Raw genomic sequence first — 72089 nt, 5'->3', positions numbered from 1 at the left:
CCCCTCCTGTATGTACATTGACCCAGTGTCCCACTGCAGCCCAGACTGAGCCCCACCCTGGGCCCTTCCTGTCTGTACATTGACCAGTGTCCCACTGCAGCACAGACTGAGCCCCACCCTGGGCCCTTCCTGTCTGTACATTGACCCAGTGTCCCACTGCAGCCCAGACTGAGCCCCACCCTGGGCCCTTCCTCTCTGTACATTGACCAGTGTCCCACTGCAGCCCAGACTGAGCCCCACCCTGGGCCCTTCCTGTCTGTACATTGACCCAGTGTCTCACTGCAGCCCAGACTGAGCCCCACCCTGGGCCCTTCCTGTCTGTACATTGACCCAGTGTCCCACTGCAGCCCAGACTGAGCACCACACTGGGCCCTTCCTGTCTGTACATTGACCCAGTGTCCCACTGCAGCCCAGACTGAGCCCCACCCTGGGCCCTTCCTGTCTGTGCATTGACCCAGTGTCCCACTGCAGCCCAGACTGAGCCCCACCCTGGGCCCTTCCTGTCTGTGCATTGACCCAGTGTCCCACTGCAGCCCAGACTGAGCCCCACCCTGGGCCCTTCCTGTCTGTGCATTGACCCAGTGTCCCACTGCAGCCCAGACTGAGCCCCACTCTGGGCCCTTCCTGTCTGTACATTGACCCAGTGTCCCACTGCAGCCCAGACTGAGCCCCACCCTGGGCCCTTCCTGTCTGTGCATTGACCCAGTGTCCCACTGCAGCCCCGACTGAGCTCCATCCTGGGCCCTTCCTCTCTGTACATTGACCCAGTGTCCCACTGCAGCCCAGACTGAGCTCCATCCTGGGCCCTTCCTGTCTGTACATTGACCCAGTGTCCCACTGCAGCCCAGACTGAGCCCCACCCTGGCCCCTTCCTGTCTGTACATTGACCCAGTGCCCCATTGGGGACCATCCAGCCCCGGATATCCGGCAGAATCAGCGCTGTGGGACCGGGTGACTGAGTCTCGTGACCCTGTCGCTGGGCCTCTGACGTCACAATGGGAGACGGCGCTCGCTCAGCTCGAGCTGGAAACCGTTAAAGGGGCCGTTCGGATTTGAACCTGGAGCGCGGCCGATTAAAGGGGAGGGTCAGCGAATCGGCCAAAAATATTCATATCATGAGACCGGCAATGGTTATAAATTGAAATGTTCAAATAATTAGACCAGGAATGGTTATAAATTGAAATGTTCATATAATGAGACCAGGAATGGTTATAAATTGAAATGTTCATATAATGAGACCAGGAATGGTTATAAATTGAAATGTTCATATAATGAGACCAGGAATGGTTATAAATTGAAATGTTCTTATAATGAGACCAGGAATGGTTATAAATTGAAATGTTCATATAATGAGACCAGGAATGGTTATAAATTGAAATGTTCAAATCATGAGACCAGGAATGGTTATAAATTGAAATGTTCATATAATGAGACCAGGAATGGTTATAAATTGAAATGTTCATATCATGAGACCAGGAATGGTTATAAATTGAAATGTTCAAATCATGAGACCAGGAATGGTTATCAATTGAAATGTTCATATAATGAGACCAGGAATGGTTATAAATTGAAATGTTCATATAATGAGACCAGGAATGGTTATAAATTGAAATGTTCACACTCCCACTCTCAGTCCGGGTCTGGATTCCCGCAGTGACTCCAGGTGTCTCTTTCCCTGTAATCTGAACTGATTCCCCCACAGCCTGAAACAGATTAAACATGAAACAGGAAATAAACAGATTGAACAACAGTGTAAATAACAGGGAGACTGGGGTTAATATTTCAATCATAATTACAGACAAATATTACCCATAAAAGGGACTGAATCCCATTGATATTTTATTTATTATATTAAACATTATCACAAACACTCACCAGATCCACTTCAGTCTCTTGCAGGTCAGTATGAGGGAGCGGAGAGCGGGGACAGATCGGTCTGTGAAGGAGTTTGATCCCACGTTCAGATCCGTCAGTGACCGGTTTGCACTGAGAGTGGAGGAGAGATCATCGGTCCAAGAATCTGTGAGACCGACATTGTACAGACTGGGGATCAGAAAGAGAGAGAAATAACTGGAATCAGGGTAATTCCCCAATGTTTATTAATAACACTATTACTGATACTAATAATAATGTACAGTGTTTATTAATAACAATATTACTGATAATGTAGAGCATTTATTAATAACACTATTACTGATGATAACAATGTACAGTATTTTTTAATAACACAATTACTGACACTAATAATAATGTAGTTTGTTAGTAACACTATTACTGATACTAATAATAATGTACAGTGTTTATTAATAACACTTACTGATACTAATAATAATGTACAGTGTTTATTAATAACATTATTGTTGATAATATTAACGTGCAGTGTTTATTCATAACACCATTACTGATAATAATGTACAGCATTTATGAATAACACTATTACTGATAATAATAATGTACAGCATTTATTAATAACTCTATTACTGATCCTAATAATAATGTAGTTTATAAGTAACACTATTACTAATACTAATAATAATGTGCAGTGTTTATTAATAACGCTTACTGATACTAATAATAATGTACAGAATTTATTAATAATACTATTACTGATAACAATAATAATGTACATTGTTTATTAATAACACTGTTACTGATACTAATAATAATGTACAGTGGTTATTAATAACACTATTACTGATAATATTAATGTGCAGTGTTTATTCATAACCTATTACTGATACTAATATTAATGTACACTGTTAGTCATCCAGTTATTATAAACACAATCTCACACAGTCTGGTAGTTATTGCAATTTCTATATTTTTGCAGTCCGGGGTCCGCAAAGCCGCAGACAATAGTTTCACTCCTGTATCTCCCAGTTTATTATTACTCAGATCCAGAAGCGTCAGTGACTGGTTTGTACTGAGTTTGGAGAAGAGATCCTTGGGACACGAATCTGTGAGACGGACATGCCATGTACTGGGGATCAGAGAGATGGAGAAATAACAGGAATCAGGGTAAGTCCCCAATGTTTATTAATAACACTATTACTGATACCATTAATAATGTACACTGTTCATTAATAACACTATTACTGAGACCATGAATAATGTACAGTGTTTATTAATAACACTATTACTGATATCATTAATAATGTCCAGTGTTTGTTATTAACACTATTACTGATACTAATAATAATGTACAGTGTTTATTAATAACACTATTACTGATATCATTAATAATGTACAGTGTTTTTTATTAACACTATTACTGATACTAATAATAATGTGCAGTGTTTATTAATAACACTATTACTGACAATTTTATCGCCATCACCCTGCAAATTAATTCTCTTCAAGTACATGTCCAATCACCTTTTGAATGTTCCTTTCAGCAAGTGCGTTCCAGACTCGAGGGGCCGAAAGGCCTCCTTCTGTTACTATGTAACAGGCTCGAGGGGCTGAATGGCTTCCTCCTGTTCCTAAGTAACAGGCTCTGGAGTCTGAAAGGCCTCCTCCTTTTCACGTGTAACAGGCCGAATGGCCTCCTCCAGTTCATTTGTAAAAGGCTCGAGGGGCTGAATGGCCTCCTCCTGTTCTTGAATTAAAGGCTCAAGGGACTGATTGGTCCCCTGCTGTTACAGCGTAACAGGCTCGACGCACTGAATGGCCTTTTTCTGTTCCTGTGTTACAGGCCTGAGGGTCTTAATGGCCTCCTCCTGTTTCTACGAAACATATTCCAGTCGCGGAATGGCCTCCTCCTCTTCTTGTGTAACAGGCTTGAGGGTCTGAACGGCCTCTTCACCTTCCTGTTTAACCGGATGGAGTGGCTGAACGGCTTTCTCCCGATACTGGGCAACAGGCTCGACAGGCTGATTGCCCTCCTCCAAATCTTGTACAACAGGCTCGAGGGCTGAATGGCCGCCTCCTGTTCCTGAATAACTGGCTCGAGGGGCTGAACGGCCTCGTCCTGCTCCTATGTAACAGGCACGAGGGGCTGAATGGCCTCCTCCTGTTCATGTGTAACAGGCTCGAGCGGCTGAATTGCCTCCTCCTGTTCCTGTGTAACGGACTTGAGGGGCTGAATGGCCTCCTTCTGTTACTGCGCAATAGGACTTGAGGGGCTAAATGGCCTCATCCTGTTCCTCTGTAACAGGGTCGACGGGCTGAATGGACTCCTCCTGTTGCAGTCCAACAGTCTCGACGATCCGAATGGCCTCCACTTGTTCCTGTATAACAGGCTCGAGGAGCTGACTGGCCTCCTCCTGTTACAATGTAAACAACCTCCTTGTTTTTATACTCTATGCCTCTACTTGTGAAGCCCAGAATCCTGTACAATTTTAAAACGGTTTCTAAACCTGTCCTGCAACCTTCATAGATTTGTGTACATACACCCCCAGGTCTCTCTATTCCTGCACCCCATTTAGAATTGCACCATTTAGTTTACATTGCCTCTCCTCATTCTTCCTGCTAAAATGTATCACTTCTCTGCGTTAAATTTCATGTTCCATGTGTCCGTCCATTACATCAGCCTGTCTATGTCCTCTTGAAGTCTATTACTATCCTCCTCACTGTTTATTACACTTGCAAGCTTTGTGTTATCGACAAATTTTGAAATTATTCCCATTATACTTTCTCTCGTCTCAGCCTCTAAGGGACCAACGTTTACCTTCGCTAATCTCTTCCTTTTTACATACTTGTAGAAGCTCTTACAATATGTTTTTATATTTCTTGCTAGTTTACTTGCATATTCAATTTTCTCCCTCTTTATCAATTTCTTGGTCATCCTTTGCTGATTTCTAAAACTTTCCCAATCTTCAGGCTAACTACTCTTTTTGGCAACATTGTATGTCTCTTCTTTAAACTAATACTATCCTGAACTTCTCTAGTTAGCCACGGTTGGATGATTTTTTCTCATCTCGTTGTTATTCCTCAAGGGAATGTATATTCATTGGGAATTATGAATTATTTCTTGAAATGTTGGGCACTGATTATCTGCTGTCATATCTTTTAATCTAATTTCCCAATCTACCTGAGCCAACTCGCCCCTCGGAACAAAGTAGTTGGCTTTGTTTAAATTTAAGACCCTCGTTTCGGATTTAACTCCATCACTCTCAAACTCAATATGAAATCCTATCATATTATGATCACTGTGTCCCAGAGGATACTTAACTCTAAGATTACTAATTAACACTGACATTACACAATATTAGATCTAAAATAACCTGTTCCCTTGTCGGTTCCTCGACATATTGTTCTAAAGAACTATCTCGAATGCATTCCATGAAATCGTCCTCCAAACTACTTTTGCCAATTTGGTTTGCCCATTCTATATGAAGATTAAAGTCCCCCACGATTACTGCATTGCCTTTGTTACATGCCCCTCTAATTTCCTGATTTATACTCTGTCAAACACTACAAGTACTGATAGGAGCATTATAAACTACTCCCACAGGACGGGTAAAATGCAGTGTAAAGCTCTCTCTGCACTGTCCCATCAAAAAATCCGTGGACATCTACAGTCCTTGTTAGATACAGACTAAAGCTCCCTCTACACTGTCCCATCAAACTCTCCCAGGGCAGATACAGCATTGGTTAGATGCAGAGTAATGCTGCCTCTACACTGTCCCGGCAAACACTCGCAGGGCAGGTACAGCATGGCTTAGATCTAGAGCAAAGCTCCCTCTACACTGTCCTTTCAAACACTCCCAGGGCAGTTACATTACGGGTTAGATACAGAGTAAAGCCCGTTAAAAGAAACACAGAAAGTTAGCATTCAAGTACAGCTAGCAATTAGGAAGGCAAATGCAATGTTGATCTTTATTGCAAGCGGTTTGGAGTACAAGACTAACAAAGTCTTGCTGCAATTGTACAGGGCTTTGGTGAGAACTCACCTGGAGTACTGCGTACAGTTTTGGTCCCCTTATCTAAGGAAGGATGTACTTGCCTTGGAGGCAGTGTAACGAGATTAATTTCTGGGATGAGAGGGTTGTCCATTCAAAACAGAGAGCGATAGATTTCTAGATATTAAAGGCATCAAGGGATATGGGGATAATGCAGTAAAATGGCGTTGAGTAGAAGATCAGTGGAATTCAGTTGAATGATGGAGCAGGCTCGAGGGGCCGGATGGCCTACTCCTGCTCCTATGTCTTATGTTCTTATGTCCTGTGAGGAGAGATTGCGTAGAATGGGCCTATACTCTCTGGAGTTTGGAAGAATGAGAGGTGATCTCATTGAATCATAAGTTTCTGAGGGGGCTTGACAGGGTAGATGCTGAGAGGCTATTTCCCCTGGCTGGAGAGTCTAGATCTAGGGGGCATAGTCTCAGGATAAGGGGTGGGCCATTTAGGACTGAGATGAGGAGGAACTTCTTCACTCAGAGGGTCGTGAATATTTGGAATTCTCTACCCCATAGGGCTGTGGATGCTGAGTTATTCAAGGCTGAAATCGGTAGATTGCTGGACTCTTGGAGAATCAAGGAATATGGGGCTTGGGCGGGAAAGTGGAGTTGAGATTGAAGATCAGCCATGATCACAATGGCGGAGCAGGCTCGAGGGCCGTATGACCTACTCCTGTTGCGATTTCTTACATACTTATGAGCAGAAGCAGGCCATTCATCGCTTTGAGCCTTTGACATAGGAACAGGAGGATGCCAATCATCCCCTCGAGCTTGTTGTACAGGAACAGGAGGAGGCCATTCATCCCCTCGAGCTTGTTGTACAAGAACAGGAGTAGGCCATTCATCCCCTCGAGCTTGTTGTACAGGAACAGGAGGAGGCCATTCACCCCTTAGAGCCTATTACACAGAGACAGGAGGAGGCCATTCACCCCTGAGAGCCTATTACACAGGAACAGGAACAGGCCAATCAGTCCATCAACCCTGTTAGATAGGAACAGGCGGAGACCATTCCGCCACTCGAACCTATTACATTGCAAAAGCATGAGGCCATTCAGCCTCTCGAGCCTGTTAAGTAGGATCAGGAGGGGGCCATTCAGCCCCTCAAGTCTGTTACACGGGAACAGGACAAGGCCATTCAGCACCTCGTGGCTGTTACACACGAACAGGAGGAGGCCATTTATCCCCTCGAGCCTGTCACATAGCAACAGGAAGAGTCCATTCAGCCCTTAGGGCTTGTTAAACAGGAGCAGGATGAGGCCAATCAGCCCATCAACTCTGTTAGGTAGGTACAGGAGGATGCCATTCAGCCCCTCGAACCTGTTTGCAGGAACTGAAGATCATTCAGCCCCTCGAGCCAATTAAACTGGAAAAGGCCAGGGCCATTCAGCCACTCGAGCCTGTTGTGTAGGATCAGGAGGAGGCCATTCAGCCCCTCAAGTCTGTTATGCAGGAACCGGAGGAGCCCATTCAGCCCCTCAAGGCTGTTACACAGGAACAGGAGGCCATTCAGCCCATCAAGCCTGTTACATAGGAACATGTGGAGGCCATTCAGCCCTTAAGGCTGTTACACAGAATCAGGAAGAGGCCATTCAGCCCCTCGAGCCTGTCACACTGGAAGAGGAGGCCACCATTCAGCCCCTAGGGACTGTTACAAGATGAAGCCAATCAGCCCCTCAAGCCTGTTAGATGCGAACAGGAGGAGGCCTTTCAGCCCATCGAGCCTGTTAGATAGGAACTGAAGGCCATTCAGCCCCTCGAGCCTATTACACTGGAAAAGGACGAGACCATTCAGCCCCTCGAGCCGGTTAAGTAGGAACAGGATGAGGCCATTCAGCCCCTCAAAGCTGTTACACAGGAACAGGAGGCCAATCAGCCCCTCAAGACTGTTATATTAGAACAGGGGGAGGCCTTTTAGCCCCTTCAGACTGTTACATAGGAACAGAAGGAGGCCACGGTGACTCAGAGATCCCAGTGTCCAAGTGATCCCTCAATGTCCTACAGAGATCACCCAATGTCCCAGTGATCCCACAGTTTCCCAGTGATCCCACAGTACCCCACTGTATCACAGTGATCCCACAGTGTCCGAGTGATTCCACAGTTTCCCACATTGATCCAGTGATCCCACTGTGCCCCAGTCATCCCACAGTGTGTCAGTGACCCCACAGAGTCTCAAAGTGATTCGACAATGACACGGTGATCCCACAGTGACCCAGTGATTCCGCTATGAACCCACAGTGATCCCAGTGATCCCACAGTGTCCCACAGTTATCACACGATGACCAAGTAACACTACAGTGGCCCAGTGATCCCACAGTAACTCAGACACAACTCACGTGAGCCCCATTGGGTGCAGCCTGTGGTGAAGGCCTCGGTCAGTCCCCTGTGGAGAGAAAGCTTCTTCTCCAAGGATTCCTCTTCCTCCCAAAATTTCTCTTTCCACATTTTCGTGTTACGGCATTTCCACAAAAATAATCCACTGGAGAGAGAGAAATAAGGAATTGATTAAAATCAAAACAAGAGATTAAAATGTCACAGCGAGAGCACAGAGCTCCCTCACACTCACACTTACTCACACTCATTCCGTTCCACATGCAATCTCTCAGCAAACACCATTGAAAAAATCCCCAGTTACAAAGCAGAGAATCTAAAGAGAAGAGAGGAAAGTTGCGAGAGAGAGGGAGAGAGACACTCGGGACAGACTGAAGAGCGCATGTTGTTTCACTCTTTCTCCAATACAAGTTTGCAGGGTTTTCTCTACTGCTTTGCCACTCACTCATTCCCCCTAAAAGGTGCCGGTGTGACTGTCTGTCCTGGTCAATATTTGCTGCAGGGTCCAAACTGCCCTGAGTTCGTTTTCTCTTCTGTTCCTGGAACAGGGGACAAAAAGGTGAACGAACTTTACCTTCGCTCTTTAATCTGAAACAATAATAGTATTTGTAACAGTAACAGAGCAGGAGAGTGCTGCAGGATCCTGTCCAGTTTAGTAACACAGCAGAAGGGTTAAGAGTACACTGTGATTTATTGCAGAATCCAGCAGCTCACTGGGAAAGTTACACATGGTCCAGATGGAGGAGCAAAAAGGTGCAAAGTGATTTTACATTTTAATTTGGGGCAATGACTTTTTATCTCCATGAGGTTTAATTTTACATTTAACTTGATGAGTTCTTTTTCCTAAAGAAACTTCAGGCACAAACCATGGCGTTATAAAGAAAACAATCATTTATTATTATTAATACACTGGAAACATTGATATTACAATTTAAACAACACCTTGGGTTTATGCCCGATTTAGAATTGTTTTAACCACAATAAAACAACACATGCTGAATTCCATAAAATGCGTAACCGTTTGGAAATCAAATGTCGATCTTAGACTAAGCCCATCACGAAAGTTTTATACTGATGGTTGGCTCAAGCTTGCCCGGAAGATCCCGGGTATTTTGATGGCTACCGTTGTAGTGCAGCGTCGCTTTCTCTTGTATCCAGGTCATCGGCTTCACAGGCAATCTGTAAACCTGCATCGTGGCATCAAGCTGTGAGGTATCGAGCAGTCAGGAAGATTCCAGGTGAGGTGGTGCTGACAGGAAGCGAAAGGGGAGGTTGGAGCAGTTCTGGTGGATCAGTGTCTCTCTCCAATCAAAGACCGTTTCTACACAGAACAACACCTCTGGGACGGTGGCTCATCAACAATAGGTTCCTACAAATACAACCCACGATTGATTGACACTTCACTTGTATTCCCTCAGTGTCCACAACGTAACCAATTTAAGTCGGCAGGCGTTCAAACGACGTCTCGCCCTCCTGGAATCGTTCTTGTTGCTATGGTGATCAATCCACTGCTGTGTGATCTTTTACAATGTGTCATTAACAATCATTTTAAGAGTCCATTTCCTTCAGACATGCTGAAGCGGATTTAGTCTCAGGCTTTCGTTTATCAGATGAATATTTACTACACAGAGCAGCTGGGAAACTCCTGCAGTAAGTAATGGTCAGGGTCAGGTACACAAGACTGAGTGACTTTATTGTGCAGCCTCCAGGCATCACCCTTAGAAATGTCAAAATTAAATCCACAAGAGTGATACCCCAGAACAAACATGAAATGTCTGGCCTGCTTCATCTGCTGCTGTTCTGCTGGTCAGCACTCTCACACACTCCAGGCTGATTGCACAGTTTTTTTGGATATTTAATGCTTCCTGTGTTCTATTTTCACTCCTGTCACTACACTCCTGTCACTGTATATGTTTGTCCTTCTTTCATTGTGTCTGTTCTCTGTTTATGTCGTTTGTCTCTATTTATTTTCTGCCTGTTTTTCTAATTTGTTATTTCCACTTCTGCTTCCATCACTTTGTACTTCTTTGTCATTCTCTCTCTCTCTCGTTCCATCAATGTCTGCTTGATCTCTCTCATTATACATATATATATATATATATATATATATAGATGCTTTCTTTCACTCCTTCTTTCTCTCTTTATTTTTATCTCCTGTCTTACAAACTCTCTTTATTTATCTCCCACTCTGTGTACACTCTGTCTCTACCCCTCTTTGTTTCTATCTCTCTCACACACACGCACACATCCTCTCCCTTTTATGTAATTTTTTTTTAATTTTCTGCACTATTAAATCATTATATTTATATTGTTCCTGTGTTCTCTCTCTGTCCCCTCCTCTTCCCGTCTCTCTCCCTCTGTCTCTCTCTGTATCTATCTGTCTCTCTGTCCCGCTCTCTGTCTTTCTCTCTTTTTCTGTCTCTGTCCCACGATATTCCTCTCTTTCTCTCTTTTTCTCTCTCACTTTGTCACTGTGCCGCTCTCTGCCTCTCTCTCTGCTTCGAGCTCTCACTCCCTGTCTCTCTCTCGCTCTCCAAATCACTATCCCTCTCTCTCAATCTTTTCCGCTGTGTTTCTCTATGTCTCTCTGTCACTATCTCTCCCCCTTTCTCTCCCTCTCCGTATCTCCCCCTGTCTCAGTCTCCCTCCTTCTCCCTCTGTCTCCATCTCTCTGTCTTTTCTCTCTCTCGCTCCCTCATTCCCTCCCACTCTCTATCCCTCTCTCTCTCTCTCTCTCCCCATACATTTATGTGGAGTGCACTCATTCTGATCATGCCCACAGCAGCTACTTTGATTCCCAGCGTTGCAAATTTTGCTGGACGGCCATTTAGTTGAAGTCCAGCTGAGCTCTTTAGTGCCGTCATTTCGAGCAAAAATGCATGTTCAGTCTGCAAAATAAATCCTGCCTCAATTGGTCAGATTATCAATAAAATTGAATCTCAGAATCAGACTAAAGATCATTTAATGGCTCTGTATTGCTAATATAAAATGTACTTTCCATCCCCGGGAAGTGTAGGGGATGGAGTATGAAATGGGATTTAGTTCTAGTGCTTGAAACCCTTCAGCTCTTTCTAGGATTTCACTAATTTAACAATTAGATTGAGTGGGTATTTCACCGCGTTCTTCAGCTCCTCTCTGAATTTAGTCTGGGTCAGTACATAAATACACGTGTTTGTGCAGGAACTGAGAAGCTGCAGCATCTTTGCTGTGTGATCTGTGATATAAAAAGGATCAGTGGCGGAGTAATGAGGCCGAATATCTGCAATTCGCAGATAAATGAAAAATACAACATGTGTCAGCCACAACAGTATAAAACTGCTCGATACACTGAAGAGTAAAATGATGGATTTCTTTCTGTTCTCCATCTCTGGATCACTCTGATTCTCTCCATTGCTGCGGCCCCGGAGTCCCCTGCGGACTCGACTGGACATAAAAATACGCCTGACTGTCAGAACATTGAGCAGAAAAATCAGACAGAACGGGACACAAGGGGTTAAAATGAGGTGACCCATGTCAAATACGATCCATGCGGGGGAAGTATGGAAGCTCGGTTTAATTTCACAAAACCAGGGAACATTATCAATTGTATAGTAAGGATTATATATAAAGTACCAGGGGAGACTCTCCAAACACCCCAGCACACTCACTGTTCCCAGAACCAGAGCCGCTGTTCTCTCGGTGCAATATTTAGTTTTCAGCTTCTCACAACAAATGGCCACAAATCGATCAAAGGTGAAAGCGACTGTGAGCCAGACAGAAACAACCGTGGCTGCAGCATTCAAGGAGGCAATAAAACTACACACGGGAGTAATGTTCAGGAATGAACCTGGGAAATAAATCTTACCAATCCAATTCAGTATCACTCCAACGATAACGACCATGAGATCGGCCACTGCCATTCCCACCATGTAGGCACTGATACATTTGGAGAGACCGCACTTTCCTCGGGACAGGATCACAATCGCCACCAAGTTAACTGTAAGGGTGAGAAAATGAAGCAGAGTAATTACTGATCAGACCTGAAGACAAAGAAGCAGTTTGAGAGGATCTGGGGTGAAATTTCCAGCTTTGTTGCAGCATCGATGGGTGGAAAGTGATTGATTGACCTGGGCAGCGCTTTCGGGGAATCCAGCGGATTAAAGCCGGATTTGGGCTCCAGACTGACGGGAAAGAGAGGGAAGGATCAGGAAGGTGAGGGGACAAAGAGAGGTACATCTGGATTGTTGCTCTGGTTTAAGAGAGCTGACAGGGGCTGGCACTAAACGGGAAAGGCGGCTGAAGAACGTCCCAGTGAGTGAGATTGGGAGGGAGACAAGGAAAAGGAAATGTAGGAGCTGGAGGGGAGACAGGAGCAGATAATTTGGGAACTGGGATAAACTGAAGGAACGGATGAGCAGACAGAGGATTCGGTGCAATGGGAGGAGAGGCTGGGATTAGCAGGGAGAGACTGCAGCAGAGTGTTAGAGGAAATCTAATCTATAGGTCCCACTAACACAATCCAACTAGCACATTGAACAGTTCATTTCAGTTGTTATTGGTGTCAGGCAACCGTTGTTGGGTATTAATTATATCAAACTTGTTGTTTATTGAATTCAGCCGAGCTTTGAAAACACAGCATCCTCATAATTCATCACGATCAATAAATTACTGATTCTACTCTTGAAGTAAATTTGAATTATATTTCGTGTTAAGTTGGAAGACAAGGAACATTCACAAAAACAGACTGAGGACCTGACAGGGATATAAACATGAGGAGCGAGTCCCACAATAAAAACTCACCCAATCTGACCACATCATAATAACACTTTCAAATCACATTTTCTCTGTTTAATTGTACTGGAAGTTTCAGCAGTTCTTTCGGATGAAAGCCTCTCGCTTTCCCTCTCAGTCACACTCTCTATCACTCACTCTACTCTCTTTCTCAACTCCATTTTCATATCGGATTAAATCCTATCATCCTGTGCCTGCAATCTGTTCACCAGCCACGTGTTCCACCGATTCTATTCTCAGTATTATTTTGTTAAATAGTGAAGCCTCTGTGGAATAGTTTAATATGTCTACAGATCATCCAACTCTCCACCTGTTCACCTACACTGTTCACTTCATCTACAAATCATGGAATAAACAGAATCGAATCCCTCTCCCAGACAGATCTCACAATAATTGAGATTCCTTCTCCTGTAATTATAAAGTAAAGTGATAGATGGCGGGATTGTTCAATTAACAAAACGCCAAAATCACACTTATATTCTACAGATACACAGATGGGCTCCTGATTCCAACAGACACGATGCAAATTGAGATAACATAACAACCAAACTTTTCATTTTACAATGAAATCCAGTGACAGTCAATGAATTCATCCACAGTGAAGCAGAGAAGGAGATGTGAAAGATTCAGCAGCAAACTCAGTTCAGTAACCAGCCATCTGAAGCGGCGTCAGATACACACATAATGAAATAATATTTCATAACAGTGATCACCAATAAATACATTGAAATCTCAGTTAAACTGAAGCATGTTATTGGGAAGGGAGGACGCTACACTGCCTCCTTGTAACACTGAGACCTTGAGCTGTCTCATTATCAATCACTGAAAACACATTGATGAAAACATATTCCAGGACAGGTTAGTTACACAACAAGAAACTGTTATCAGCTCCTGATGGTCTGATACCAATTCTTAGCCCAAACACCTGATTCCAATACATTCAGTACAGAGAATAATCCAGTAACATTGCCAGCTTTGTATATGCAAAGTCATTACAGATATAATGTAATTCCTACAAGATCGAACATTTGGAAGCTAAGGACATACCATTATTCAACACAACATTCAGTACAGAGAATAATCCAGTATCAATGCCAGGGTTGGATAGAAAAGGGTCATTATGGATATAATTCAGCTCTGACAAGAACGAAAGAGCAGAGACTGAACATATTCTATCATTCTACCGATAGAACTGAACAGGTGACTGTGTTAAACGCGGAAGGAGAAAAAATCATATGCCAAGTACAGCAGCAGAGTCAACACTGATTTACGTCATTAAGAGCTGGGATAACGGCTTACCAGGAACTCCAACCGCTGCAAGAACAGGATAATAGATGTCTTCTATCTGATAGATTACTGGATATCCCATTTCTGTGAGAAGCACTGACTTCTGTTGGCCTGGAAACCACAGCTCCGGCAGGCACTCTGAGGTGATCCATTCCAACAAGCCCTGATTTATACAGGGGATAAGTCTCCACTGACACGGTTATACACCTGATCATTGCTATTAATTACAGTCAGTTTAACAAACACATTATATCAGCAGTTTTGACTCCGCTGTAAATAATGTGGTGAATAAAACACAAACAGCACAAAGTCCACGATATTTCTTAATCAGACCTCTCTCAGGAATAAAGTTTAAATCTGTTCTCATACAGGACTGATCCAACAATAATAAACGGCTGCATTTGCAGCTTTTATAGAACTATATTGACCATGTTCACTCCTGGTGTTTCATTTATAATTTAGACCGATGTCTCCGCAGTGTGCACTGAATCCAGGGACACAAGCAGACCCGTTTCACTCTGTTCCTGCAGTTTCCCAGTTAAAATATGAATTGTGAGTCTCTGACACGAGGACAGTTAAAGGGCAGGTTGAGGATTGCAGCCTAGAAATGACTGTGGGTGATGTTCGGGGACGAACACTGAACGTGTCCCATTGACATTCCTCTCTCCGCTATTTTACTGCAGATGTTTACCCGTTTATTCTACATTGGTTCACGGCTCCAGTTAAATTGGTCCCGTTTAACACTGAGCTCAGCTAATGACCCGATTTGAACTCCATCACAACGGCCCCGTGATTCCCTCACCCGCCTCCATTCCTTCCTCAGCCCATTTCCATTGGAACCCTCATCAATGCCTCTGTACCCTCCAGACTCCATTCCTCCAATGCACTCCTGACCGGTCACCCAATCCCCACCTTCTATAAACGTGAGCTCGTCCAAAACTCTTGTCCGTGTCCATCAGCACCAGGCACTGCTCGGACTCACTGACCTTCACTGGCTCCCAGTTCCATATTCATTAAATTTAAAATTCTCATCCTTGGGTTTAAAACCCTCCCCATTTCCATATCTACAGACAACCCACCCATCACCATCTCATTCATCGGACACTGGCCTCTTTTGCTGGGACGACCCTCACTTGGTTCCACTCACCTATCTGATCAGAGCCAGGAGAAGCTTCTCTTCCCACCCTATCACCGTTATCTCTGATGTTTCTCAAGGTTCAATCCTTGGCTCCCTCCTCTTCCTCATCCACATGCTGCCCTTTGGTGACACAGTCCACAGACATGGACCAGCTTTCAGATGGACGCTGACAAAACCACCGCCTCTCTTGACCCTTCCAATATCTTTGTGTTGTCAGACCCACATTCTGTTTTAGATGAGCCATCAGTTCCTCCAGTTAAAAATTGGGAAGTCATGATCTTTGGCCCCACAATCTCCACATCCTTGCCAGGGATTCCATCCTCACCCCTGTTTTTTTCATTGGTGAGTCACTCACCAATCACTCAAGCCCTTAATGACTTGCTTTGGATTCCAACCTCCTCAGCCTTTAGTTTATTTTTATTCTTTCTCACACTTGAATCCATCAGGGCTGCACCCCTCCCTATCTCTATAAAGTACCAGTTCCAACAGCCCCTCCCAAACATTCTGCTCCTCCACCTCTGGCCGCTTGTGCATCTGCAGTCCATTTGTCCCACTTCTGACAGTCGTGCCTTCAGCCATATCCACGCTCCTGAATGCCCTCCCTGTGCCCCTCCATCTCCATTCCTCCTTTCACGTGTCAGACGTGGCTCAGTGGTAGCAGTCTCACCTGTGAGATAGAAGTCTGTGCATTGAAGTCTAATTCCAGAGACTTGAACATATAATCCCGGCTGACACTGCAGTGCAGTCCTGAGGGAGCACTCGACTATCGGAGGGTCACTACTGAGGGAGCACATTACTCTCGGAGGGTCAGTACTGAGGGAGCACATTACTCTCGGAGGGTCAGTACTGAGGGAGTGCTGTGTTGTCGAATGGTCAATATTGAGGCAGCACAGTACTGTCTGAGGGTCAGCAGTGAGGGAGTGCTGCACTGTCGGAGGGTCGGTACTGAGGGACTGGCGCACTGCTGGATGGTCAGTGCCAAAAGAGTGCAGTACTGTCGGACGGGCAGTACTCTGGGAGCGCTGTACTGTCGAAGGTGCCGACGGTAGGATACTTTAAGCCGAGGGTCCATCTGCCCTCTCAGGTAGATGTAAAAGTTCCGACAGCAATATTCGAAAATGAGCAGGGGAGTTCCTTCCAGTGTCCTGGCCAATACTTACCCCTCAACCAATGTTTATAAAACCGACTTTCTGGCCATTTATCTCATTGCAGTGTATGGGAGCTTGATGTGCGCAAATTGGCTGCCACGTTTCCAACATTAACACAGCGACTACTCTTAACAATGTACTTCATTGACTGTTCAGGGACGTCCCGAGGTCAAGAACGGCGCTATATAAAAGCAAGTTCTTTCCTTCTTTCAGACCTTCCAAGAAACCCATCTCTTGCTCCAAGCTTTTGCCATCCTTCCGACTATTTCCTTCCTTGGTCAGGGGTCGTCGAAATTCTACTCTTGAAAACCAATCATATCCCCTCCGATTCTCCATTTACTTCTCCTCCTTTTACATCCTCCATAAACCCACTCTTTGACCAAGGTTTTCGCCAGTCCTCCTGATATCTTCTTATTCCTTTTACTTCTTCGTGAATCCGCTTGGGAATGTTTATTCCATTAAAGGCGGTCTGGGAATGCAAGTTGTTGTTAACTTTCTTTGGAATGGGTTCATTATTTGTCCACTGTATGAGCAAAAGTAGTTTCTGGGATCATATTCTTGTACCAGAAAGAGATTTATATCAGAGACAGACTTGCTCACATAAATAAACATTGGAAACTGCTCGTGGACACAGTTTTGTTCGAACAACATAACTTGGTTTATGTTCAGGCATCGCATTGAAATCGGTTTGTACAACCGTGAGGGATCCTTTAGGGCATCCTTGATCTAATAGGAGACAAGCAACACTGACTAGGATGAAGATTTATTAGTTATTTGTCTTTTTACTCTTTGATTATAACCCGTTTTACTGCTCCCTGGGACTGATGATAATGATGAAGATTTATTCGTTATTCTATTCGGTTAAACCACATAGTTCCAGAGCGGTTTCGGTGTCCCATTATAGAAACAACATTAAAGCCATAGGGAGAGCACAATGTAGATTCATTCGAATGAGGCCAGGGAAGGGAAACTTATTTGGAAAGACTTGAAAAAACAGGATTATTTCCATGGGAATAGAAAAGACGAGACTTAAATCTTAAACAAAAACAGGCCATTCGGCCCAACTGTTCCACTCCGGTGTATATGCTCCACACGAGCCTCCTCCTAACTTCATCGAACTCTTTCAGAATATCCTTCTGTTCCTCTCTCCCTCGTGTACTTATCCAGCTTCCCCTTAAATACATCTCTACTATTCGCCTCAACTACTCCAGGTAGGAGCAAGTTCCAAAATTCCATCCACTCTCATGGTTAAAATGTTTCTCCTGAATTCCTTATTGGGTTTATTAGTGACTATTTTATATTGATGACCCCAAGTTTTGGACGCCCCACAAGTGGAAACATCTTCCCTACCTCTAACATATCAAACCCCTTCCTAATTGTAAATACCTCTATTAGGGCACTCCTCAGCCTTCTCTTCTCTAGAATAAAAATACCCAGCCTGTTCAGTCTTTCCTGATATTTATAACCTCTCAGTTCTGGTATCATTCCAGTGAATCATTTTTTGCACCTTCTCCAGTGACCGTGTATCGTTTTTATAATATGGAGACCAGAACTGTTCACAGACCTGAAATGTTAAGACTGTCTCTCTCTCCACAGAGGCTGCCTGACATGTTGTGTGTGTCCAGCATTATCTGATTTAATTACATTTCACATAGACTGGTCTAACCAAGCTCCTGTACAAGTTCAACATAATATCTCTGCTTTTCAATTCTATTCCTCGAGAAATGTTTGCATTTTTATGGCCTTCGCCCCTCAGTATGATAGCCAGCTTGCCCCATAGTATGATGGCCGCATTGCCCCTCAGTATGATGGCCGCCTTGCCTCTCAGTAAGATGGCCGCATTGCCCCTGAGTATGATGGCCGCCTTGCCCCTCAGTAAGCCTTGCTGGCAGACATTTTGTTTTCGGTTCAGGGTGGGAGTGAATGGTTCCCTGTTACCCAATGTGTGCTGTACATGTCCAGGAGTTGTCACTGTTCCATACATGGGCCGTAAAGTACAGAGAAGGCGAGACACACTGAGAGGGGCATTTTGTTGAAATGTAAAGGCACTGATTTTTTTACAGGTGTATGTCTCAATTTTGTGTTTATTCAGGGCCACCATTTTGTGTCAACACAGCAGTGGGACATTTATTACAGAGTACCACTCCTCACTGGGAAAGAAACAAACTGTACAGAGGACAGGAAATATAAAGTGAAACACAGATACAGGTCTGAATGGAGATCAGAAATTGCACAGATAAAACACAGGTGCAGATCTCGTTGTTATGTTTAATAACTGTTTTTTTATTCGTCCATAGGATGTGGGTGTCGTTGGCAAGGCTAGCATTCATTGCCCATCCCTAATTGCCCTTTAGAAGTTGGTGCTGACCTGGCTTCTTGAACCGCTGCAGTCCGTGTGGTGACGGTTCTCCCACAGTGCTGTTAGGAAGGGAGTTCCAGGATATTGACCCAGCGACGATGAAGTAACGGCGATATATTTCCAAGTCAGGATGGTGTGTGACTTGGAGGGGAACGTGCAGGTGGTGTTGTTCCCAAGTGCCTGCTGTTCTTGTCCTTCTCGGTGGTAGAGGTCGTGGGTTTGGGAGGTGCTGTTGAAGAAGCCTTGGCGAGTTGCTGCAGTGCATCCTGCAGATGGTACACACTGCAGTCACTGTGCGCCGATGGTGAAGGGAGTGAATGTTTCGGGTGGTGGATGGGGTGCCAATGAAGCGGGCTGTTTTGTCATGGATGATGTCGAGCTTCTTGAGATTTATTGCTGCTGTACTCATCCAGGCAAGTGGAGAGTATTCCATCACTCTCCTGACTTGTGCCTTGTAGATGGTGGAAAGGCTTTGGGGAGTCAGGAGGTGAGTCACTCTCCGCAGAATACCCAGCCTCTGACCTGCTCTTGCAGCCACAGTATTTATATGGCTGGTCCAGTTAAGTTTCTGGTCAATGGTGAACCCCACGATGTTGATGGTGGGGGATTCGGCGATTGAATGTCAAGGGGAGGTGGTTAGACTCTCTTGTTGGAGATGGTCATTGCCTGGCACTTGTCTGGTGCAAATGTAACTTGCCGCTTTTCAGCCGAAGTCTGTCGGTTATTCCGGTTTTAGTGCATTCGGGCATGGACTGCTTTTTTTTCTGAGGGGTTGCGAACGGAACTGAACACTGTGCAATCATTAGCGAACATCCCCATTTCTGACCTTATGATGGAGGGCAGGTCATTGATGAAACAGCTGAAGATGGTTGGGCCTGGGACACTGCCCTGAGGAACTCCTGCAGCAATATCCTAGGGCTGAGATGATTGGCCTCCAACAACCACTACCATCTTCCTTTTTGCGAGGTATGACTCCAGCCACTGGAGAGTTTTCCCCTTAATTCACATTGACTTCAATTTTACTCGGGCTCCTTCGTGCCACAGTCGGTCAAATGCTGCCTTGATAGCAAGGGCATTCACTCTCAACTCACCTCTGGAATTAAGCTCTTTTTTCCATGTTTAGACCGAGGCTGTGATGAGGTCTGGAGCCGAGTGGTCCTGGCGGAACCCAAACTGAGCATCGGTGAGCAGGTTATTGGTGAGTAAGTGCCGCTTGCTAGCACTGTCGATGATACCTTCCGTCACTTTGCTCATGATTGACAGTGGACTGATGGGGCGGTAATTGTCCGGATTGGATTTGACCTCCATTTTGTGGACTGGACATACCGAGGCAATTTTCCACATTGTCGGGTAGATGCCAGTGTTGTTGCTGTCTATGAACAATTTGGCTGGAGGTGCGGCTAGTTCTGGAGCACAAGTCCTCAGCACTGCAGCAGGGATGTTGTCGGGGCCCATAGCCTTTGTTGTATCCAGTGCTCTCCGCCGTTTCTTGATATCATGTGGAATGAATCGAATTGTCTGAAGACTAGCTTCTGTGATGGTGGGGATATCGGGAACACGCCGAGATGGATCATCCACTCGGCAATTCTGGCTGAAGATGGTTGCAAACGCTTCAGCCGTGTATTTTGCGCTTCTATTTTATCTATTGAATAAACGTTTCTCAAAACTAAATCGCAGATCCTCCAATCTGCATGTCAGACCCGACCAATCTTCGGATCTGAGTTTGAACCAGTCGATTTTTCTGTTTCTGAAACGTTACAGAAACAGTGCTGAAAAGGCCCTTATCAAATTCACACATGACATCCTATGTGACTATGACCGTGGTAAACTATCCCTCCTCATCCTTCTCGACCTGTCTGCAGCCTTTTGCACGATAGAACACACCACCCACCTCCAACGCCTCTCGTCCATCGCCCAGCTGGGTGGGAATGCGCTCGCCTGGTTCCATTCTTATCGATCCAGTTATAGGCAGAGAATCGCCGGCAATGACTTCTCTTCGCACACCCGCACCGTTACCTCTGGAGTCCCCCAAGGATCTATCCTTGGCCCCCTCCTAGTTCTCATCTACATGCTGCCCCTCGGAGACATCATCTGAAAACACAACGTCAGATTCCACATGTACAGTGACAACACACAGCTCTTGGAGAAAGATGGGAGGATCCAGTTGTCGTAGTTCACGTAGGAACCAACGACATAGGTAGGTCAACGAATGAGGTTCTGCTGAGGGAGCTTGAGGAGCGAGGGTCCAGATTAATAAGCAAAACCGCAAAGGTAATCAGGTCTGGATTACTACCTGAGCCACAAGCAAATTGGCATCGGGTCAAACAGATCAGGGAGTAAATGTGTGGTGTGGCAGACAGGGGTTTCGATTCATGGCGAAAAGTCAAGGCCATAGAGCAGTGTAGGAATTTGGGTAAAGATAGCTATAGTGTGTCAGGGAGGTACAGAGAGTTTAATTGTAATAGTGCATCAGTGAATAAGGTCAAATCAGTGGAAAAGAGCAAAAAATTAAAACTAAAAGTGGTTCATCTGAATGCATGAAGTATTTGTAACAAGATAGACAAATCAATGGCACAAATAGAGATAAATAGGTTTGATTTAGTTGTCATTACTGAGAAGTGGTTGCAAGGAGACCAGGGGTGGGAACAAAGTATTACAGGGTACATGATTTTTGGAAAAGACAGACAAAATGGAAAAGGAGCGGGCGTAACCCTGTTAATAAAGGACGAGATAAAGACAGTAGTGAGAAAGGATCTTGGCTCGGGAGATAAGGAAGTAGAATCAGTATGGGTGGAAATAAAAAGTAACAAGGGGCAGAAAACACTGTGGGAGTAGTTTATAGGCCCACGAATAGTAGTTATACTGTTGGACAGAGTATTAATGAAGAAATAAGAGGAGCTTGCAACAAAGGTATTGCAATAATCGTGGGGGACTTTAATCTTCATATAGACTGGGCAAATCAAATTGGCAAAAGTAGTTTGGAGGACGAGTTCGTGGAATGCATTCGAGAACGTTTCCTGGAACGATGCTACATGGAACCAACCATGGAACAGGCTATTTAAGATCTTGTCTTGTGTAATGACACAGGATTAATTAATAATCGCACAGTAAGGGATCCTCCAGGGAAGAGTGATCATAATATGATAGAATTTCACATTGAGTCCTAGAGTGACGCATTTGAGTCCAAAACTAGAGTCTTCAACTTCATCAAAGCCAATCACATAGTTATGATGGGCGAGTTGGCTTAGGTTGATTGGGAAACTAGATTAAGAGATGTGATGGTAGATAAGCAATGGCAATCATTCCAAGAAATGTGCAGGAAGGGTGCAGTTGGAGTAAAATGCGGGGAATGTGAGATTATTCGCTTTGGTTGGAAGAATAGAGCAATTGAATATTTTTTAAATGGTGAGAAAAATTAAATGTTGGTGCTCAGAGGGATTTGTGTTTCCTTGTTCAAGAAACATGGCTCTTGCGTTTGGGGGTTGGAACTAATATATTAGCATGGACAGAGGATTGTTTAACGGAAAGAAAACAGAGATTAGGAATGAGCGGGTCATTTTCAGGTTGTTCGGCTGTAACTAGTGGAGTGCTGCAAGGATCAGTGCTTGGGCCTCAGCTTTTTACAATCTATTTGAATGACTTAGATGAAGGGACCGAGTATAATGTATCCAAGTTCGCTGATGGTACAAAGTTAATTGGGAAAGTAAGCTCTGAGGAGGACACAAATTGTCTGCAAAGGGATATCGACAGGTTAGTTGAATGGGCAAGAAGGTGGCAGATGAAAATTAATGTGGGGAAATGTGAAGTTATTCACTATGGTAGGAAGAATAGAAAAACGATTTTTTTTTAAATGATAAGAAATCACGAAATGTTGTGTTCAGAGAGATCTGGGTGTCTTCATGCAAGAAACACAAGAAGTTATCATGCCGGTGCAGCAAGCATTTAGGAAGGCGAATGGCATTCTACCTTGTATTGCAAGGGGGTTGGAGGACAAGAGTAAGGAAGTCTTACGACAATTGTACAGGGCTTTCATGAGACCTCATCGAGAGTACTGTGTACAGTTTCGGAATCCTCGTATAAGGAAGGATATACTTGCCTGAGAGGCAATGCAACGAAGGTTCATTCGATTGATTCCTGGGATGAACGGATTGTCCTGTGAGGAAAAATTGAGTAGAATGGGTCTATACGATCTGGATTTTAGACGAAAGAGAGGTGATCTCATTGAAACATGTAAGGTTCTGATGGGGCTTGACAGGGTAGATGCTGAGAAGCTGTTTCCCCTGGCTAGAGAGTGTAGATCTTGGCGCCATAAGCTCAGGATAAGGGGCTGGCCATATAATACTGAGATGAGGAGGAAGTTATTCACTCAGAGAGTAGTGAATATTTGGAATTCTCTACCCCATCGGGCTCTGGATGCTGAGCCGTTGCGTACATTCAAGGCTGAGATCGATAGATTTTTGGACTCTAGGGCAATCAAGTGATATGGGGAATGGGCGGGAAAGTGGAGTTGAGGAAGAAGATCAGGCCTCATGTTATTGAATGGCGGAGCAGGATCGAGGAGCGCATCCTAAACATGCTCCTATTTCTTATGTTCTTATGTATCAGTTACCATGTATAATTTAACAATTAACAGCACATTTTTCCACCGTGTATTTGTTATCATGACCATATTAACAAACAATTGTTCATCCATTCCCCAGTGTATAGGTTAGCATGACTATATTAACAAACAATTGTAAATTCATTCCTCAGCGTATTGTTACCATGACTATATTAACAAACAACTGTAAATTCATTCCCCAGCGTATTGTTATCATGACTATATTAACAATCAACTGTAAATTCATTCCTCAGTGTATTGTTGTCATGACTATATCAACAAACAACTGTAAATTCATTAAATAGTGTATGTTATCATGACTATATTAAAAAACAACTTTAAATTCATTGCACAGTGTATTAGATATCATGACTATATTAACAAACTGTGAATTCACTCCCCAGTGTATTAGTTATCATGACTATATTAACAAACAAATGTAAATTGATTCCCCAGTGTATTAGTTACCATCACTATATTGACAAACTGTAAATTCATTCCCGAGTGTATTGTTATCATGACGATATTAACAAACAACTGTAAATTCATTCCCCAGTGTATTATTTAACATGACTATTTTAACAAACAACTGTAAATTGATTCCCCAGTCTATTATTTATCATCACTATATTAACAAACTGTAAATTCATTCCCCAGTGTATTAATCATGACTATATTAAACTAAAAATTCATTCCCCAGTGTATTTGTCATGGCAATATTAACAAGCTGTAAATTCATTCCCCAGTGTATTTATCATGACTGTATTAACAAATTGTAAATTCATTCCCCAGTGTATTAGTTATCATGACTATATTAACAAACAACTGTAAATTGATTCCACAGTATATTAGTTATCATCACTATAATAACAAACTGTAAATTCATTCCCCAGTGTATTGGCTATCATGACGATATTTTAAAAAACCTGTGAATTCATTACTCAGTGTATTGATTATCATTACAACCTGAACAATCAACTGAAAATTCATTGCCCAGTGTATTGAATATCATGACTTGATTAACAACTGTAAATTCATTCCCGAGTGTATTATTTATCATGTCAAATTTAACAATCAACTGCAAATTAATTCCCCCTGTATTAGTTGTCATGACTAATTTAACAAACAACTGTAAATTCATTCACCAGTGTATTAGTCATCATGACTATTTGAACAAACACATTTAAATTCATTCCACAGTTTATTGGTTATCATGACGATATTAACAAACAACTGTAAATGCGTTCCCCAGTGTATTGGTTATCATGACAACATCAACAAACAACTGTAACTTCATTCTCCAATGTATTGGTTGTCATAACTGTATTAACAAGCAACTGTAACTTCATTCTCCAATGTATTGGTTATCATGACTTCATTCACAATCAAATGTAAATGCATTCCCCACTGTATTCGTTATCATGTCCAATTTAACAATCAACTGTACATTGATTCCCCAGCGTATTGTTTATCATGTCCAATTTAACAATCAACTGTAAATTCATACCCCAGTGTATGAGCTATCATGACCATATTAACAACTGTAAATTCAATCCCCAGTGTATTGATTATCATGATTATAGTAAGAAACAACTGTAAATTCATTCCCCAGTGTATTGGTTATCATGTCCAATTTAACAATCAATTGTAAATCCATTCCCCAGTGTGTTGGTTATCATGACAACATCAACAAACAACTGTAACTTCATTATCCAATGTATTGGTTGTCATGACTACATTAACAATCAAATGTAAATGTATTCCCCACTGTATTCGTTATCATGCCCAATTTAACAATGAACTGTAAATTGATTCCCCAGCGTATTGTTTATCATGTCCAATTTAACAATCAACTGTAAATTTATACCGCAGTGTATGAGCTATCATGACGATAGCAACAAACATATGTAAATTCATTCCCCAGTGTATGAGTTATCATGACCATATTAATAACTGTAAATTCATTCCCCAGTGTATTCGTTATCATGTCGAATTTAACAATCAACTGTAAATTCATTCCCCTGTATTAGTTATCATGACTAAATTAACAAACAACTGCAAATTCATTCGCCAGTGTAGTGGTTTTCATGACTACATTAACAATCAACTGTCAATTTATTTCCCAGTGTATTGAACATCATGACTATATGAACAAACAAATGTAAATTCATTCTTCGGTGTATTAGTTATCATGTCCAATTTAACAATCAACTGTAAATTCATTCCCCAATGAATTGTTTATGATGTCTATATTGACAAAATATAGCAATTTAATTCCCCAGTGCATTGGTTACCATGACTACATTAAGAATCAACTGTAAATTCATTACCCTGTGTATTGGTTATGACTATATTAATAACTGTACATTTTTCCCCGGTGTATTGATTTTCATGTCCAATTTAACAATCAACTGTAAATTGATTCCCCAGTGTATTGGCTATGATGTGCAATTTAACAGTCAACTGTAAATTCATTATCCGGTGTATTAGTTATTATGAGTATATCAACAAACAACTGTAAATTAAATCCCTAGTGTATTCATTATCATGACAATATTAACAATCAAATGTAAATTTATACCGCACTGTATTGGTTATCATGTCCATGTTGACAATCGTGTGTTACTTCATTCCTCCAGTGCATTGGCTATCATGACTATATTAACAAACAACTGTAAATTCATTCCCCAATGTATTGGTTATCATGACGATATGAACAAGCTACTGTAAATTCATTACCCAGTGTATTAGTTATCATGTCCAATTTACAATCAACTGTATATTCATTCCATAGTGTACTGGCTATCATGATTATATGAACAAACAACTGTAAATTTATTCCCCGGTGTACTGATTATCATAACTATATCAACAAACAACTGTAAATTAATTACCCAGTGTAATAGTTATCGTGAATATAATAACAATCAACTGTAAATTCATTCCCCAGTATATTGAACATCATGACTATATTAACAAACAACAATACATTTATTCCCCAGTGTATTGAAAATCATGACTATATTAACAAACAACTGTAAATTCATTCCCCAGTGTATTAGTTATCATGTCCAATTTAACAATCAACTGTAAATTCATTCCTCAGTGTATTGGTTATCATGACTACATTAAGAAACTGTAAATTCATTCCCCAGTGCATTGGTTATCATGACTATATCAACAAACACTTATAAATTCATTCCCTAGTTTTTAGTTTTCATGTCCGATTTAACAATCAACTGTAAATTCCTTCGCCAGTGTATTGGCTATCATGAGTATATTAACAAGCAATTGTAATTTTTTCCCTGGTGTATTGATTATTATGACGATATCAGCAAACAACTGTAAATTCTTTCCCCAGTGTATTAGTTATCATGACTACATTAACCAGCAACTGTAAATTCATTCCCCAGGGTATTAGTCATTATGTCCAATTTAACAATCAAAGATAAATTCAATCACCAATGCATTGGGTATCAATTCCAATTAAACAATTAACTGTAAATTCCTTCCCCAGTGTATTAGTTATCATGTCCAATTTAACAATCAATTGTAAATTCATTCCCCAATGAAGAGATTATCGTGACTATGTTAACAAGTGTAAATTCATTCCCCAGTGTATTAGTTATCATGTCCAATTTAGAAATCAACTGTAAATTCATGACACAGTGTTTTGGTTATCATGATTATATTAACAAACAACTGTAAATTAATTCCCCAATGTATGGGTTATCATGTCCAATTTGACAATTAACTGTAACTTCCATCGCCAGTGTATTGGCTATCATGACTATATGAACAAACAACTGTAAATTATTTCCCTACTGCATTAGTTATCATGACTACATCAACAAGCAACTGTGAATTCATTCCACAGTGTATTAGTTATCATGTCCAATTTAACAATCAACTGTAAATTCATTCCCCAGTGTTTTGATTATCATGACTACATTACCAAACAATTGTAAATTCATTCCCCAGCGTATGAGCTATCATGACGATATCAACAAACAACTGTAAATTCATTGCCCAGTGTATTCGTTATCATGTCCAATTTATCAATCAACTGTAAATTCATTCCCCTGGATTAGTTATCATGACCAAATTAACAAACAACTCTAAATTCGTTCCCCAGTGTATTAGTTATCATGACTATATTAACAAACAACTGTAAATTCATTCGCCAGTGTCTTGGTTGTCATGACTATATTCACAATCAACTGTAAATTCATTCCCCAGTGTTTTGATTATCATGACTATATGAACAAACAGTTGTAAATTTATTCCACACTGTATTGGTTATCATGACAACATTAACAAACAATTGTAAATTCATTCCCCAGTGTACTGGTTATCATGAATATATTAACCAACAAAGGTCAGTTCATTCCCCATTGTATTGGTTATCATGACGACATCAACAAACTACTGTAAATAATTATCCAATGTATTGGTTATTATAAATGTATTAACGAGAAAGTGTAACTTCATTCTCCAAGGTATTGGTTGTCATGACTACATTAACAATCAATTGTAAAGTCATTCCCCACTGTGTTCGTTATCATGTTCAATTTAACAATCAACTGTAAATTCATTCCCCAATGAATTGTTTATGATGTCTATATTGACAAAATATTGCAATTTCACTCCCCAGTGTATTGGTTATCATGACTACATTAAAAATCAACTGTAAATTCATTACCCTATGTAATGGTTATCATGACTATATTAACAACTGTAAATTTATTCCCCGGTTTATTGATTATCATGTGCATTTTAACAATCAACTGTAAATTCATTATCCGGTGCATTAGTTATTATGAGCATATCAACAAACAACTGTGAATTCAATCCCTATTGTATTCGTTATCATGACAATATTAACAATCAACTGCAAATTTATTCCGCACTGTATTGTTTATCATGTCCATGTTGACAATCATGTGTTCCTTCATTCCCCCAGTGCATTGGCTGTCATGACTATATTAACAAACAACTGTAAATTCATTCCCCAATGTATTAGTTATCATGTCCAATTTAACAATCAACTGTAAATTCCTTCGCCAGTGTATTGGCTATCATGACTACATTAACAAACAACTGTAAATTAATTCCCCAATGTATTGGTTATCATGACTGTATTAACAAATGTAAATTCATTCCCCGGTTTATTGATTATCATGTGCATTTTAACAATCAACTGCAAATTCATGACACAGTGTTTTGGTTATCATGATTATATCAACAAACAACAGTAAATTCATTCCCCACTGCATTAGTTATCATGACTACATTAACAATCAACTGTAAATTCATTCCACAGTGTATTAGTTATCATGTCCAATTTAACAATCAACTCCAAATTCATTCCTCAGTGTGTTGGTTATCATGACTACATGAACACACAACTGTAAATTTATTCCCCTCTGTATTAATTATCATGACTATATTAACAATCAACTGTAAATTCATTCCCCAGTGTATTGGTTATCATGACTAGATTAACAAACAACTGTAAATTCATACCTCAGTGCATTTGTTCTCATGTCCAATTTAACAATCAATTGTAAATTCATTCCCCAGTGTAATGGCTATCGTGACGACATTAACGAACAACTGTAAACTCATACCCCACTGTGTTGGTTTTCATGACTATATCAACAAACAACTGTAAATTCATTCCACAGTGTATAAGTTATCATGTCCAATTTAACAATCAACTGTAATTCATTCCACAGTGTACTGGTTATCATGACTGTATTGACAAACAACTGCAAATTCATTCCCCAGTGTATTAGTTATCATGTCCAATTTAACAATCAACTGTAGATGCATACCCCAGTGTATGAGCTATCATGTCTAAGTTAACAATCAACTGTAAATTCATTGCCCTGTATTACTTAACATGACTACTTTAACAAACAACTGTAAATTCATTCACCAGTGTATTAGCTATCACGACTACTTGAACAAACAACTGTAAATTCATTCCACAGTGTATTGATTATAAGGACTATATTAACACACAACTGTAAATTCTTTCCCCTTGTATTGGTTATTATGACTATATTAACAAACAATTGTAAATTCATTCCCCAGTGTATTGGTTACCATGACAATAAGAACAAACAAAATTAAATTCGTTCCCCACTGTATTTGTTGTCATATCCAATTTAACAATCAAATGTAAATGCATTCCCCACTGTATTCGTTATCATGTCCAATTCAACAATCAACTGTAAATTCATTCCCCAGTGTATGAGCTATCATGACGATATCAACAAACAGCTGTAAATTCATTCCCCAGTGCATGAGTTATCATGACTATATTAACAAACAACTGTAAATTCATTCGCCAGTGTATTGGTTATAATGACTATATTAACAATCAAGTGTAAATTCATTCCCCAATGTATTGATTATCATGACTATATTAACAATCAACTGTAAATTGATTGCCCTGTGTATTAGTTATCATGTCCAATTTAACAAACAACTATAAGTTCATTCCCCAGTGTATTGGTTATCATGACGACATCAACAAACTACTGTAAATAATTCCCCAATGTATTGGTTATCATAACTGTATTAACGAGCAACTGCAACTTCATTCTCCAAGGTATTGGTTGACATGACTACATTCACAATCAACTGTAAAGTCATTCACCACTGTATTCGTTCTCATGTCCAATTTAAAAAGCAACTGTAAATTCATTCCCCAATGAATTGTTTATGATGTCTATATTGACAAACAATTGTAATTTCATTCCCCCGTGTATTCGTTATCATGACTACATTCACAATCAACTGTAAATTCATTACCCTGTATTTTGGTGATCATGACTATTAACAACTGTAAATTTATTCCCCGTTGTATTGATTATCATGTCCAATTTAACAAACAATTGTAAATTCATTCCCCAGTGTATTGGCTATCATGTGCAATTTAACAATCAGCTGTAAATTTATTCCCCGGTGTACTGATTATCATGACTATATCAACAAACAACTGTAAATTAATTACCCTGTGTAATAGTTATCGTGACTATAATAACAATCAACTGTAATTTCATTTCCCAGTATATTGATTATCATGACTATGTTAGCAATTAAATGTAATTCATTCCCCAGTGTATTGAAAATCATGAAAATATCAACAAACAACTGTAAATTCATTCCTCAGTGTATTGGTTATCATGACTATATTAACAAACAATTGTAAATTCATTCCCCAGGTTTAGTTTTCATGTCCAATTTAAAAATCAACTGTAAATTCCTTCGCCAGTGTATTTGCGATCATGACTATATTAACAAGCAATTGTAAATGTTTTCCCTGGTGTATTGATTATCATGACTATATCAAGAAACAACTACTGTAAATTATTTCCCCAGTGTATTAGTTACCATGACTACATTAACAAGCAACTGTAAATTGATTCCCCATGGTAATAGTTATCATGTCCAATATAACAATCAAATGTAAATTCTTTCACCAGTGTATTGGTTATCAATTCCCATTTAACAATTAACTGTAAATTCATTCCACAGTGTATTGGTTACAATGACTATATTCACAATCAACTGTAAATTCATTCCACAGTGTCTCAGTTATAATGGCCACAATAACAAACAACTGTAAATTTATTCACCACTGTTTTGGTTATCATGACTATATTAACAATCAACTGTAAATTCATTCCCCTGTGTATTGGTTATCATGACAATGTTAACAAGCAACTGTAAATTCATGACCCAGTGCATTGGTTATCATGTAAAATTTAACAATCAATTGTAAATTCATTCCCCGGTGTATTGGCTATCGTGACTACATTAACTAACTGATGTAAATTCATACCCCACTGTGTTGGTTATCATGACTATATTAACAATCAACTGTACATTAATTACCCAATGTATTAGTTATCATGTCCAATTTAACAATCAAATGCAAATTCATTCTCCAATGTATTGGTTATCATGACTATATGAACAAACAACTGCAAATTCATTCCACATTGTATTAGTTATCATGGCCAATTTAACAATCAACTGTAAATTAATTCCCCAGTGTCTTGGTTATCATGTCCAATTTAACAAACAACTGTAATTCATTCCCCAGAGTATTTGTTATCCTGACTGTATTAACAAACAACTGTAAATTCATTCACCAGTGTTTTTGTTACAATGTCCAATTGAATAATCAACTGTAAATTCATTCCCCATTGTATTGGCTATCATAACTACATGAACAAACAACTGTAAATGTATTCCCCACGGTATTGGTTATCATGACTATATTAACAATCAACTGTAAATTCATTCCCCAGTGTGTTCGTTATCATGACGATATGAACAAACAGCTGTCGTTTCTTTCCCCTGTGTATTAGTTATCATGACTACATCAACAAACAACCGTAAATTAGTTCCCTGTGTAATCGTTATCAGGTCTAATTTAACAAACAACTGTCTTTCCATTCCCCAGTGTCTTTGTTATCATGTCCAATTCAACAATCCACTGTAAATTGTTTCCCCAGTGTATTGGTTATCATGTCCAATTTAACAAACAACTGTAAATTCATTCCCCAGTATATTAGTTATCATGATAACAGGAACAACTGTAAATTCATTCCCCAGTGAATTGGTTATCATGTCCAAATTAACAATCAACTGTAAGTTAATTCCACAGTTCATTAGTTTTATTGACGAGATGAACAAACAAGTGTAAATTCATTCCCCAGTGTATTAATTATCATGTCAAATTTAACAAACAACTGTAAATTAATTCCCCAGTGTATTGGTTATCGTGACCAATTTAACAATCAACTGCAAATTCATTCCCATTGTATTTGTTTTCATGACTACATTAATAATCAACTGTAATTCATTCCCCATTGTATTACTTATCATGACGATAAGAACAAACAAGTGTAAATTCATTCCTCATTGTATTAGTTATCATGACTAGATTAACAAACAACTGTAAATTCATTCACCAGTGTTTTTGTTACAATGTACAATTTAATAATCAAGTGTAAATCCATCCCCCAGTGTATTCGCTAGCATAACTACGTTAACAAACAAATGTAAATTTTTGCCCCACGGTAATGGTTATCATGACTATATTAATAATCAACTGCAAATTCATTCCAAAGTGTATTGCTTATCATGACTACATTAAGATACAACTGGTAATTTATTCCACAGTGTATTGGTTATCATGACTATATTAACAAACAACTATAAATACATTCCCCAGTGTATTGGTTACCATGGCTATATTAATAATCAACTGTAAATTCATTCACCAGTGCATTATTTATCATGACGATATTAACAAACAACTGTAAATTAATTCAACACTGTATTAGTTATCTTGGTGACATTAACAATCAACTGTAAATTAATTCTCCCCTGTATAAGTTATCATTACTATATTAACAATTAACTGCAAATTCAATCACCAGTGTATTAGTTATCATGACCACATTAACAAACAACTGTAAATTCATTCCCCAGTGTATTGGTTATCAGGGCTAGATTAACATACAACTGGAAATTATTTCCCCAGTGCATTGGTTATGATGTCCAAATTAACAATCAAAAGTAAATTAATTCCCCAGTGTATTAGTTATCATGACTACATTAACAATCAACTGTAAATTAATTCCCCAGTGTATTGGTTATCATGACTACATTAACAATCAAATGTAAATTTTCTCCCCAGTGTATTGGTTATCATGTCCAATTTAACAAACAAGTGTAAATTCATTCCCCATTATTTTGGTTATAATGACTATGTTAACAATCAAATGTAAATTTATTCCCCAGTGTATTTGTTAACATGAATATATTGACAAACAACTGTATTTTTTTTCCTCATTGTGTTGTTTATCATGTCCAATTTAACAATAAACTGTAACTTCATTCCCCCGTTTCTTGGTTATCATGTCCAATTGAACAAACAAGTGTAAATTAATTACCCAGTGTATTAGTTATCATGACTACATTAACAATTAAATGTAAATTCAATCACCAGTGCATTGGTTATCATGACCATACGAACATACAACTGTAAATTCATTCCCCAGTGTAATGGTTATCATGACTACATTAACAATCAACTGTAAATTCATTCCCCACTGCATTGGTTATCATGCCTATATTAACAAACAAATTTAGGTTCATTCCCCTGTGTATTGGCTATCATGACAAAATTAACATACACCTGGAATTTCATTCCCCATTGTATTGGTTATCATGACAATATTAACATACAACTGTAAATTCATTCCCCAGTGTAATGGTTCTCATGACTATATGAACAAACAACTGTAAATTCATTCCCCAGTGTCTTGGTTATCATGTCCAATTGAACAAACAAGTGTAAATTAATTACCCAGTGTATTAGTTATCATGACTACATTAACAATTAAATGTAAATTCAAACAACAATGTGTTAGTTATCATGACAATATTAACAACAACTGTAAATTCATTCCCCCAGTGTATTGGTTGTGATGGCTATATTAACAAACAACTGTTAATTCATTCCTCAGTGTTTTGGGAATCATGACTATGTTAACAAACAAGTGTAAATTCATTCCCCAGTGTATTAGTTATCATGTCCAATTTAACAAACAACTGTAAATTGATTCCCCAGTGTATTGGTTATCATGACTACATTAACAATCAACTGTAAATTCATTCCCCAGTGTATTAGTTTTCAGGACTACCTTAACAAACAACTGTAAATTCATTCCCAAGTCTAACAGTCATCATGGCTATATGAACAAACAACTGGATTCATTCCCCAGTTTATTAGTTATCATGTCCAATTTAACAAACAACTGTAAATTGATTCCCCACGTTAATGGTTAACATGACTTTATTAACAATCAACTGCAGATTGATTCCAAAGTGTATTGCTTATCATGACTATATTTAGATACAACTGGAAATTTATTCCCCACTGTATTGGTTATCATGACTATATTAACATACAACTGTGAATTCATTCCCCAATATATTGGTTTTCATGACTACATTAACAATCAACTGTAAATTCATTCCCCACTGCATTGGTTATCATGACTATATTAACATACAACTGTGAATTCATTCCCCAATATATTGGTTTTCATGACTATATCAACAATCAACTGTAAATTGATTCTCCAGGGTATTTGTTATCATGAATATATTAACAAAGAACTGTAAATTCATTCCCCCAGGGTAATGGTTGTCAAGACTATATTAACAAACAACTGTGATTTTATTCCCCACTGTGTCGGTTATCATGACAATATTAACAATCAACTGTAAATTCATTCCGAACTGTATTAGTTATCATGGCTACATTAACTAACAACTGTAAATTCATTTCCCGGTGTATTGGTTATCATGGCTATATTGACATGCAACGGGAAGTTCATTCCCAACTGTATTAGTTATCATGACTATATTAACAAACTAATATAAATACATTCCCCAGTGTATTGGTTACCATGGTTATATTAATAATCAACTGTAAATTCATTCCCCACTGCATTGGTTATCATGCCTATATTAACAAACAAATTTAGGTTAATTCCCCTGTGTATTGGCTATCATGACAAAATTAACATACACCTGGAATTTCATTCCCCATTATATTGGTTATCATGACAATATTAACATACAACTGTAAATTCATTCCCCAATGTAATGGTTCTCATGACTATATGAACAAACAACTGTAAATTCATTCCCCAGTGTCTTGGTTATCATGTCCAATTGAACAAACAAGTGTAAATTAATTACCCAGTGTATTGGTTATCATGACTACATTAACAATTAAATGTAAATTCAAACAACAATGTGTTAGTTATCATGACAATATTAACAACAACTGTAAATTCATTCCCCCAGTGTATTGGTTGTGATGGCTATGTTAACAAACAACTGTAAATTCATTCCTCAGTGTCTTGGGAATCATGACTATATTCACAAACAAGTGTAAATTCATTCCCCAGTGTATTAGTTATCATGTCCAATTTAACAAACAACTGTAAATTGATTCCCCAGTGTGTTGGTTATCATGACTACATTATCAATCAACTGTAAATTCATTCCCCAGTGTATTAGTTTTCAGGACTACCTTAACAAACAACTGTAAATTCATTCCCAAGTCTAATAGTCATCATGGCTATATTAACAAACAACTGTAATTCATTCCCCAGTTTATTAGTTATCATGTCCAATTTAACAAACAACTGTAAATTGATTCCCCACGTTAATGGTTAACATGACTTTATTAACAATCAACTGCAGATTGATTCCAAAGTGTATTGCTTATCATGACTATATTTAGATACAACTGGAAATTTATTCCCCAGTGTATTAGTTATCATGACTATATTAACATACAACTGTGAATTCATTCCCCAATATATTGGTTTTCATGACTACATTAACAATCAACTGTAAATTCATTCCCCACTGCATTGGTTATCATGACTATATTGACATACAACTGTGAATTCATTCCCCAATATATTGGTTTTCATGACTATATCAACAATCAACTGTAAATTGATTCTCCAGGGTATTTGTTATCATGACTATATTAACAAAAAACTGTGAATTTATTCCCCACTGTATGGGTTATCATGACAATATTAACAATCAACTGTAAATTCATTCCGAACTGTATTAGTTATCATGGCTACATTAACAAACAACTGTAAATTCATTCCCCGGTGTATTGGTTATCATGGCTATATTGATATGCAACGGTAAGTTCAATCCCAACTGTATTAGTTATCATGACTATATTAACAAACTACTATAAATACATTGCCCAGTGTATTGGTTACCATGGCTATATTAATAATCAACTGTAAATTCATTCACCAGTGCATTAGTTATCATGACTATATTAACAAACAACTGTAAATTCATTCAACACTGTATTAGTTATCTTGGTGACATTAACAATCAACTGTAAATTAATTCCCCCCTGTATAAGTTATCATTACTACATTAACAATTAACTGCAAATTCAATCACAAGTGTATTAGTTATCATGACCACATTAAAAAACAACTGTAAATTCATTCCCCAGTGTGTTGGTTATCAGGGCTAGATTAACATACAACTGGAAATTCTTTCCCCAGTGCATTGGTTATGATCTCCAAATTAACAATCAAATGTAAATTAATTCCCCAGTGTATTAGTTATCAAGACTACATTAACAATCAACTGTAAATTCTTTCCCCAGTGTATTGGTTATCATGACTACATTAACAATCAAATGTAAATTCTCTCCCCAGTGTATTGGTTATCATGTCCAATTTAACAAACAAGTGTAAATTCATTCCCCATTATTTTGGTTATAATGACTATGTTAACAATCAAATGTAAATTTATTCCCCAGTGTATTTGTTAACATGAATATATTGACAAACAACTGTATTTTTTTTCCTCATTGTGTTGTTTATCATGTCCAATTTAACAATCAAATGTAAATTCATTCCCCTGTGTCTTGGTTATCATGTCCAATTGAACAAACAAGTGTAAATTAATTACCCAGTGTATTAGATATCATGACTACATTAACAATTAAATGTAAATTCAATCACCAGTGCGTTGGTTATCATGACCATACGAACATACAACTGTAAATTCATTCCCCAGTGTAATGGTTCTCATGACTATATTAAGAAACAACTGTAAATTAATTCCCCAGTACATTAGTTATCAGCCCAATTTTACAAACAACTGTAACTTCATTCCCCAGTGGCTTGGTTATCATGTCCAATTGAACAAACAAGTGTAAATTAATTACCCAGTGTATTAGTTATCATGACCACATTAACAATTAAATGTAACTTCAATCAACAATGTGTTAGTTATCATGACTATATTAACAACAACTGTAAATTCATTCCCCCAGTGTATTGGTTATGATGGCTATATTAACAAAGAACTGTAAATTCATTCCTCAGTGTCTTGGTAATCATGACTATATTAACGAACAAGTGTAAATTCATTCCCCAGTGTATTAGTTATCATGTCCAATTTAACAAACAACTGTAAATTGATTCCCCAGTGTATTGGTTATCATGACTACATTAACAATCAAATGTAAATTAATTACCCAGTGCATTGGTTATCATATCCAATTTAACAAACAACTGTAAATTCATTCCCAAAGTATTGGTTATTTTGACTAAATTAACAAACAACGGTAAATTCATTCCCCAGTGTATTGTTTTCATGACGATATTAAAAAAAAACAACTGTTAACCAATACACTGTGGAATGAATTATCATGACTATATACGATCAAAGAACTGTAAATTCATACCCCAGTTCATTGGTTATCATGTCCAATTTAACAAACAAGTGTAAATTCATTCCCCAATGTATTGGTTATCATGGCTATATTAACAAACTGTAATTCATTCCCCAGTGTATTGGTTATCAGTCCAATGAAACAAACAACTGCAAATTCATTACTCACTGTCTTGGTTATCATGACGATATTAACAAACAAGTGAAAATTCATTCACCAGTGTATAAGTTATCATGTCCAATTTAACAATCAACTGTAAATTCACTCACCACTGTTTTCGTTATCATGACTATATGAACAATCAACTGTAAACTCATTCCCCAGTGCATTGGTTATCATGACTATATTAACCAACAGCTGTAAATTCATTCCTCAGTGTACTGGTTATCATGACTACATTAATAATCAACTGTAAATTCATTCCGCAGTGCATTGTTTATCATGACGATTTTCACGATCAACTGTAAATTCTTTCCCCAGTGTATTAGTTATCATTACTATGTTGTCAACTGTAAACTCATTCCACCAGTGTATTGGTGATCATGACTGTTGACAATCAACTGTAAATTCATTCCTAAGTGTATTAGTTATCATAACTACATTAACAAACTGTACATTCATTCCCCAGTGTATTGCTTATCATGACTATATTAGCAATCAACTGTAAATTCATTCCCCAGTGTATTGTTTATCATGACTATATTAGCAATCAACTGTAAATTAATTACCCAGTGTATTAGTTTTCAATAATATATTAACAACCAGCTGTAAATTAATTCCCCAGTGTATTAGTTATCATGTCCAATTTAACAATCATCTGCAAACTCATTCCTCCAATGTATTGGTTATCATTACTATATGAACAACTGTAAACTTATTCCCCACTGTTTTGGTGATCATGACTATATTCACAATCAACTGTAAATTCATTTCACAGTGTATAAGTTATCATGACCACAATAACAAACAACTGTAAATTTATTCACCACTGTTTTGGTTATCATGACTATATTAACAAACAACTGTAAATCCATTCATCAGTGTTTTAGTAAACATGACTACATTAACAATTAACTGTAAATTCATTCTCCAGTGTATTGGTTATCATGACTGTATTAACAAACAACTGTAAATTAATTCCACAGTGTATTGGTTGTCATGACTACAATAACAATGAACTGTAAATTCATTCCCCAGTTTATTAGTTATAATGACTATGTTAACAATCAATTGTAAATTCATTCCCCATTGTATTGGTTATCATGTCCAATTTAACAAACAATTGTAAATTAATTCCCTCGTGTATTAGTTATCATGACAAGATTAACAAACAAGTGTAAATTCATTCCCCAGTGTATTGGTTAGCCTGAATGTATTTACAAACAACTGTAAATTTATTCCCCATTGTATTCGTTATCATGACTATATTAACAAACAACTGTAAACTTATTCCCCACTGTTTTGGTGATCATGACTATATTCACAATCAACTGTAAATTCATTCCCCCCAATGTACTGGTTATCATGACTATATTAACAAACAGCTGTAAATTCATTCCCCCAATGTACTGGTTATCATGACGATATTAACAAACAGCTGTAAACTTATTCCCCACTGTTTTCGTAATCATGACTACATTAACAATGAACTGTAAATTCATTCCCCAGTGTATTGGGTATCATGTCCAATTTAACAGACAATTGTAAATTAATTCCCTAGTGTATTAGTTATCATGACTACATTAACAAACAAGTGTAAATTAATTTCCCAGTGTATTGGTTAGCATGCCTATATTTACAAACAACTGTCAATTCATTCCTCAATGTATTGGTTATCATGATTATATTAACATCCAACTGGAAATTTATTCCCCAGTGTATTCGTTATCATGACTATATTAACATCCAACTGGAAATGTATTCCCCACTGTTTTGGTGATCATGACTATATTCACAATCAACTGTAAATTCGCTCCACAGTGTAAAAGTTATCATGACCACAATAACAAACAACTGTAAATTTATTCACCACTGTTTACGTTATCATGACTATATTAACAAACAACTGCAAATTCATTCATCAGTGTTTTAGTAATCATGACTACATTAACAATGAACTGTAAATTCATTCTCCAGTGTATTGGTTATCATGACTATAGTAACAAACAACTGTAAATTCATTCATCAGTGTTTTAGTAATCATGACTACATTAACAATGAACTGTAGATTCATTCTCCAGTGTATTGGTTATGATGACTATATCAACAAACAACTGTAAATTAATTCCGCAGTGTATTGGTTATCATGACTACAATAACAATCAACTGTAAATTAATTCCCCAGTTTATTAGTTATCATGACTATATTAACAGACAACTGTAAATCTATTCCCCAGTTTATTGGTTAACATATCCATTTAACAATCAACTGTAAATTCATTCCACAGTGTATTGGTTATCATGACTACATTAACAAACAACTGGAAATTTATTCACCACTGTTTTGGTTATCATGAATATATTAACAATCAACTGTAAATTCGTTCCCCGGTGTATTGGTTATCATGACAATATTAACAGGCAACTGCAAATTCATTCCACAGTGCATTGGGTAAAATGACTATATTCACAATCAACTAAAAATTCATTCCCCAGTATATTCGTTATCATGACTATATTAACATCCAACTGGAAATTTATTCCCCAGTGTATTCGTTATCATCACTATATTAACATCCAAACGTAAAATCTTTCACCAATGTATTGCTTATCATGACTATATTAACAAACAATTGTAAGCTTATTCCTCACGGTTTTGGAGATGATGACTATATTAGCATTCAACTGTAAATTCAATCCCCAGTGTATTGGTTATCATGACTATATTAACAACCAGCTGTAAATTCATTCACCAGTGTATTGGTTGTCATGACTATATTAACAAACAACTGTAAACTTATTCTCCACTGTTTTGGTGATCATGACTATATTATCAATCAACTGTAAATTATTTCACCAGTGTATTGGTTATCAGGTCAGTATTCACAATCAACTGTAAATTCATTCCACAGTGTATAAGTTATAATGACCACAATAACAAACAACTGTAAATTTATTCACCACTGTTTTGGTTATCATGACTATATTAACAATCAACTGTAAATTCATTCCCCTGTGTATTGGTTATCATTATCAATGTTAACAAGCAACTGTAAATTCATTCTCTTCTGTATTGGTTATCATGACGACATTAACAAGCAACTGTAAATTTATTCCCCAGTGTATTAGTTAACTTGAATATAATAACAAGCAATTGTAAATTCATTCCCCAATGTACTGGTTGTCATGACAATCGTATCAATCAACTGTAAATTCATTCATCAGTATTTTAGTTATTATGACTACATGAACAAACAAGTGTAAATTCATTCACCAGTGCATTGGTCATCATGACTCTATTAACAAACAATTGTAAATTCATTCCCCCGTGTATTCATTATCATGACTATATCAACAAAAAACTGTAAATTCATTCCCCAGTGTATTAGTTATCATGACTACATTAGTTATCATGACTACAAGAGCTTTTTCCCTTCGTTGAGGGTTCTATAACAAGGGGACATAGATTCAAGGTAAAAGGCGGGAGGTTCAGAGGGGATTTGAGAAAGAACTTTTTCACCCAGCGGGTGGTTGGAGTCTGGAACTCACTGCCTGAAAGGGTTGTGGAGGCAGAAACCCTCACAACATTCAAGAAGCATTTGGATGAGCACTTGAAATGCCATAGCATGCAAGGCTACGGAGCAAATGCTGGAATATGGGATTAGAGTAGACAGGGCTTGATGGCCGGCGCGGACACGATGGGCCGAAGGGCCTCTATACGTGCTGCATAACTCGATGACTCTATGACTCTATTAACGAGCAAGTGTAAATTCATTCCCCAGTGTATTGGTTGGCATGCTATATTTACAAACTATTGTAAATTGATTCCTCAGTGTATTGGTTATCATGACTACATTAACAATCAACTGTAAATTCATTCACCAGTGCTTTAGTTATCATGTCCAATTTAACAAACAACTGTAAATTCATTCCCCAGTTCATTGGTTATCATGTCCAATTTAACAAACAACTGTAAATTAAATTCATTCCCCATTATATTGGTTATCATGACTATATTAACAAACAACTGTAAATTCATTCCCCAGTGTATTAGTTATTATGTCCAATCTAACTACTATCTATAACTTCATTCCACTCTATCAGTTATCATTTTCATTGTAACAATCAACTGTAATGTTATTACTTCTATGATTCTACGGAGATCAGAGAAAGAAAAATAACAAATAAAAACAGAGAATTTGGGGAGAAACAGAAAGAGGGAGACGGGAGAGAGGGAAACCGATGGAGGGAACGATAAAAAGACAGCTTTCCCCTCTCCCTCCGCATGGCTTTCCAGAAAGTGTAGACTGTTTCTATCGAGGGATGACTGCGGCTTAAAGTGCTCGGTTAGATCCGGCAGAGACTGTTTCTATAATGGGGGGAGGGCACACACTATTTGATGACCAGGTATGACATTTGGTCTCCGTTTTTAGCAGGCAACCAACAAGGAAACATTTTTTGAATTTGATCTAGAAATATTGAGGTTAATTAACTGATGCCAACGGAAGATTCAATAACTCGAGATGTGGAGCTGTGTCCTCTCCTCACTGGGCAGACTGATCCTGGGTTTGTACCTCTGCAGATTCGACTTTTCCGATCCTGTCCCTTGCTGTCACGATGCACTGGTTTAGTTCTCAGTCCTGAAACTGGGGTCTTCCCCGAGACCAGATGCAGTCACTCTGAGATCTTCATGTACATTGTACCTTCAATCCTATTCATATCTTGAGATCTGGAGCGTGGCTCATTCATACAGGTGGATTTGGATTTCATTCCATATTAGTGTTAGCTGTGGTTCAGTGGGAGCACAATCGCTTCTGATCCAGAGGGTTGTGTGTCATAAGCCCGTTTGAACGCTGGTATTCAGTGTCTCAACAAACACATGGCAAGGGACCAGATGAACCTTTGACCCCTTCACCTCATCTCCTCACGAAGGAACCGTCTGGGTTTAACCTCCCAGCCTCTGTCGAGAAGTGAATGATGCCTAATATTGCTCGCTGAACAGTCTTACATCACCCAGTTCAGATTGAATGAGTTCACCTCACCGACCATTGATTAGAATCCCCACAAGCTGCTGAGTGATTGGGTTAACACTTTCCAACCAAATCTTCAAAGAAGTCAGACAGCAAGTCATGCACAATAATGTTTTATTGACTTGGAAATCATAACTACCGTTGTTGAAACATTGAGTACACAAATAAAAATTAAATATAAACAGTTGTATACAGGGTCATGTAGAAATTTTAATGACAGATAATTAACACAACGAATAACCGATTATAAAAGCAGCTGAGAGTATCACCGTAATTCAGCATTAGCTGGATCACTGATTATCACATTATAGTTTAGATCAGTGTCTGACACGACTGCAGATTGGTGAGATTAATTTAGGATTCACCATTTAGATATCTGATAATTTAACATCATTAGATCGCCAGCCCAGGGAACAGATTAGAGAATAAATTCATCTCGGATGTTCGAGCAAAACAGGCGAGAGCGAATTTGCAGCTAGTTTTCCACTCTGTCTGATTTTATTTACCATTGAATGCTGCTTGCCCCGATGCGATGTGAAACCAGGGCCCCTTTTGTTTCAGTGGATGTAAAACTGCAGCCCCACCCTTGGCCCTTCTTGTTTGTACGTTGAACCATTGTCCCACTGCAGCCCAGACTGAGCCCCATCCTAGGCCCTTCCTGTCTGTACATTGACCCAGTCTCCCACTGCAGCTCACACTGAGCCCCACCGTAGTCCTTCCTGTCTGTACATTGACCCAGTGTCCCACTGCAGCCCAGACTGAGCCCCACCCTGGATCCTTCCTGTCTGTACATTGACCAGTGTCCCACTGCAGCCCAGACTGAGCCCCACCCTGGGACTTCCTGTCTGTACATTGACCCAGTCTCCCACTGCAGCCCAGACTGAGCCCCACCCTGGGTCATTCCTGTCTGTGCATTGACCCAGTGTCCCACTGCAGCCCAGACTGAGCCCCACCCTGGATCTTTCCTGTCTGTATATTGACCCAGTGTCCCACTGCAGCCCAGACTGAGTCCCACCCTGGGCCCTTCCTGTCTGTACATTGACCCAGTGTCCCACTGCAGCCTAGACTGAGCCCCACCCGGGGTCCTTCCTGTCTGTACATTGACCCAGTGTCCCATTGCAGCCGAGACTGAGCCCCACCATGGGCCCTTCCTGTCTCCACATTGACACGGTGTCCGACTACAGCCCAGACTGAGCCCCACCCTGTGACCTTCCTATCTCTACATTGACTCAGTGTCCCACTGCAGCCCAGACTGAGCCCCACCCTGGGCCATTCCTTTCCATACGTTGATCCAGTGTCCCACTGCAGCCCAGACTGAGCCCCACCCTGGGCCCTTCCTGTCTGTACATTGATCCAGTGTCCTACTGCAGCCCAGACTGAGTCCCACCCTGGGCCCTTTCTGTCTGTGCATTGACCCAGTGTCCCACTGCAGCCTAGACTGAGCCCCACCCTGGGTCCTTCCTGTCTGGACATTGACCCAGTGTCCCACTGCAGCCCAGACTGAGCCCCACCCTGTGTCCTTCCTGTCTGTACATTGACCCAGTGTCCCATTGCAGCCGTGACTATGCCCCACCATGGGCCCTTCCTGTCTGCACATTGACACGGTGTCCCACTGCAGCCCAGACTGAGCCCCACCCTGTGACCTTCCTATCTCGACATTGACCCAGTGTCCCACTGCAGCCCAGACTGAGTCCCAACCTTGGCCCTTCCTGTCTGTACATTGACCCAGTGTCCCACTTCAGCCGAGACTGAGCCCCACCCTGGGTCCTTCCTGTCTGTACATTGACCCAGTGTCCCATTGCAGCCGAGACTGAGCCCCACCCTGGGCCCTTCCTGTCTGTACATTGACCCAGTCTCCCACTGCAGCCCAGACTGAGCCCCACCCTGGGTCATTCCTGTCTGTGCATTGACCCAGTGTCCCACTGCTGCCCAGACTGAGCCCCACCCTGGGTCATTCCTGTCTGTGCATTGAACCAGTGTCCCACTGCAGCCTAGACTGAGCCCCACCCGGGGTCCTTCCTGTCTGTACATTGACCCAGTGTCCCATTGCAGCCGAGACTGAGCCCCACCCTGGGCCCTTCCTGTCTGTACATTGACCCAGTCTCCCACTGCAGCCCAGACTGAGCCCCACCCTGGGCCCTTCCTGTCTGTACATTGACCCAGTGTCCCACTGCAGCCCAGAGTGAGCCCCACCCTGGGCCATTCCTGTCCGTACGTTGACCCCGTGTCTCACTTCAGCCCAGACTGAGCCCCACTGTGGCCCCTTCCTGTCTGTAAAATGACCCAGTTTCTCACTGCAGCCCAGACTGAACCCCACGCTGAGCCCTTCCTGTCTGTACATTGACCCAGTGTCCCACTGCAGCCCAGACTGAGCCCCACCCTGGGCCCTTCCTGTCTGTACATTGACCCAGTGTCCCACTGCAGCCCAGACTGAGCCCCACCCTGGGCCCTTCCTGTCTGTACATTGACCCAGTGTCCCACTGCAGCCCAGACTGAGCCCCACCCTGGGCCCTTCCTTTCTGTACATTGACCCAGTGTCCCACTGCAGCCCAGACTGAGCCCCACCCTGGGCCCTTCCTGTCTGTGCATTGACCCAGTGTCCCACTGCAGCCCAGACTGAGCCCCACCCTGGGCCCTTCCTGTCTGTACATTGACCCAGTGCCCCATTGGGGACCATCCAGCCCCGGATATCCGGCAGAATCAGCGCTGGGGGACCGGGTGACTGAGTCTCGTGACCCTGTCGCTGGGCCTCTGACGTCACAATGGGAGACGACGCTCGCTCAGCTCGAGCTGGAAACCGTCAAAGGGCCGTTAGGATTTGAACCTGGAGCGCGGCCGGTTAAAGGGGAGGGACAGAGAATCGGCCAAAAATATTTATATAATGAGATCAAGAATGGTTATAAATTGAAATCTTCGTATAATGAGACCAGGAATGGTTATAAATTGAAATGTTCATATAATGAGACCAGGAATGGTTATGAATTGAAATGTTCATATAATGAGACCAGGAATGGTTATAAATTGAAATGTTCATATAATGAGACCAGGAATGGTTATGAATTGAAATGTTCATATAATGAGACCAGGAATGGTTATAAATTGAAATGTTCATATAATGAGACCAGGAATGGTTATAAATTGAAATGTTCATATAATGAGACCAGGAATGGTTATAAATTGAAATGTTCATATAATGAGACCAGGAATGGTTATAAATTGAAATGTTCATATAATGAGACCAGGAATGGTTATAAATTGAAATGTTCACACTCCCACACTCAGTCCGGGTCTGGATTCCTGCAGTGACTCCAGGTGTCTCTTTCCGTTTGGACTGAACTGATTCTCCCACAGCCTGTAACAGATTAAAGATTAAACAGGAAATAAACAGATTGAACAACAGTGTAAATAACAGGGAGACTGAGGTTAATATTTCAATAATAATTACAGACCAAAAAGGGACTGAATCCCATTGATATTTCATTTATTACATTAAACATTAATTCAAACACTCACCCGATCCGCTCCAGACTCCTGCAGGTCAGTATGAGGGAGCGGAGAGCGGGGACAGATCGGTCTGTGAAGGAGTTTGATCCCAGGTTCAGACCCGTCAATGACCGGTTTGTACTCAGAGCGGAGACGAGATCCTCGGTACAAGAATCTGTGAGACCGACACGACCCAGACTGGGGATCAGAGAGAGAGAAAGAACAGGAATCAGGGTAAATCCCCAGTGTTGATTAATAAGACTATTACTGATACTAATAATAATGTACAGTATTTATTAATAGCAATATTACTGATACTAATAATACTGTACAGTGTTTATTCATAACACTATTACCTAACTAATATGCAGTGTTTATTAATAACATTATTACTGATACTATTAATATACAGTGTTTAATAACGTAGTATTGATTCATAAAATTATAGCTGTTACTAATAATAAGGTGGAGTGTTTATTAATATCACTATTACTGATACTAATAATAATGTGTTTATTAATAACAGTTGTGGATACTAATAATGTACACTGTTGATTAATAAAATTATAGCTGTTACTAATAATAATGTGCAGTGTTTGTTAATAACACTATTACTGATACTAATAATAATGTACAGTGTTTAATAATATCACTATTATTGATACTAATAATAATGGACAGTGTCAGACATCCAGTTATCAAAACACAATCTCACACAGTCTGATACTTACTGCAGTTTCTGTATTTTACAGTCCGGGTTCCTCAGAGCCTCAGACAGTAGTTTCACTCCTGAATCTCCAAGTTTGTTATTACCGAGGTTCAGAACCGTCAGTGACCGGTTTGTACTGAGAGCGGAGGAGAGATCCACGCTACAGGAATCTGTGAGATCGTTATCACGTAACCTGGAGATCAGAGAGAGAGAGAGAGACGAGCAGACATAACAGGAATCAGAGTAAGTTCCCAGTATTTATTGGTATTATTATTACTTATACTGACATTAAGGTACCGTGTTCCGCATCCAGTTATTATAAATACAATCTCACACAATCTGATACTTACTGCAGTTCCTGTATTTTACAGTCCGGGCTCCTCAGAGCCGCAGACAATAGTTTCACTCCTGAATCTACCAGTTTATTATTACTCAAGTCCAGAAATGAAAGTGACCGGTTTGTACTGAGAGCGGAGGAGAGATCCTTGGTACATGAATCTGTGAGATCGTTACCCCATAACATGGAGATCAGAGAAAGAGAGCGAGAGAGACAGAGACGAGCAGGGTTAGCAGGAATCAGAGGAAATTCCAAGTATTTATTTGTATTATTATTTAAACTGACATTAATACACCGTGTTCCGCATCCAGTTATGATAAACACAATCTCACACAGTCTGATACTAACCACAGTTTCTGTATTTTACAGACCGGGTTCCTCAGAGCCGCAGACAGTAGTTTCACTCCTGAATCTCCCAGTTTATTGCCCCCCAGTCCAAACACAAACAGACAGAGAGTGAGAAACAAACTGAATCCAATCCCCGATCAGACACAATTTCTCTCTGATATTACAGGAAACACTGAAAAATCTTCAGGAAACTAATAACCAGATTTCCCTGTCACTGACAATGAATCTCACTCTGCCCAACGCCCCATAGATTCAGGGACTGTCTGTAAATGTATTTCTTAAATAAAGTGCTGTCTGTGTGAAGTATTTAAATGTCACTCAGTCCGGTCTCATTCCTTGATGATCAGAATTACCCTCCTGGAGGTCAGTGACCTGTCCGTCATGTTTGGGTAAACTTGTATCATTTCTGCTGCTTCTCAAATCACGGATTTGATGGGAAAGGGACGCTTTCCCCTGAATTAAATGAAAAAGCGGTGATTACCTGAACTTTATGCAGTATTATATAATCTGTATAATATCTGGGTGTGAGTTATATTGTGAAACGGCGGGAACCATTGCTGTAAAATTCGTCCCAAAGGATTTTTTGTGACAAGGAGAGTTTATTCTTTCTTGTTACAAGTTTTAAATGCCCCTTTATTCCGAGTTTACAGGGGAGGGGAGTTTCTCTCTTTATATTAAACTGCCTTTACATTTATTTCAGGTGTAACGTGCCCGACAGTTTTATGGGGAATTTTCTGATGTTCTGTCCCCGAGCGGGGCCTTGCACAGGGGGCAGATACTGGGAAATTCCTGGGTTCACTGCCCTTGGTTAACCCAGGAGCCTCCCGCAGTGGGTGAGGCCCCACCGCTGACCGGTGTGTGTCTGTACTCCTGGGCTAATACCCGACCACCCGTTAGATTTGAACCTTTCCAGCGGCGGATTTTAGTTCCCAAATCGCACTGAAGTGTCGGCCTGGATTAATGAGCGAGGGGCCTGAATCCACGACCTTCTGACTAAGAGGCACGAGTGCTGCCAGCTGGATGAAGAGATGGTGGATGTATTGGAGAGTGTGAAGGGCTGTGTCATTGATAAGTTAAGATAACGGACCGACGTCCTGAGGGGAAAGCTCAGCTCGCACACTGGCGGTTGACTGCCCGAAAGCTGTGTTTTGCTCTTTGTTAATGAATGTTTGGTGTTTCTGCTTCCCTCTTCGGCACACGTTGACAGTCCGGTGACTGTCACTTGCCCCAACACCTCGGTAAGAGGGAGGGATGCTCCGACACACTGACTGCTGCAGTTAGTGTCGGTCTACGTGTCAGTAACAGTGAGAAGGAACCTCTTCAATGGGCGTATCTCAGGCAGTGAGAAAAACAGCAATAAATATCATTTATTGCAATGAAATTATCAGACTCTTTCAGTGACCTGTATTTACTGATCCGATAAAGACTGTAAAATCCTGACTTGTTCACAAGGATCCATTTTAGATCCTCCAGTCCTGAAGAATTACTAACCGATCCTCTTATCATTTGTCATATTTGTGTCGAATCTGTTTCTCTCTGATTTAACTGAACTGTTTGTTTCCCTTCATTACAGAGCAACAACACAATCCGTGACTTTTCGACAATTGGCCTAAGAGTTGGAGACAAATAAACAGTTACCTCAACACCTGGAATTTGTGCACTACGGGTCGCAGCCGCTGGAGTCCTTCACACTGAATGGAGCCATGCTGCAGATCGAGGTGTTTTATTGTATCAGAGTCCAATGACATGGGACAGAACCGCACAGTCAATCGGAGTCAGTCGCAATCCACTAAATGTAAGTGTTTCCACAGATCCCACTGTGACACGGGCCAGTGTTTTATTCTGAGACTCAAATAGGTAGTGGAATGTGTTCAGGAGGTCCCTTTTACCAGTTTCACTCTCTGACTTTCCAATCTCTCCTTCAACCTTCTCCTTCACCCAATCAATCACTCCGCAGATTGTTTGATGAAGAAATGGACCCAGAAACTCCTCCAGGGGCCGAGCTGACTGTGAGGAGGAGAGACCAACAACAAAACGGAGAAATATCTCAAATCGCCCATCTTCCTTGCTGTGGGCTTCACTGAGGAGTTTCTGGATGTCCCCTGGATCTGGAGTCAGGAATTGTGCGAGTGCGGCTACAAACTCTTGGATGGTGAGGTGCGGGAATGTGTAAACCACATTCTGGGCAGAATCATCTCTCTCCAAAAGTTCCATCATGAATCCAGACAGGAACTGGGAAGGTTGCAGATTGTACTTGATCAAATCTCCATTTCTGAACACAATCTTCTTCTCGGAGACTCCAGTGAAGGCCATCTCACCGATCTTCAGTAACACATCACGGGGGGATTCAATCTCTCGGCCATGGTTTTTCAGAATGTTGTAAATATAGTAGGAATATAGTTGGGTGATGGTCCTGGGAACTCGCTGCTGTTTCCTGTCTCTTTGTGTGAAGAAGGGACCCAGTGATAGACCGAGGATCCAGCAGTGGGAAGGGTTGTAACACATGGTGTACAGGAGCTCGTTCTCCTCCACATGTTTGAAAACAGCTGCTGCCACCGCCTGATCTTCAAAATACTTGTTGAAATATTCCTTCCGTTCCTCACCAACAAATCCCAGGATTTCAGCCCAGACACTGATCTCAGCCTTATCCAATAAATGTAATGCAGTGGGGCGGCTGGTCACTCGCACTGAGCATCCTGGGAGCAGCTTGTGCTGTATTAAACTGGACACAATGTCAGACACTTTGCACTCGTCTTCAGGATCTGTGCACATGTACTGAGGTTCTGTATTTTTCCGATTGTCAGCAAAATCGATACTGTCCTTGAATTCATCTAAACCATCGAATATAAACAGTAATCCCTCTGGGTTCTTCCAGAGCTCTCCCAGAATATTCCCAAAGTAAGAATACAGATCCATTATCAGATTCCTCAGGTTTATTCTACAGTTAATAGCGTTCAAATCCCGGAATTTAAAACTGAAAACAAATTGAAAGTGTGGGTATATTTTCCCAGTGGCCCAGTCATAAATAATCTTTTGTACCATTGTTGTTTTTCCAATCCCCGCGACTCCGCTCACTGCTGCTGAACTCCCAGATTTGGATTTTCTCTAGTAAAAACTGCTCTGGAACAATTGATCAGTTCGGATTTTTTCCAGTTCTCTCCGGAGATGTTTCTCTCTCCACTCTTCATGGTCTCGGCCTCTTGCCAGCAGTTCATGTTCTACAAGTGTCCGATCTCGAACAGTAGAAATGACCGTTAGCTCAGTGTATAGAGTGACCAGCTGGAAAATCTTAACCTTCTCCTTTATTAGGATCGTGTTCACTCTCAGTGTTTCAGTTTGGACCCGGAGTGTTTCCTTGTGTTTCTGTTGAACATCTTGAATTAGAACAGACAGAAAATGGTTCTCAATGTTAGTTGTATTGAAATAAAAATAACTTCTCAATATCACTTTCCTGTTCAGAAAAATGTTCTGAGATTAAATTCACAGCTTCAATAGAGGTGCGAGCAGGAAATTAAACTCCGTCACTGAAAATCTCACTCCAATGCAATGAGAGCGGGGGAAGAGTCAGTTGGGGAGAATATTGAAGGGGCAGTGTGTCAGGGTCTGGAGACAATTCGATGTTTTTCTGTAGATAAACTGAGAGGAAGGGTAGCCGGGGACATCACTTTAGCAGGGACGGCCTTTCCTGTTGCTATCCATCCCCCGTTTGTGTTGTGCTACAGCAAATGGTAACAAATTATTTCCGCTGGTTTTACACAGAGTAAATGATTGTGTTTTTCATAACAGACCAGTTATATCAGCGATCAGAATCAGGGATAGAACTACCGCACGCTTCACTCAGTCTAAAGTTAGAGCAGAAAACATTCCGACTTCATTTCAACTGCTCTATAAATAATTTGCTCTGTTGTTGCTTCTTACCGCAACTTTTCTAAAATGTAATTTTGAAAATTACAAATATGCTTCCATTTGCCAGTAAACTGGTAATTAAAAGGTTGCTAAATTAAAGGACTGTTGTTTGAGCAGAACAGAGTTCTCTCTTCCACTGCCAGTGGGAAATGTCCCAATAACTTCCTCGTCATCCACAACAGATGAATGTTATATTGTGTGGACATCTGGACAACTTCTCAAATCGCATCGATCACTTTCTGGCGGCTCATCATGTGTTGTACAATGATAATACTTCACTGTTTCCCATTTCTCCACCTCTTCTCCTACAATTTCTGCTCGGATATAATTCCAGGGACAGAGATAAACCTCGACTTCGGGCTCAAGGTTCCTTATCTGTGAGCCCAAATTCACTGCCGTTACATCACATGTCTATATGGGGCTTCCCGGTTATCGTGACCCTGCCGGGTGTGTATGGCGATTCACAGTGTATCAGGATCCTGCCAGGTGTGTATGGGGATTCACAGTGTATCAGGATCCTGTCAGGTGTGCATGGGGATCTACAGTGTATCAGGATCCTGCCAGGTGTGTATGGGGATTCACAGTGTATCAGGATCCTGCCAGGTGTGTATGGGGATTCACAGTGTATCAAGATCCTGTCAGGTGTGCATGGGGATCTACAGTGTATCAGGATCCTGCCAGGCGTGCATGGGGATTCACAGTGTACCAGGATCCTGCCAGGTGTGCATGGGGATTCACAGTGTATCAGGATCCTGCCAGGTGTGCATGGGGATTCACAATGTACCAGGATCCTGCCAGGTGTGTTTGGGGATTCACAGTGTACCAGGATCCTGCCAGGTGTGCATGGGGATTCACAGTGTATCAGGATCCTGCCAGGTGTGCATGCGGATTCACAGTGTATCAGGATCCTGCCAGGTGTGCATGGGGATTTACAGTGTATCAGGATCCTACCAGGTGTGCATGGGGATTCACAGAGTATCAGGATCCTCCCAGGTGTGTATGGGGATTCACAGTTTATCAGGATCCTGCCAGGTGTGCATGGGGATTCACAGTGTATCAGGATCCTGCCAGGTGTGTATGGGGATTCACAATGTACCTGGATCCTGCCAGGTGTGTATGGGGATTCACAGTGTATCAGGATTCTGCCAGGTGTGCATGGGGATTCACAGTGTATCAGGATCCTGCCAGGTGTGTATGGGGATTCACAATATATCATGGCCCTGTCAGGTGTGTATGGGGATTCACAGTGTATCAGGATTCTGACAGTTGTGCATGGGGATTCACAGTGTATCAGGATCCTGCCAGGTGTGTATGGGGATTCACAATGTACCAGGATCCTGCCAGGTGTGTATGGGGATTCAGTGTACCAGGATCCTGCCAGGTGTGCATGGGGATTCACAGTGCACCAGGATCCTGCCAGGTGTGTATGGGGATTTCACAAGTGACAACGATCAGCAGCTGGATTAGGTGAAATAATGCAACCTCCACATATTTATGGATAATTCAGAAATCTTATGATCTGTAATTTGAATCTACGCAGAATAGTTGAGTATTGATGACAAATCTAAACGATTGTAAACAATTTTACAACACCAAGTTATAGTCCAACAAATATATTTTGAATTCCACAAGCTTTCCGAGGCTTCCTCCTTCCTCAGGTGGATGGTGTGGAAATGACATTTTCGAATCCTTCGCATTTGAAAGTCACAGAACAATGCCTGGTGATTACTGCCCGTTGCCAAGGCAATCACAGTGAGCAGACAGAAAGGTGTCACCTAAAAGGCCACCGGATATACAACCCCCCCAACAAAAGAGAGAGAGAGAGAGAAGGAAGACAGTCAATGACCCGTTATATTAAAAACAGATAACATTTGTTCGCTGGTGGGGTAACGTGTAGCGTGACATGAACCCAAGATCCCGGTTGAGGCCGTCCTCATGGGTGCGGAACTTGGCTATCAATTTCTGCTCGACGATTTTGCGTTGTCGTGTGTCTCGAAGGCCGCCTTGGAGTACGCTTACCCGAAGGTCGGTGGATGAATGTCCATGACTGCTGAAGTGTTCCCCGACTGGGAGGGAACCCTCCTGTTTGGCGATTGTTGCGCGGTGTCCGTTCATCCGTTGTCGCAGTCGGCACTACCAAGTAAGACAGTTTGCAAGCTATCTAAAGTCAAAAATAATGGGCAGTTTTCAAAAGCCATCCAGGCAGGTAGGTGTTGATCTTACAATCTTCTGATTTGTAGTCAGACACATTATCCATTGCTCCAGTGTGCGCAGGGTCAGTTGCATCTCACACTCTCACAGCGCTGTGATATGAGCCAATACCGAGTCAGTCTCGGTCATGCCCACGCGACTCCACGAGTCCGGGAGTGTCAAAAGGTGCACGGTGAACAATCACCAAAGAGAGGGAGTTTCGCTGCTTCCCTTTCTTAGCTCAACTGGTGGATTGGAGGATAATTAATTAACATCAAAGCAAAACCATCTTTAAATCACTGTTTCAATTCCAGTTTGAAGGAGCGAGTGCACTTTTGGAGGAAGCAGCAATTAGCTCAAGGCCGCTCTTTTAACTTTCCAGGCAGCCAACAGCTCAACATGTTGACACCTCTTTTCCTTTCTCAAACCTGAAAGCTTTCTGTGTCTGCCCGAAGACGGCTGTTTCACTCGAGTATTTTTATCTGCTCACCAGCAGGGAGCGTCTTTGAGCTGCAACTTATTAAAAATTTCAAAATATACTTTATTTCAAAAAATTTAAGGATACACACAGTTCAGTGTAAAAGTCGCAATTACAGTTCAAAACAATACAAAATAGTTCACACACACTATGATCCTATTAATTCAATGCAAAACACAGTTCATATCTTATATTACATTCTGTACAATACAAGGTGGTGTGGACTCAGTACATATTCTATATTACATTCCATACAATACAAGGTGGGGTGGACTCAGTATATATCTTATATTACATTCTGTACAATATAATGTGGGGTGGACTCAGTACATATCTTATATAACATTCGATACAATACAAGGTGGGGTGGACTCAGTACATATCTTATATTACATTCTGTACAATACAAGGTGGGGTGGACTCAGTACATATCTTATATTACATTCTGTACAATACAAGGTGGGGTGGACTCAGTCCATATCTTACATTACATTCTGTACAATACAAGGTGGGGTGGACTCAGTACATATATTTTATTACATTCGATACAATACAAGGTGGGGTGGACTCAGTACATATCTTATATTACATTCTGTACAATACAAGCTGGGGTGGACTCAGTACATATCTTATATTATATTCTGTACAATACAAGGTGGTGTGGACTCAGTACATATCTTATATTACATTCTGTACAATACACAGTGGGTTGGCCTTGAAGTTCAGCAAGTCCGGCTTAAAAGGATTTGCTGATCCTCAGTATTTTGGTCTGTGAAGACGTCACCGAGCCGTCTTCCTCCTTCAGGCTACTGATCACCAGCGGTCTCTCTGTGCAATTTCTGGAAGAAGAAGCGCGAGAAATTCTCGTCCTGCTCCATGGAGCGGACTCTGGACCGGAAGATGATGCTTGAAGCTTCTTTAACTGGACGGGTCACCTCACACCCCTCCCGCCCCCCGCCATGAGATCACAGGGTGAGGCCCCTTTTACTGGATCGGTCACACCGTGAGATCACAGTTCATAGAGTGTATTAGGGACTGATTCTTAGATCAATACGTCGGGAACCAACAAGGGAACAGGCCATTTCGGATCTTGTAATGGGTAAAGAAACAGGTTTAATTAATGATCTCAAAGTAAAGGATCCCTTGGGAAGCAGTGATCATAACATGATAGAATTTCACATCCAGTTTGAGAGCGGGGATTTTGGGTCTGAAACTACTATATTAAACTTAAATATTGGCAATTATAAAGGAATGAGGGTGGAATGGGCTAAAGTGGACTGGCTAAACAGATTAGATGGTATGATGGTGGATAAGCAGTGGCAAACATTTAAAAAGATATTTTATGACTCGCAACAAAAATATATCCCTGTGAAGAAGAAAGATGCCACATAAAGGATGAACCAACCATGGCTAACCAAGGATTGGGGGTAATATTCTGGCATGGGTGGAGGATTGGTTATCAAACAGGAAGCAGAGAGTTGGGATAAATGGTTCATTTTCGGACTGGCAACCAGTAACCAGTGGTGTTCCACAGGGGTCGGTGCTGGGTCCCCAACTCTTTACAATCTATATTAACGATTTGGAGGAGGGGACCGAGTGCAACATATCAAAATTTGCAGATGATACAAAGATGGGAGGGAAAGTAGAGAGTGAGGAGGACATAAAAAACCTGCAAGGGGATATAGACAGGCTGGGTGAGTGGGCGGAGATTTGGCAGATGCAATATAATATTGGAAAATGTGAGGTTATGCACTTTGGCAGGAAAAATCGGAGAGCAAGTTATTTTCTTAATGGCGAGAGACTGGAAAGTAGTGCAGTACAAAGGGATCTGGGGGTCCTAGTGCAAGAAAATCAAAAAGTTGGTATGCAGGTGCAGCAGGTGATCAAGAAAGCCAACGGAATGTTGGCTTTTATTGCTAGGGGGATAGAATATAAAAACAAGGAGGTATTGCTGCAGTTATATAAGGTATTGGTGAGACCGCACCTGGAATACTGCATTCAGTTTTGGTCTCCATACTTAAGAAAAGACATACTTGCTCTCGAGGCAGTACAAAGAAGGTTCACTCGGTTAATCCCGGGGATGAGGGGGCGGACATATGAGGAGAGGTTGAGTAGATTGGGACTCTACTCATTGGAGTTCAGAAGAATGAGAGGCGATCTTATTGAAACATATAAGATTGTGAAGGGTCTTGATCGGGTGGATGCAGTAAGGATGTTCCCAAAGATGGGTGAAACTAGAACTAGGGGGCATAATCTTAGAATAAGGGGCTGCTCTTTCAAAACTGAGATGAGGAGAAACTTCTTCACTCAGAGGGTGGTAGGTCTGTGGAATTTGCTGCCCCAGGAAGCTGTGGAAGCTACATCATTAGATAAATTTAAAACAGAAATAGACAGTTTCCGAGAAGTAAAGGGAATTAGGGGTTATGGGGAGCGGGCAGGAAATTGGACATGAAGCTGAGTTCGGATCGGTCAATGCCCTGTGGGTGGCGGAGAGGGCCCAGGGGCTATGTGGCCGGGTCCTGCTCCGACTTCTTGTGTTCTTTAGATTTGTGGTTGGGATCAGATCAGCCATGATCTTATTGAATGGCGGAGCAGGCTCGAGGGGCCGATTGGCCTACTCCTGCTCCAATTTCTTATGTTCTTATGTTTGAAGTCAAGGATGGTACCAGGTTAAAAGTAAAAGCATACATCATGGCAAAGATTACTGGTAAGCCCGAAGATTGGGAAAACTTTAAAAACCAGCAAAGAATGACTAAAAGAACAATAAAGAGGGAGAAAATAAATCATGTGAGTAAACTAGCAAGAAATATAAAAACTGACAGTAAAAGCTTCTACAAGTATATAAAAAGAAAAAGGGTAGCTGAAGTAAACATTGGTCCCTTGGAGGATGAGACTGGGGAAATAATAATAGAAACAAGGAAATAGCAGAGGAATTGAACAGATATTTTGTATCCGTCTTCACAGTAGAAGACACGAATAATGTACCAATAATAGCAGAAAACCAAGGGACAAAGGGAGGGAGGAACTAAAAACAATCACTATCACTAGAGAAAAAGTACAAGGTGAACTAATGGGTCTAAAGGCTGACAAGTCCGCTGGACCTGATGGCTTGCATCCAAGGGTCTTAAAGGAAGTGACTACAGAGAGAGTGGATGCTTTGGTTGTAATCTTCCAGAATTCACTAGATTCTGGAAAGGTCCCAGCAGATTGGAAAACCGCAAACCTAACACCCCTATTCAAGAAGGGAGTGAGACAGAGAGCAGGTAACTATAGACCAGTTAGCCTAACATCTGTCATTGGAAAAATGGTAGAATCCATTATTAAGGAAGTAGCAGCAGGACATTTGGAGACTCATAATACAATCAAGGAGAGGCAACATTGTTTTATGAAGGGGAAATCGTTTCTGACAAATTTATTAGAGTTCTTTGAGGAAGTAACGGGCAGGGTGGATAAAGGGGAACCAATGGATGCAGTATATTTGGATTTCCAAAAGGTATTCGATAAGGTGCCACATAAAAGATTACTGCGCAAGCTAAGAACTCGTGGTATTGGGGGTAATATACTGGCATGGATAGAGGATTGGATATCTAACAGAAAACAGAGAGTCGGGATAAAAGAGTCATTTTAAAGATGGCAATCTTTAACTAGTGTGGTGCCGCAGGGCTCAGTGCTGGGGCCTCAACTATTTGCAATATATATCAATGACTTGGATGAAGGAACAGAGTACCTTGTGGCCAAATTTGATGATAATACAAAGATGGGTGGAAAAGCAAGTTGCGATGAGGACACAAAGTGTCTGTAAATGGATATTGACAGGTTAAGCGAATGTGCAAAATTTTGGCAGCTGGAATATAATGTGGGAAAATGTGAAGCCATCCGCTTTGGGAGGAAAAATAAAAAAGCAAAATATTATTGGAATGGAGCAATACTACAAAATGCTGCGTCCAGAGGGATCTGGGTGTCCTCACAAATGAAACACAGAAAGTCAACATCCAGATGCAGCAGGTAATCCGGAAGGCAAACGGAATATTGGCCTTTAATTCCAGGGGGTTAGAGTATAAAAACAGGGAAGTCATGCTACAACTGTACAGGGTGCTGGTGTGACAACACCTGGAGTAATGCGTACAGTTCTGGTGCCCTTATTGAAGGAAGGACATACTTGCATTGGAGGCAGTTCAGTGAAGGTTTCTCTTATGAGGAAAGATTGAACAATTTGAGTCGTTACTCATTGGAGTTTAGAAGAATGAGAGGAGATCTTTTGAAACATACAAGATTCTGAGGGTACTCGATGGGGTAGATGCTGTGAGGATGTTACCCCTCATGGGGGAATCTAAAACCAGGGGCTACAGTCTCAGAATAAGGGGTCGCCTATTTAAGACGGAAATGAGGAGGAATTTCTTCTCCCAGAGGGTCGTGAATCTTTGGAATTCTTTACCCCAAAAAGTTGTGGAGGCTGAGCCATTGAATTCATTCAAGGCTGAGTTAGAAAAACTTTTGATCAGCAAGGGCGTCAAAGGATATGGGGAAACGGCGGGAAAGTGGAGTTCAGGTAAAAATCAGATCAGCCATGATCTCATAAAATGGCGGAGCAGGCTCGAGGTCCCATGGCCTGCTCCTGCTCCTATCTCTTATGGTCTTAAGGTCTTATGATGAGGTAAAGTTGGTTTTTCCCTCGTATTGGTTCACTCACCACCTGTCGGAGGCCCAGTCTGGCAGTTGTTTTCTTCAGGTCTCGGCCAGCTCCATCAGTTGTCGTGCTACTGAGCCACTCTTGGTGATGGACGTTGAAGTCCCCCACCAATAATACATTCCATGCCCTTACTACCCTCTGTCCTTCCTCCAATTGGTGATCAACATTGAGGAGGACTGATTCATCAGCTGAGGGAGGAGGGTAGTTGGTAATCACAGGAGGTTGCCTTGCCCATGTTTGCCCTGATGACATGAGACTTCTTGAGGTCCCGAGTCAATGTTAACTACTTCAAGGGCCATTCTCCCCTGACTGTACACAGCTGTACTGCCAGCCCTGGTGAGTCTGACCTGCCGGTGCGACAGTACATAACTGTGAATCAATGATTACAGTTTCAGTGTCAAGCACTCACTATCTGAATCAATGATCACAGTGCTGGGTCACCCACCCACCGTGTGAATCAATGATCACAGTGCTGGGTCACACACCCACTGTGTGAATCAGTGATCACAGCGCTGGGTCACCCACTCACTGTGTGAATCAGTGATCACAGTGCTGGGTCACCCACACACTGTGTGAATCAATGATCACAGTGCCTGGGTTACCCACACACTGTGTGAATCAGTGATCACAGTGCTGGGTCACCCAACCACTGTATGAATCAATTATCACAGTGCTGTGTCACCCAACCACTGTGTGAATCAAAGATCACAGTGCTGGGACACCCACCCACTGTGTGAATAAATTATCACAGTGCTGGGTCACCCACCCACTGTGTGAATCAATGATCACAGTGCTGGGTCACCCACCCACTGTGTGAATCAATGATCACAGTGCTGAGATACTCACTCACTGTGTGAATCAATGATCACAGTGCTGTGTCATCCAACCACTGTGTGAATCAAAGATCACAGTGCTGGGACACCCACCCACTGTGTGAATCAATTATCATTGTGCTGGGTCACTCACCCACTGTGTGAATCAATGATCACAGTGTTGGGACACCCACCCACTGTGTGAATCAATGATCACAGTACTGGGTCAGCCACTCACTGTGTGAATCAGTGATAAGAGTGCTGGGTCACCCACTCACTGTGTGAATCAGTGATCACAGTGCTGGGTCACCCACACACTGTGTGAATCAATGATCACAGTGCCTGGGTCACCCACACACTGTGTGAATCAATGATCAGAGTGCTGGGTCACCCACGCACTATGTGAATCAATGATCACAGTATTGGGTCACTACCCACTGTGTGAATCAGTGATCACAGTGCTGGGTCACCCACCAACTGTGTGAATCAATGATCACAGTGCTGGGTCACCCACCCACTGTTTGAATCAATGATCACAGTGCTGTGTCACCCAACCACTGTATGAATCAATTATCACAGTGCTGTGTCACCCAACCACTGTGTGAATCAAAGATCACAGTGCTGGGACACCCACCCACTGTGTGAATAAATTATCACAGTGCTGGTTCACGCACCCACTGTGTGAAACAATGATCACAGTGCCGGGTCACCCACCCACTGTGTGAATCAATGATCACAGTGCTGGGTCACCCACCCACTGTGTGAATCAATGATCACAGTGCTGGGTCACCCACCCACTGTGTCAATCAATGATCACAGTGCTGAGATACTCACTCACTGTGTGAATCAATGATCACAGTGCTGTGTCACCCACCCACTGTGTGAATCAATGATCACAGTGCTGAGATACTCACTCACTGTGTGAATCAATGATCACAGTGCTGTGTCATCCAACCACTGTGTGAATCAAAGATCACAGTGCTGGGACACCCACCCACTGTGTGAATAAATTATCACAGTGCTGGTTCACCCACCCACTGTGTGAAACAATGATCACAGTGCCGGGTCACCCACCCACTGTGTGAATCAATGATCACAGTGCTGGGTCACCCACCCACTGTGTGAATCAATGATCACAGTGCTGGGTCACCCACCCACTGTGTCAATCAATGATCACAGTGCTGAGATACTCACTCACTGTGTGAATCAATGATCACAGTGCTGTGTCACCCAACCACTGTGTGAATCAAAGATCACAGTGCTGGGACACCCACCCACTGTGTGAATCAATTATCATTGTGCTGGGTCACTCACCCACTGTGTGAGTCAATGATCACAGTGTTGGGACACCCACCCACTGTGTGAATCAATGATCACAGTACTGGGTCAGCCACCCACTGTGTGAATCAGTGATAACGGTGCTGGGTCACCCACCCACTGTGTGAATCAATGATCACAGTGCTGGGACAACCACCCACTGTTTGAATCAATTATCACAGTGCCGGGTCACCCACTCACTGTGTGAATCAATGATCACAGTGCTGGGTCACCCATCCACTGTGTGAATCACTGATCACAGTGCTGGGTCACTCACCCACTGTGTGAATCAATGATCACAGTGCTGGGTCACCCACCCACCGTATGAATCAATGATCACAGTGCTGGGCCACCCACCCACCGTTTGAATCAATGATCACAGTGCTGGGACACCCACCCACCGTGTGAATCAATGATCACAGTGCTGGGACACCAACCCACTGTATGAATCAATTATCACAGTTCTGGTTCACCCAACCAATGTGTGAAGCAATGATCACAGTGCTGGGACACCCACCCACTGTGTGAATAACTGATCACAGTGATGGGTCACCCACTCACTGTGTGCATCAATGATCACAGTGCTGGGTCACCCACCCACTGTGTGAATAACTGATCACAGTGCTGGGTCACCCACTCACTGTGTGCATCAATGATCACAGTGTTGGGTCACCCACCCACTGTGTGAATCAATGATCACAGTGCTGGGCCACTCATCCACCGTATGAATCAATGATCACAGTGCTGGGACACCCACCCACCGTGTGAATCAATGATCACTGTTCTGGGAGACCCACCCACTGTTTGAATCAATGATTACAGTGCTGGGTCACTCACCCACTGTGTGAATAAATGTTCAAAGTGTTGGGTCAACCACATACTGTGTGAATCAATGGTCACAGTGCTGTGACACACATTCACTGTGTGTATCAATGATCACAGTGTTGGGACACCCACCCACTGTGTGAATCACCGATCACAGTGCTCGGTCACACACACACACAGTGTGAATCAATTATCACAGTGCTGGTTTACTCACCAACTTTGTGAAACAAAGATCACAGTCCTGGGTCACCCACGCACTGTGTGAATCAATTATCACAGTGCTGGGTCACCCACTCACTGTGTGAATCAATGATCACAGTGCTGGGTCACCCACTCACTGTGTGAATCAATGATCACAGTCCTCGGACACCCACCCACTTTTTGAATCAATGTTCACAGTGCTCGGACACCCACTCACTGTGTGAATCAATTATTACCGTGCTGGGTCACCCACTCACTGTGTGAATCAATGATTACAGTGCCGGGTCACCCACCCACTGTGTGAATCAATGATCACAGTGCTGGGACACCCACCCACTGTGTGAATCAATGATCACAGTGCTCGGACACCCACCCACTCTATGAATCAATGATTACCGTGCTGGGACAACCACCCACTGTGTGAATCAATGATTACAGTGCTGGGACACCCACCCACTATATGAATCAATGATCACAGTGTTGGGTCACCCACCCACTGTGTGAATCAATGATCACAGTGCTGGGTCACCCACCCACTGTGTGCATCATCGGGACTTGATAGGGTAAATGCTGAGTGATATTTTCCCCCTTGCTAAAGAGTTCAGAACTATGGGGCATCGTTTCAGGATAATGGGTCGGCAATTTAAGACTGAGATTTGAAAGAATTTCTTCACTCAGAGGCTGGTGAATCTTTGGAATTCTCTACCCCAGAGGGCTGTGGATCCTCAGTCGTTGTATGTGTTCAAGGCTAAGGTGGATCGACTTTTGGATACTCGGGGAATCAAGGGATATGGGGATCGGGCGGGAAAGTGGTGTTGAGGTTGAAGATCAGCCATGATCTGATTGAAGGGTGGAGCGGGCTCAAGGGGCTCTATAGCCTACTCCTGCTCCTATTTCATATATTCTTGTGTTCTTATGATCAGGACAGTTGCTGGAGACTGGTATCTACATGATGCAAATTAGTGCCTACTGGGTAATGGCTGTACGGTATTTCTTTTTCACACAATCACAAGTTTACAAAGGGTGTAGCGGAGATTAATTGCGTTTTTATTTGATTCCTCACAAATGAATAGCACAATGAATGGTCGAGGAATTGGTCCGCGCTCATCTTATGTTAAAGGGGGCTCGCTGACGTTGGAGAGCGGTGTTGCCGCATCTGTTTAGTAAGACTATACTTTTGGAGATCATTTCTATAGTTTTTCAACTTGAGAAATGTGTTCTGAAGCGTTTGGTTTCATCAACCATGAGGAGGAGATGGAATTTTTCCTTCTGAGCGTGAAGCGGGTTGGAAGTGTTGCTTGAGACCAGCGCTTGTGGCCATTGATGACCGTTCCCTTCTCTCAGTGTGCGAGAAGTGGAAGAAGGAAATGCATTCTGAGTGGTTCGTGTTTCTACAGCTCAAAAGTAGCAATATTTATCCGGTAATTATCTTATATTTAAAGGTGCTTCCCTCCAGTGAGAGTGCAAGTCTCGACCATCTCAGCCGAACTCGTGCTGCTATCTGTTGCTCTCCCCTACTTTTGTCGGTTTTTAAATGATCAGTCAGAATGTGCACTGAATTGATTTGGTACAGTCGATGTAGTTAATGGGGCACAAAATCTTGACTTGCATTACTGATTAAAATGATGCCCCGCCTGCCATCTCAGGTGGATGTAGAAGATCGCATGAAACTATTTTGAAGATCTTGAGGGGAGTTCTCCCAGGTGTCCTGGTCAATATTTACCCCTCAACCAAAATCACTAATACAGATTATCTGCCCAATACACCATTGCTGTCAAGGGTCAAGAGGGGCCTGCTGTTCCTGCAGGAGTGCGGGATACTGAACCTCAGCAACTATCGGCAGTGGTCACGCATATGGACCCAATAGCAATTGAACTGGTCGGGAATCAACGATAGTCATTCCTCAGGCCTGCGGATTCTGTTGTGAGGAGAACAATTCACCATCCCCGAGGTCAGAGAGGTGTTGGGTGGCCGCCTGCTCGCAGCAGGCGTTCTGTACAATAACGCCCCGCTCCGACTGCGGCCAACATAAAAGGGGATCCAAACATCTTCTACAAGCATGTAAAAAGTAAACGGATCGTAAGTGGAGGGGTGGGCCGATTAGAGACCATACAAGAGATCTACTAATGGAGGCAGAGGGGATGGCCGAGGTACTAAATGAAAACTTTACATCTGACTTTACCAAGGAAGAAGTTACTGCCAGAGTCTCAGTAAAGGGATATACAGTTGAGATACTGGATGGGCTGAACATTGATAAAGAAGAGATACTAGAAAGGCTAGCTGTATTTAAAGTAGATAAGTCACTCGGTCCGGATGTGATGCGTCCTAGTTTGCTGAGGGAAGTAAGGGTGGAAATTGTGGAGGTACTGGCCATAATCTTCCAAACATCCGTAGAAATGGAGCCAGAGGACTGGAGAATTGGACATATTACACCCTTGTTCAAAAGAGGGTGTGAGGATAAACCCAGCAACTATAGTCCAGTCAGTTTAACCTCGGTGGTGGGGAAACTTTTAGAAATGATAATCCGGGACAGAATTAACATTCACTTGAACGAGTGTGGGTTGATTGGGGAAAGCCAGCACGGATTTGTTGAAGGCAAATCGTGTTTAACTAATCTGACGGAGTTTTTTGATAAGGTAACAGAGAGTGTCGATGAGGGCAATGTATTTGAGGTCGTGTATATGGCCTTTCAAAAGGCGTTTGATAATGTATCTCATGGTCGGCTTGTCATCAAGATTGCGGCCCATGGAATAAAGGCGGCAGTAGCAAGATGAATACAGAATTGTGTCAGTGACAGGAGACAGAGAGTAGTGGTGAACGGTTGGTTTTCGGACTGAAGGGAAGTGTGCAGTGGTGTTCTCCAGGGGTCGGTGCTGGTACCGCTGCTTTTCTTGATATTTAATAATGAATTGGGCTTGGGTGCACAGGGCACAATCTCAAAACTTGCAGATGACACGTAACTTGGTGAACAGTGAGGAGGATAGTGGTAGACTTTAAGAGGATATAGACAAGCTGGTGGCTTGGGAGGAGAAGTGGCAGATGAAATCGAACACCGAAAGATGCGAAGTTATACATTTCGGTCAGAAGAACGCGGAGAGGCAATCTAAACTAGAGGACACGATTCTAAAAGGGGCACAGGAATAGAGAGATCTGGGGGTATATGTGCACAAATCGTTGAAGGTGGCAGGGCAAGTTGAGAAAGCGGTTAAAAAACATACGAGATCATGTGTTTTATAAATAGGGGCATAGAGTATACAAGTAAGGAAGTCATGATGAACCTTTATAAAACATTGGTTCAGGCACAACTGGAGTATTGTGTCCAGTTCTGGGCACCGCACTTCAGGAAAGATGTGACGGCCTTAGAGAGGGTGTAGAAGAGATTTATTAGAATGATTCCAGGGCTGAGGGATTTTAGTTGCGTGGATAGACTGGAGAAGCTGAGTTTGTTCTCCTTGGAACAGAGAAGGTTGCGAGGAGATTTGATAGAGGTATTCAAAATCATGAAGGGTCCAGACAGAGTGGATATAGACAAACTGTTCCCATTGGCGGAACTGTCAAGGACCAGAAGGCATAGATTTAAGGTGATTGGCAAAAGAGCCAAAGGTGACATGAAGAAAAACTTTTTTACACCGCGAGTGGTTAGGTTCTGCAATGCACTGCCCAAGGGGATGGTGGAGGCAGATTAAATCATGGGCCTTCAAAAGGGAACTGGATAAGTACTTGAAAGGAAAAATGTGCAGGTCTACGGGGATAGGGCGGGGGAGTGGGACGAGTTGGATTGTTCTTGCATAGCGCGGGCGTGGACTCGACGGGCCGAATAGCCTCCTTCCATGCTGTTACTTTCCTATGATTCTATGATTCTATGATTCTAATGTGTACGCCCCGAACCTCAGGGGCGAGCGGCTGGAGGTCTTCCAGCATCTCCCGATGCCGCTGGCGACCTCCTGTCATGTCGTTCTCGCAGGAGCCTTCAACTGCATCATCGGTGCGGCTGGACGCTCCAGCAGGGCCAGGGGAATACTGGACACCATGTCCAAACTCCTGATGAAAGCGGTAAAAGATGCTAAGCTTTGTGACATCCTCAGCAACCCTGTAGATGGAGCTGCACAAGAAAAACCTGGTCCAGGCTGGGCGGGTCCATCCGTTCCAGGATAGACTTCCTGTTTGTGTCCCCAACGCTCAAGGTCAGATCCACCGACGTCCAGCCGGTGTTCCTTTCTGACCACTGCCTCCTACTGGCTGACTGCCAATCGCAGGCGGACCAGAGGATGGGCAGGGGGATATTGAAGATGAACGTGATACTGTTGACCCCGGAGAACATCGAGGAACTAACGAGGGATTACACAGGGTGGAGGACCGTGAAACCCCTCTTCGACACCACGGTGCACTGGTAGGAAGCGATCAAGGCCCATATCAGGAAGTTCTTCATCCTCAACGGTGTTCAGGATTCGAGAGAGTGACAGAGGAAAGTATCACAACTCCAGAAAAGCATGCAGGATCTGGTCCAGCTGCAGTTAATGCGGGTCGATGTCGGGGAAGATCTCTGAGAGGTGAAGGACCAGCAAGTCTCGCTTTTCACCTCCGAGGCCTCAAAGATCATCTTCCGGTCCAGGTTCCACTCCGTGGAGCAGGGCGAGAAGTGCTCGCGTTTCTTCTTCCAAAAACTGCACAGAGAGACCTCTGAAATCAGCAGCCTGAAGGAGGAAGACGGGTCAGTGACGTCTTCACAGAACGACATACTGAGGATCAGCAAATCCTTTTATGCCGGGCTGTCCGACTCAAGGCCCACAGACAGCACGGCCTCCCAATCCTTCCTGTCCTCTATCACGGAGGATTTAGAGGGCAGCGAGCAGCAGGGAATGGATCAGCCACTGACATTAGACGAGCTGACAAAGGCCCTCTGTTCCTTTGAGAAGAGTAGAAGTCCCGGGAGCGATGTCTTACTGGTTGAGTTGCACTCGGCTCTGAAGGACTGGATAGGCCCAGACCTGCTGGAAGTATACGGGAGTTTGCTTCTGGCAGGCAGCATGTCAGAGTCCATGAGGAAAGGCATCATCACGGTTATCTACAAGGGGAAGGGGGAGAGGGAAGAAATCAGAAATTGGCAATCCATTTCCTTGCTAAATGTCGACTACAAGATTCTGTCTAAGGTCATCGCCAATAGGCTCAAGTCTGCTCTGGAGCGAGTGATCCACCAGGATCAGACCTGTACTGTACCCGGCAGGAAGATCTCTGGTAGCCTTGTACTGCTCAGGGTTCAGCCTGGACCAGGAACAGGCCTTTGACAGAGAATCCCACACGTACATGATGGACATGCTCTCCAAAATGTGTTTTGTGGATGGAATCTGCGATTGGATCTGGCTGCACTACGCAGACATCCGTAGCACAGTCCTAACCAACGCATAGGTGTCGGAGAGCCCTCCAATCAGATCTGGAGTCAGGCAGGTCTGTCCTCTCTCCGCAGCCTTGATCGTATGTTGAATCAAGAAGTTTGCTGCGTTGATCAGGTAGGATGCAGATATCAGTGGGTGACTATCCTAGGCAGCGGATGCTCTCAGGTTAAGTCCTCCCAACACATGGACGACGTCACCGACGTTTGCTCCGATCAGCAGTAGGTTCACAGTCCTCAGCCCTACCGTGAGCTTCCCTCGAGGCAGCGGCGGGGAGGAGACCATCGACCATCTCCTGGTGGGCTGCTCTTTGGTGCAGAAGGTTTGGAGACAGATGCGTTTATATCTGTCCCGGTTCATCCCCAACACCTCAGTAACACAAGATGCTGTGCTCTACGGACAGTTCCCCGGGACGCACATCAAGACAGATATGAACTGCTGCTGGAAGGCCATCAACTCGGTGAAGGAGGCCCCTTGGTCCGCCTGAAACCTGCTGGTCTTCCAGCTGATGGAGCTGTCCATGACCGAATGTTGCCAACTGACATACTCCAAGGTCCAGGAGTACGTGCTGCGGGATATAACGAAGCGAGGTGCAGCCTATGCAAAAGGTTTACGGGGAAAGGCCACCGTGCAAGGCCATTTCGCCATGTATTGTAAAGAAAGTACTAGAAGAATAAAATTTTGGGGCACAGATACACAAATCACTAAAAGTAGCGACACAAGTTATAAAAGGCAAATCAAGCATTGGAGTTCAAATCTGGAGGCGTAGAATTGATACGCAAAGCAGTTATGTTAAACTTGTGTGGAGCCTGGGTTAGGCCACACTTGTAGCATTGCGGACAGTTCTGGTCTCCATATTAGAGGAAGATATAAAAGCTTTGGAGAGAGGGCAAAAAAGATTCACAAGGATGATACCAGAAGTTAGAAGATATACTTATCAGGAAAGGCTGAACAGGCTGGATCTCTTCTCTGAAGAAAGGAGAAAGCTGAGGGGTGACCTGATAGAGGCCTTTAAGACAATGATGGGGTTTGATAGGGTAGACGTAGAGAAAATGTTTCCACTTGTGAGGGAGTCCAAAATTAGAGGTCATAAATATAAGATAGTCACTTATAAATCCAATAGGGAATTCAGGAGAAACTTCATTACCAAAGAGTGGTAAGAATGTGGAACTCACCACCACAAGCAGTAGTTGTGGCAAATAACGTAGATGCATTTAAGGGGAAGCTAGATAAGCACAAGATGGAGAAAGGAATAGGGTATCCTGATAGGGTTAGATGAAGTGGGGAGGGAGGGGGCTCGTGTGCAGCAAAAAAGCTGGCATAAACCAGTTGGGCCGAATTGCCTGTTTCTGTGCTGGAGTATCGATGTAAGTCAATGTACTATTTTGAGGGTGGTGGAAGAGCAGAGGGACCTGGGGGCGCATATTCACAAAACTTTGAAGGTGGCAGGGCAAGTTGATAAGGCGGTTAAGCAAGTGTAAGGGATACATGGGTTTGTAAATAGGGGCATTGAATACACAAATAGGGAAGTGATGTTAAACCTTTACAAAAGACTAGTTAGGCCTCAGCCGGACTATTGTGTACAACACTGGACAACACACTTTAAGAAGGAAGACAAGGCCTTGGAGAGGGTTGAGTGGAGACTTACCAGGGTGAGACCAGGGATGAGTGACTACATTTTTGAGGAGGGATTGGAGAAGGTGGGATTGTTCGCCTTAGATCAGAGAAGGTTCAGGTTAAGGTTAACCTAATAGTGACGGGTTTTTATCGAGCAAACAGGGGAAACTGTTTACTCTGGCAAGTGGATTGATAACCAGAGGTCATAGGTTTAAAATAATTGGCAAAACAACTAGAGGGGATGTGAGGAGAATAGTTTTCACACACAGAGAGTTGTTGAGCATTTCCTGAAAGGATGGGTCCCTTTTCGAGGCTGCGTTCGTGTCAGAGGCTCCAAATTCATATCTTAACTGGGAAACTGCAGGAATAAGGTGAAACGGGTCTGCTTGTGTCCCTGGATTCAATGTGTAATATGGAGAAATCTGTAAAATGTATAAATGAATCTCCAGGAGTGAACATGGTCAATACAATTATATGAAAACTGTAAATGAAGCCGCTCATTGTTGGACCAGTCCTTTCTGAGCACAGCTTTTCACTTTATTCCTGAGAGAGGTCTCATTAAGACAAGGTTCTGAACTTTGAGAAGTTTGTGATATATCCACGTCATCATTTACATCGGAGTCAAAGCTGCTGAAGAAATGTGTTTGTTCAGATGACTGTAACTAATAGCAATGATCAGGGGTATAACCGTGTCAGTGGAGATTTACCCTCTGTATAAATCAGGGATCGCTGTAATGAATCCACACAGACTGCCTGCCGGAGCTGCGGTTTCCAGGCCAACAGAAGACATTGCTTCTCACAGAAATGGGATATTTAGTAATGTATCAGATAGAATGTATTTATTATCCAGTTCTTGCAGCCGTTGGAGTTCCAGGTCAGCCATTATCCCAGCTGTTCATGGTGTAAATCGATATTAACTCCGCTGCTGTGCTTGGCACTATTTTTCTCCCGTCGTGTATTACGCCGTGGACTGTTCTGTTCTATCAGTTGATCGACTGTCCTCAGTCTCTTGTCTTTTTGTCTTGCAGCAGTTGCATTGTATGCGTTATGATCTTCTATATCTAACCTTGTCATTGTTACTGAAATATTCTCTGTACTGAATGTTTTAGAATCAGGTGTCTGGGCTAATAGCTGGTATCAGACCACCAGGAGCTGTTAACAGTTTCATGTTGTGGAACTAACCTCTCCTGGAATATTTTTTCATAAATGTGTTTTCAGTGATTGGTCATGAGACAGCTCAGGGTCTCGGTGTTACAAGGAGGCAGTGCAGTGTCCTCTCTCCCAGATAACATGGTTCAGTTTAACAGGGATTTCAATGCATTTATTGGTTATCACTGTTATGAAAGATTATTTCATTGTGTGTGTATCTGACGCCGCTTCAGATGTCTGATTACTGAACTGAGTTTGATGCTGATTCTTTCACATCTCATTCTCTGATTAACTGTGGATGAATTCACTGTAAAATGCAATATTTCGAGGTTACGTTGTATCAGTTTGCACTTTATCTGTTGTAATCACGAGCCCTTCTATTTATCTGTCGATTATAAGTAGCAGCGGTGATGTTGGTGTTTTGTTAATTGAACAATGCCGCCATCTAACGCTGTACTTTTTAATTACAGGAGAAGGAATTTCAATTATTGTGAGGTGTGTCTGGAAGAGGGATTCAATTCTGTTTATTCCATGCATTATTGATGAAGTGAACAGTGTAGGTGAACAGGTGGAGACTTGGATGATCTGTGGACATATTAAACTGTTCACAGATGCTTCACCATTTAACAAACTGACATTAAGAATAGTATCATTGGAACATGGGGCTGGTGAAGAGAAAGCAGGCGCAGGATGTTAGGATTCACTCGGATGTGAAAAGGGGCATTGAGAAAGAGAGTGGAGACAGAGCGGAGACATAGAGAGGAGCGACAGAGAAAGTTACTGAGAAGGAAAACGAGAGGTAGGGAGAGAAGAAAGGAGAGAAATAGAGAGACAGAGAGAAAGATACACGTACAGAGACCGAGAGAGGGGGAGAGAGAGAGCAGCAGCGGTGTGAATAATTCATCGGAATGAACTGCTGAAACTTCCAGTACAATTATGAAGAGGAAATGTGATTTGAAGATGTTATTAGGACGTTGTCAGATTGTGAGAGTTTTATTGTACTCTCGCCGGGTGTGTTTATCGATATCAGGTCCTCAGTCTGTTCATTCAAATGTTCCATTTACTTGTTTACTGATTGAATACATAAACATAATTGAAATGTAATTAAAGAACAAAATCAGTGATTTCTTTATCACAATGAATTATTGGGATATTGTATTCTAGAAGCTGTGTGTCAGCTTCATTGAATAAAGGACGAGGCTAATTCAATTATTGTATTTTAATGTAATTTTATTTGATTATGCAAATTAAATTTATTGAACACATTATGTAACCAACGAGCAGTTCATTGACACTAATAACTAAAGAAATTAAAGGTTGAATTTATTGAATGGATTATGTTACTGGGACCTACAGATTAGATTTCCTCCAACACTCTGCTGCAGCCTCTCCCTGTGAATCCCAACCTCTCCTCCCACTTTATTGAATCCTCTGTCTCCTCATCCGTTGCCTCTGTTTATTCGTTTTCCCAAACCATCAGCTCCAGACTCCACTCCAGCTCCTACATGTCCTTCTCCGTGTCTTCCTCCCAATCTCACTCTCTCGATCGGCCTGCAGCTGTCTCTTCAATCCAATCCGAAGCTC

General features: G+C 41.8%; 1 non-coding gene and 1 pseudogene across 1 annotated transcript; one reads left to right on the top strand and one right to left on the bottom strand.

The window, feature by feature from the left end:
• Positions 1 to 46317: 46317 nt before the first annotated feature.
• On the bottom strand, positions 46318 to 52798 carry LOC137308705 (NACHT, LRR and PYD domains-containing protein 3-like; annotated as a pseudogene).
• Positions 52799 to 63514: 10716 nt separating this feature from the next.
• LOC137308708 (small nucleolar RNA U3) lies at positions 63515 to 63732 on the top strand. Its single transcript, XR_010959616.1, has one exon. It is a non-coding gene; the product is annotated as a small nucleolar RNA U3 (small nucleolar RNA).
• Positions 63733 to 72089: the final 8357 nt, after the last annotated feature.

The sequence above is a fragment of the Heptranchias perlo genome, unplaced genomic scaffold (assembly GCF_035084215.1).
Source record: "Heptranchias perlo isolate sHepPer1 unplaced genomic scaffold, sHepPer1.hap1 HAP1_SCAFFOLD_138, whole genome shotgun sequence".
Classification (NCBI taxonomy): domain Eukaryota; kingdom Metazoa; phylum Chordata; class Chondrichthyes; order Hexanchiformes; family Hexanchidae; genus Heptranchias; species Heptranchias perlo.
The sequence above is the reverse complement of the archived record's forward strand: the minus strand, read 5'-3'. Positions and strand labels throughout refer to the sequence as shown.